This window comes from Euprymna scolopes, chromosome 17, assembly GCF_053919585.1.
Source record: "Euprymna scolopes isolate OS-2025 chromosome 17, ASM5391958v1, whole genome shotgun sequence".
NCBI lineage: Eukaryota > Metazoa > Mollusca > Cephalopoda > Sepiida > Sepiolidae > Euprymna > Euprymna scolopes.
In genome coordinates, this window is record NC_136498.1 from 1,521,843 (window position 1) to 1,593,931 (window position 72,089).

Consider the following 72,089-nt stretch of genomic DNA (forward strand, 5'->3'; position numbering starts at 1 on the left):
ATTTAGAAATCACTTATAATTCATACAAAGTCATTTTTTGTTGTTTTTCTCATTTTAATAATTAAAAAAAAAACAGAGTAGCGTTGTTTGTTTCAGGGTGTGTTTGTTCGTACGAAGCAATGTCCGTATGAAAATTGCTATATACAAAAAGATGTGTATGTATAGATGTATACGTGATGAAAAATACGAATGCGAACGATAAAAATGTGTAGTTCTTTTTTAATTCAATATATATATATATATATATATATATATATATATATATATATATATATATATATATATATATACATATATATATAACACGAAAACGTATACGCGAAATGAATTCGTTCGGATTGTGATTTTTTTTTTTTTTTTTATTCAACTTTTTTTCTTTTTCTGTTCACGTTTATTTTCACGTTTATTTTCACGTTTATTTCTTTTATTCTTGGTCTCCCTTATGAAACTTATATACATATCCTCAACACGGAATGTTATGAACACGTACGATATTCCTTTTTCCCCCACTAACCAAATTTCTTCTGGGGCAACTTATGACTCCATGGTTAAATGTAGTGCGAATCTTAAAGACGAAAACATTTTTAATAGCAATTAGCAAGATTCAAAACTTTTTAGAATATTTTTTTTCATTATTTTTTTTATTAGTGTCTTTTTTGTAGATTAAATTTCCCCCCTTTTTTTTTCTTCTTCAAATTGTTATACACAGTTTTATCCTGTTCTCATCCATTCATTTTTATGTGTTGAGACTCATCGCAATATTTACATCACTTTTTTATATTTATATAATAATAACAGCCGGAAGATCCGTGGAGAGGAGTAATACTACTGACCGACTCTCACGATCGATTCTATTAGTACGTAATAACTTAGTGCCAATAAAAATTCCTCAAATATGATTAATTTGATAATTCGTTTATGCATACTACTTAGAAGTTAATAACAAAAGACAGAAAACGCTTACGAGTCTAAAAAGAAGATAAATAATAATAAAAAAATTAATTATGGAAGTCAGTGACGTCACTTCCTGTTCAAGTTTGCATATGGCGTCATTAGACGTGGTGTCCCTGTTTTCAAATTGTTAATATCATCTTTAATGACGAGAAAACAAACGAAAAGAAACAAAACTTCATCGTTACATGATTTTAATCTTTTTTTCCCTCTCAAACAGAACTGAACATTTTTAAACTGAATAGCAAAACATCACCTTTTTTTTAACCAGAAGAAAGTTCTCCTCTGTAAAGACTCCATTCAGTACAGGTTTTGTTTTTCTTATTGCACTTCTTTAAAGTTCTTATGCGAGGCTCAGATGATGTTGACCTGGCGTTTGTGTGTATGTGTATTTATACTGACTGCTTTTTTTATTATTGTTACTGAGGTCCAAATTGTTATTGTTACTCTTTTATCTATCTCAGTACACTCTCATATGTAAATATGCATATATGGCCCCAATACACAAATGGTTTGCAAATGTTCTCATGAGATAAAAAAACAAGAACAACGTACAGCATAACTACATACATACACGAAAACCACACACACACACACACACACACATACACATATATATATATATATGTATATATATATATACATGACACATGTCTATATAAAGTTCTACAGACACATACGAAAACTATACATATAAATACATATATATACACATATATATACATATTTAGATGTATAGATATATGCATATATACACATATGCACACACGCACAGACATATATTACACATGTCTTCCTAAAGTTCATATAATTTCTATAGATACACTAAGTAATCAAATTAATAAAAATTGATGCATATAAGCGTCTTTACTTACATATACATTTATTAACAAATTTACAACTCGCACAAACACATTTAAGACACACACAAATACACATAAGGCGAGCGCATAAATGAATATATATATATATATATATATATATATAGAGAGAGAGAGAGAGAGAGAGAGGGGGGGAGAGATAGAGATATGATATCAATATTACCGAAGGGATTGGGTATAATTACAAGTAACAAACTTAATGATTGGAATTGTATAGAGCTTATAAACCTACATTAATTTTTTAAAAAATTACTATCATATCATTTTATAATAATTTATACTCAAACAATTTTTATATTACTATGCATAGTTTTTTTAACAAATGTAAATTTGTTTAGTGTGCCAATTAACGATATAATAATAATTTCTCTATATATGTATGAAATAATACCTGTATATGTATACGCACACACGCACACACACACGCACACACACACATACACACACACACACACACACACACACATATATATATATATATATATATATATATATATATATATATATATACTAAGTTTTTGCATTTGGAATAAAATGACTGGACGGTTATGCGCTTCTTTTAACATGACAAATCTATACAGCAAATATATTGATAAATATCCTGGAATGTAACTGCTTCTCGATGAGCATGCGCACACCTTTTTATATGAAAAACTCCTCATATATTTGCGCGGATGTCTATATGAGTGTATGTAAACATGTATGTGCTACTTTCGTTTTCATGGGTATGTTAATCGCTTCAAGGGTGTATCTATGCTGTTGTTCAGCTACCATGAGAAAGGGGTGTTCTACCTGTCCAGTCTGCTACTTATACACCTAACTCGCATAGACACACGAAAACATTTCATACATTTAATACATGCTAAGTTCCTCGTAAATTGCCTCCATATTTGTTTTGGTCGGTAGCTGGTGTATTCGTAAGTATCAAGGCGAGAGAAGAAAAAAAACAGGTTTGTATTAGTAGTCTTAACTTTCAGTACATCGCTGGACAACACGATTGCAATAATTGCAAAGCCTTTGTAAAGTTCTTATATTATTGGGGAAAATTTTTTTTTTCCGACAGAGATATTAAAACAACAGGAGGCCGCCTTAAAAAGAGGAATGTCAGAAAAACAGATAACTTGTACATTTATATACGAACAATATCCACAAAAATCATTTACCGGAAATGCATACTTACATAAGCATGCGCACCAACGACTTGTTTTTTTTTTTATTAACGAGCCTGTCTAATGGAGATCTTTTACAGAGCGTAGAACTAGTTTTACATGTTTGTTTGTTGGTTAGTTTTTTTTTATATCCGTGAATACCTTTTTTTATATAAAAATGAAACTGTTTTTGTTATTCTTTTTACAGCCAATCTATGTTTTGTAATACACACAAGGACTGAACTTCTGTTGTTTTTTTTTAATAGATTTTTCTTATACACAAATATGGTACATGATATGCGAGCGATATCGACGCTCAAAAACTGAACTATTAGCTTATTGTTCTTCTCTGTGAGATACCCCGTCCAGTATGTACTACTGCAGACTTATATACTATCTTTGCATCGACCGGATATATGTCGGAAAAAGAGAAGAACAGAGTGACCATTAATAATTAAAAAAAAATGATGACACAAAAAAAAAATGGCGCACAAGATTTTGTCAGCGAAAGAACATTTAAAAGAAAGACTTTTTGTTTTTTACTTACGAGAGTTGAATGGAATTTTGACATTGTGAACAAATGAGTTTTAAAACAACAAGAACAATGAACAATACGATTGAGCAACAAATATTAATGTTTAAAAAACGAGAGAAAAAGACTAGATTCCAAGATCCCAAAAAGGTTATAGTCAGTTATGAATTTTGTTTATTGTTTCAAGAACACGCGATACCTGTTCACGCGTTGACCAGTTTGAACTGTGTTCAAAGATGTTTTTCAGTCGTAGACTTTTTACGAGTATATGCAAGCAGAAATGTTTGTATATTGGTGAAAAGTCAAATTTTAAAGGAAAAAATATATTCGTTTTTAGTTTGACGCAAAAATGTAGAATTTTTTGGTGCAAAAATCCGTTGATATGGAATCTTGGATATTTACTCTCTCTCTCTCTCTCTCTCTCTTTCTCTCTCTCTCTCTCTATTATATTGTAACATAGGTTGATGGAGGGTCAAAAAAGAACACCCACTACAAAAACAATACACAAAATGGGCGCTTAAAAGCAATTGCATAGAGCGGTGGCTGATGGTGTTGATGACAACGTCGAAGAAACGGAGACTCGAAATGATCGTTCTGTGTCACTTGTTTCATGGGTTATTTCCGTATTTAATGATTATATATATATATATATATATATATATATATATATATATATATATATATATATATATATATATGAAATAGTGAAATGACGTTACTATCTCATATTTAATGGTTGCTTTAGTTTTTAATGGTATGAAGATAAACATCGAAATGATGTTTCTACCTCCCATTTTAATGGATTTTTTTTAGTTTTTAATGGTTATAAAGAAAACCAGCAGAATGTTGTATTTATCTGACTTATTTAATGGGTTATGTTTAATGAGTATAAATTTTAACAACGGAAAGGTATTTCTTTAACTATTTTTAATAGGTTCTTAGCGTTTTAATGGGTATGGAAAGAAATGGTCCAAGGTTGTTTCTATCTTACTTATTTAACGATATATCGTCGTGTTAATGGGTATAAACAGTAAAATGATGTTTCTGCATCACTTCTCAATCAAATTGTCTCACATGCCTTTATTCGTTTGTGGTAACTTAGAAAAATACGTTTATTATAACTGTTTTGGTAATTCGTTTATAAAATGGTAAACACTAGTTCGAAATTATTAAAAAAAAAATTTTTCTAATAAGAAAAAACATGCATATTAACCTAATTATGGAAGTTGTACACTTCGCGTTTGTGTCTCTTTTCATGTCAATAACAGCAAGCGACAGACGCTGCGGTTATATCTACCTTAAGGTCAATACAGTCTAGAAACACACGACGCGGTTTCGTTTGCATTCACCCAACTAAGCGCAAACGATTCGTGCCGCGTCGTTGTCTTTTCCAACGTCGCAAAAGGCAAGTGACACTTCTCGCGTTTGTGTCATCTTTGGCGTCAGTAAAGGCAAAGGATATATGTCGTATGTTTCCTATGACGTCAATAAAACAAGTGACGTACACTTCGCGTCTCCGTCTCTTGCGACGTCACCTACGTTGTACCATTTATCTAACCCGCTGCACTCTGTTCACCAGAATGTAGAAAGCAACACCTGCGCATTTGAGGTCACGTGCCCTGACCTTTTCAGCACCGCTTCCCATTAACACAACATTGCTTACTTCCCTTCACACAGTAACCTTGTTATAATTATTAAAAAAAAACGTGTTTTTTAAACAAAAAGGAAAAGAAAAAAAGAGATATTCATTAAGTATATATTCATATATTTACATATATGTATTTTGTTCGACGCTTACGTTGATGACAGCAAAGTGGAAAAGCTCAAAAAAAAAAAAAGGAAAACGGGGATGACAACGATTAGATCCGAGAAAGAAGATTGCAAAAAGTGTTTTACGAATGTTTTTCTTTGGATTTTTTTTTTTTTACATTTTATTGAAAAGAAGAAAAAATTGTTTCGTTCAGATTTTTTTCTCCTTTTTTTCTTCGACTACAGATTTTTTTATGCTGTTTTGTTTTATCATTATTTTGAAAAAAAAATCGTTTCTCTTTTTCCTTTTCTTTTTCTTTTTTGGTTGTTTATTTTTCGTTTTCCTTTTTTGATGCATACAGGAGAATTCGTCACGCGTGCATGATGCATTTCCTTTAAAAAACAGCACATGAGTAGATATTCAGAAGCTATATACAACCGTGTGTGTGTGTATATATATATATATATATATATATATATATATATATATATATATATATATATATATATATATATATATATATATATATACATATATATGTATAATTTAATAATACAAGAGTGCTCAATACCGGAGTAGAGTAGGGTATATTCTTTATTTGTTTTTACATAAACAGTAATATTCTGCTACACAGCCATGAGCATGTTTCGGTTCAGCTAGTTGCCAGTAACTAGAAACCTCTTCAGGCGATACAGCTTCTACGAAAACAAAGTTTGCAATGAAAATATGAAATCTTCGTCACAGTGAGTTAAACAACATCATATAAGCTATATCTCCTGAACAGATCTCTATATTCAGGTAACTAGCTGACCGAAACATGTTCATAACTGTGTAGCAACATATTACTGCTTATGTAAAACAAAAACAAATAAAGAATATATATATATATATATATATATATATATATATATATATATATATATATATTGCCGTATTTCACAATGTTTCTTAGATATATATCAGTTTTGTTTGGTCTGTTCAAATTATACCTTCCCATTATCCGTATGGCCTATATAAGTGTATTTCATTAGCTGCATTTACAACTTTGAACCAATCTGCATGCACGCACATACGCAGAGGCACACGCACGAATCAGGCGTGATTTCGATAAGGATAAAGATAAGTTACCGGAATAAAGTGCCGTAATACCTTTCCTTTTAATGATGAAATATATATCCATTGATTTCACGTACAGTTGAAATGCAAGCAGCAAGTAGTATATGTTTCCTAAAAAATATATAAATCTTAAAGAAATTTTCAGAGGAAAATAATTAGCAAAAATATTTTCATAGACTTACTATAAAATTACTAGTTAGCGCAAAAAATGGAAATTGTAAAATTAGTATAGTATAAAAAGTGAAAAATGTATAAAAATGTAAAAAGAAAAGATGTTTAAATTGATGTTCATAAATGATTATTATATCTATGACTGGATCTGAATTCATGAACATTATTTTAAATTTCCCGTGTTACGTTCTGCAAAAAAGATACTAAAATTGGATTTTCTGAAACGCGTATACATATAGAAAATATTGTTGAAATTTGACATTCAGAGCACGTTTACAAAAGTTTCTATTATACTGAATTAAAATGTATATGCTCTGTTTTATATCACGCGTTACCCATTGAGCTGAAACGTATCTATTCTTTTTAATTATATCCTAAAGATTTGCAATAGTTATTATAATTGTTGGATTTACTTGTTACGCATGTATCATGTTTTTTGTAATTATTCGATTGTATCAAAGAAATAGTTCCACTAAGGTGTTTGTCATACAAATGATCTTTCAGTGTTAATGTGATCTGTTAAATGTCTGTACGGATTTAGGGATTCCGAATACAGACATTAGCCGGATCGAGCCGACGAGGAGAAAGTGTTTGAATAACGGATGCTACCAAACATTTCTTATTTATTTCTCGTATAAGATTATACAAGTCATGAAAGGTGCGTAACACATAAATGCAACAATATCGATTAAAATATTGATTGATTTATAAGAAACTATAATTATTGATGGTAGTTAACTCTGCTTGAGAAATTCACATTTTTTAATATTGAGCACTTTTTTCGTAAAAGATATCGCAGAATGTTGAAATAAACGCAAGCACAAGGTCAACGTTTGTAAATGTATTATGAAATAATGGCGACTGTGCCTGTTGGATAGAGCTGTCGATTATCAAATTAACAGTTGTGTGTCAATCTCAGGTTTGGGATGTGTGTGGTCCAGCCACACTAACGAACTTTAATAGAGCGAAACAGTTTGTGTGACGAGATATATATATATATATATATATATATATATATATATATATATATATATATATATATATATATATATATCACATCACAGTTTCCTTAATCTTTATTAGAATTAAACCCTTCTGGAGTTGAAATTTACACAATTGCATATTTTCTGCTATAGTTGACGAGATATTTTTTATACAAGGAAGTCGCCGCTTATCAGGAACCGAATGCCACTCAAGGACAAAAAGGTTCATGTGTGTCAGGATGTCAGTGAGACAACACCATAATGATCAGTAGTGGTGGAAATTTAGTAAAATTTAAGTATTAAAGCGGACAGGTCAACAATAATCTGTTTACAATAGACTATAAAACGACCATGTTGTAGTCGGCTGTTAAGCAACCTTGCGGTATTGTGTTCCACAGACATGAGGACCCAGCAAGGAAACTTTATTTATGGAATTTGCATTTAGTTTTAGGCTCAGATGGGCAACAGGGGAAAAGAGTGTTTGTTATGAAAGTTTTGCAGGGGCAAAGTCGAGCACTGGCCATGAAAACAAGGATAGAGCAGGGATAGATTCGAAACATCTCTTTAGTGGGAAAAGTTTGTGAAGATAAGAAAAGGAAATCGCTTATTTGGTTTCAAAGTCGGATTTGAATCTTGTCAAGGTAGGAAATGTTCCTTTAAGCGGATGGGGCTTCTAAATGAGTTCCAAGAGTCTTAGAATGCCGAACCGCTCCTTGAGTTCCTACTGCAGCTGTTAATAATCAAGTTTAATAGCGAATAGAGAAATTATTACCAATGAAACCATTAGAAAAAGAACCAATGAGAAAGGAAAACATTCGAAATGTTACACTCGGAAACAACATCAGGATTGCATGTAAAACGCCAAATCTACTAAGATGAATACCAATCCTTGCAAAAAATTGCAACAATTATGAGTTCTATGCAGGAATTTTGAGATGTGTATTATTACTCGTACCGAAGGTAAGCAAGTTCAAATAAACTTAAAGATTATTCTATATTTACTTGCCTTCCCACGAGGGCAGAGCTAGACATATGGTCGGTTTTTTATTATGGGAAAATCCAGTTGCCCAAAGATTGTCTCAGTCTAGAATGACTTCTCCTTCATTGACCAAGGACAGAATAGACTAAATGTAACATCAGAACAGATACTTCACTTTGTTTCTGGCCAAAATATAGACTGTTGGTGTTGGATATTCCTTTGTTTGTGAGGTGTGCCACTGAATGTACGTCCAAAAAAAGAAAGACAACAGCTTAAGAAGACGGTAAAATAAATTATTACTAAACCAGAAAATATGTTGACAAATTTGATAAATTGTTCAAACTTGGGTATGGAATTTCTATTTTCCCCCGACAACACCAGGACACGGGCCTGCTAGTTCAAGAAAAACTATAACGAGTTTGCATCTACGTTCAATATTGATTAATATTTCTACGCATTTTGATCCTAAGCAAAAGGATCTGAATAGCTGTATCACAATAAGATTTTCAGTTGAAATAGAAATCAATTGCCAGTTCGATTTTTTAAATGTACATTGTTATTGTTCTACAACAACAATTTGAAAAGTTATGATAAATTATCAAAAGTTTTAATTTGATATATCATTATATTTGTTTTAAGAAGAGTCGGGAACATCGAGAAATACATTTCACATCCCTTATTAGTCGTTATGAGCGTTTTTATCAAATCAGCTGAACTAATCACGGCAAGTTAGATCAGCTACGTAAAATGTTTGAAATCATTCATTCATGAAACTGTTAAATAGTAATGTATCATCAGCGGCAGGTCCACAATGACATTCGTGAAGTCGTCTCTAATCTCAATGAAAATGTGTTCTACTGATACGAATTGGTTATCCGATATGTGTGTGTATGTGTGTGTATGTGTGTGAGTATATCTTACCACAATATGGAAATACTCCTTAGATGATCTACAAGTAGAATCCCAAATGATGCTATTTCAACAGCTGAACCGCTTGAAACGGAAACCATCAATAAAAGCAAACGATGCCTAAAGTAATTATAACGCGTAACCAACGAGATGGACACTTGTTTTCGATTAAATCAAGCTGGTTTAATCAGGTGGTGTCGCATGCGGCAAAATCAGAAACAATTATCAGGATGCAAATCATTGTGACGCATCTTTCCGCGTGTGAATATAAATTACAAATGTGCATGCGTGTGATCTACATAATCCACAACCCGGTGCAATAATCGACCTAGCATTGTATATGAAATGGCAATCAACTCTTGCATACTTATGCGCACCCTTTTCCACACACACACACACACACACACACACACACACACACACACACACACACACACACACATATACATATATATATATATAGTAGTAAGTTCGAAAAATATATATGGCAATTAAGCTACACAGAATATTCCGCGTTTCATCCACACTATGATTCGTCAGGCTTATGCTATATATACATATATATATATATATATATATATATATATATATATATATATATATTGTATCGATAATACGATATATATATATATATATATATATATATATATATACAGGCTTATGCTATGTATATAGTGTATCGATACAATATATCTATATATAGTGTATCATTACAATCATTATTGTCTGCATATGTGCACACACGCTAAGGTTTTTCTCTTCTCAGTTAATATGATGGCTCAAGAAAGCTGGATTTCGATTGAGATTGCACATGAAACATGTATGCACATGTGTCGCCAATATTTTTTGTATAAATAAACTAATTTATACCATATAGCTGTATGTTATCGAACACTATTTTATAAATATAGTATTATTGACAATAACTATAATACAATCATTATATATATGTATATATGTGTGTGTGTGTGTGTGCGCGCGCGTCTGTATAATCATTATATATATTTATGTATGTATGTATGTATATGTGTGTGCGTCTGTATAATCATTATATATATGTATGAATATATATGTGTGTGTTTGTGTGTGCGTATGCTATCTTCATGAAACAAAACGGACGATGAAAATCGCAGCTCGACACAACAGCGACATTACGACGACGATAAAACTGTTAGAGGAAACAGGAAGAAGTTGATAAGAAAGAGGGAGTTGAGAAGATGAACGCTATGCAAGCAGTATGAAACTTCATCCCGGCTGTTCTCTTTGACGACGCCATGACTACATACATATAGCAGTGATGTTAGCCGAGATTAACTGCACTTGTGCACATGCATGTGTGCGTGAAGCGCGAACCTTCTTGTCAAGTAGTTCTGGCTTCGCATTCTTTAGATTTTTTTCTTAAAGAAGAGACATTGTGCCTCGACTCTGAAGCTGGTGGTAACAAACATAGGTAACAAACATAGATAACAAACATAGATAACAAACATAGATAACAAACATAGATAACAAACATAGGTAAAAAACAAAGATAACAAACATAGGTAACAAACATAGATAACAAACATAGATAACAAACATAGATAACAAACATAGGTAACAAACATAGATAACAAACATAGATAACAAACATAGATAACAAACATAGATAACAAACATAGGTAAAAAACAAAGATAACAAACATAGGTAACAAACATAGATAACAAACATAGATAACAAACATAGATAACAAACATAGGTAACAAACATAGATAACAAACATAGGTAACAAACATAGATAACAAACATAGGTAACAAACATAGATAACAAACATAGATAACAAACATAGATAACAAACAAAGATAACAAACATAGGTAACAAACATAGATAACAAACATAGTTAACAAACATAGATAACAAACATAGGTAACAAACATAGATAACAAACATAGATAACAAACATAGATAACAAACATAGATAACAAACATAGGAAACAAACATAGATAACAAACATAGGTAACAAACATAGGTAACAAACATAGGTAACAAACAAAGATAACAAACATAGATAACAAACATAGATAACAAACATAGATAACAAACATAGGTAACAAACATAGATAACAAACATAGATAACAAACATTGATAACAAACATAGATAACAAACATAGATAACAAACATAGGTAACAAACAAAGATAACAAACATAGGTAACAAACATAGATAACAAACATAGATAACAAACATAGATAACAAACATAGATAACAAACAAAGATAACAAACAAAGATAACAAACATAGATAACAAACATAGATAACAAACATAGATAACAAACATAGGTAACAAACATAGGTAACAAACATAGGTAACAAACATAGATAACAAACATAGATAACAAACATAGGTAGCAAACATAGATAACAAACATAGATAACAAACATAGATAACAAACATAGGTAACAAACATAGGTAACAAACATAGGTAACAAACATAGATAACAAACATAGATAACATAGATAACAAACATAGATAACAAACATAGATCACAAACATAGGTAACAAACATAGGTAACAAACATAGATAACAAACATAGGTAACAAACATAGGTAACAAACATAGATAACAAACATAGATAACAAACATAGGTAACAAACATAGATAACAAACATAGGTAACAAACATAGGTAACAAACATAGATAACAAACATAGGTAACAAACATAGATAACAAACATAGATAACAAACATAGGTAACAAACATAGGTAACAAACATAGGTAACAAACATAGATAATAAACGTATAATTTCTACTGTTATATGAAAGTCACTTTGTGTGTGAGTTCATTCTTCATAGGTTCCGAAACGCCTCGCCTATCTTTTGCAAATTTCACACAAAGCGAATTTATATGCCTGGAATTTTTCTCAGAGTTGTCTTATACAGAAATTCATCGGATACGTATTGAAAATTAAAAAACTCCGATCTAAAAAGTAATCTCTCTTATAGATAAAAAAGAATATTACGATTAGCGTTGAAAACGAAACGTGATGCTCAGCATTTGACTCTTTCTGTCGCATATCTTTTAATGGAATATTTTTAATACTTGGAAGAAAAGACAGATTTGCTTTTACATAGATGCGATAAGTATTAGAATGATAAATGATTATCACTTCTCCTATAAAGTTGTGTCGCTTTCTTGACTAGATCGAACACGCCTATTCTCGCTGCTATGATCGTGGATTTTGTGTCCTGCATTTTTTCAAATGTGATTCTTAAATTTTTATATTTGGTAAATGGCATTTTCGATAATGTGCAGCTAAAGCATATCTTCCTTGCAGCTATAGGGAGTTTATTACTTGAGCGATATCACTTTTCTCATGATATTATGTGGTTTGTCGGCGATTACACTTACTTGCAGATTGAAAAAAGCAGCCGAAATAACTTGTTGTCTAAAACTAAGTAAGTTATATGTTGTGTGTTGTCCATCCTTCCACTTCTGATTCTCTTCTTTCTTCTCTTCTTCATCTTCTTAATTATCGATAATCTTCTTAATTCCTAAAGTCTTGCAACAAACCACAGACGAACCGGTAATACCTGCTGTTCGTGTGTGGTCATATTCGGGCTATACTGGCTTTCTTCATAAAATAGAAATTTACATCAAATTCATAAATAAATTCTCCAGTCGATTGTATATCCCGATCATGGGAAGATGACATACAGCACCTAACATTCCTAGGTTCCAGTATAATTTCGCAGCATTATCGACGGAATCGATATTTTTGTTGGAATGGATGCTATTCATTAACAAAATATGGTTTGTAGTTAAGGAAGAAGAAGAGGAAAAAGAAAAGAAGCGAGAAAAGGAAAGCGGATAATGGTAGGCAATGTACAAAATAGAACTTACACGATTTTTATTATTGCGGGCAACAAGCTATTTCGGCAGTTCCTAGTTGGTGCAATCGCCAACATCTAATCTTCGAAATAGGGCGATTTTTTGTGGCACCATATGTTCCGGTGTTGTCTAAGAAACAAATCGATAAAACTTTCCAGTTCAATCATCTGTATTTATGTAAGACCAACCCATCGCTCAATTATTATCATTATCCATTTACTAAGAGTCCTGACACAGGTTATTATCGAAGATTAGTAGCTGAAAATAACCACTAGTGTTTCCTGGAGTTTGGGGTGACAACTAATCTCCTCAGATTTCCAATATTCTCCACCTTTTTTGATGACCTTTGCAAATGTCGGAGGGTGGGCGTAGTTAATTTACAAATTAGCAGTTTCAGTTTTTCTGATTCAATGTGGTGTTCTTTCATTTATTTTATTTTATTTCTGTTGTAGTTTCCATATGCCCGGTTAGCGTTTGTAGTTCATATGTTAGTTTCTGCACTCGGGGGCCTTCCTTAAGATTTCAGCTGTTTTATCATTAACATCTGTGGTATAGTCTCAATCTTCCCCTTGATTCCAATTTCTCCTACCTTTTTTCTTTATTATTATTATTATTATTATTATTATTATTATTATTATTTAAATGTTTTACTTCTTTTGTTTTATTATGTTTTGGATTTACTATTTTTTATTTATTTTATTTTATTTTCCTTGTTTCTTTTTCATCTGACTTTTCATGCATTTGCTAAATTCTTTCAATCGACAATATAAAAAAAGAAAACGATTGTCTTCCTGATCCCCTAATTCCACAAAGTACACCTGGACGTCTCTCTCTCTCTTTCTCGCTCTCTTTCTCACTCTCTCTCCCTTCTTCTCTCTTTCCCTTTCTTTATTTCTCTTTCTCTCCTTGTCTCGTAGTTGTGTTCATTTGTATGTATCCTGGTTTGTCAATTTTCTCGTTTTGTTTGTTTTTATCTTTTGTTTGATTGATGGTTTGTCAATCGGCAAAAGGGTGGGGGGAGAAAAATTGAAAAAAAAAACAAAGAAACAATCACAACAAAAAGAAGCAAAAAAAAAAAAACATTTACGAACTGGACATTCGAGCCAGCTCTATACCACTGACTATGCATAGGTGATATTTTACCGGACGCCTCATCCGTCCACGATATCTCATCACTTAACATCTGTTTATTTCGGGGTTTGTTTTTTGTTGTTGTTTTTTTTTTCAGATGATGCAACGTCCCCGTATGAGAAGATTTCGAAATAAGATTTTTTAAATGCATAAAAATATATAAGCAAAAAGATTACAAACGAAAACAGCAAAGTTGTTTAATTGTAAGACAAAATGCACTTCATCCAAATACTTATGATTATATAATATTCACACACACACACACACACATACACACAGCTACACACAATCGTATAAATGCGTAGAGCTAACTTCTATGCAATAAAAAGGTGTATATGCAGAATAAGCTCTAAATATCGAAGGATGTTTTTAATAATCAAATAATATTTCTGTTAATTACTGTTATTCATTTTTCGTAATGAAATTTACAAAGCAGAGAGAAATTTGATAAACTAACGTAAACAAAAAAGCGAAAATTTTAAAACCAAGTGGGACGCCATTGTCGTCTGCCTTACGATTGAACAGTTTAGATGTTTGCTATTACTTTTCGGAACACCAAAAGTTTATGACACAATTGGTTGCTGAAAACTGTTACTAATAAATTTCATTTTTTTTTTTTTATATCAGTGGCAAAAAGAAAAAAAGGAATTTTACGAAATTTCTTAAGCGAAAATAAACTGTATGGCGAGGATAATGTTTTAATGAACACAAAAACCGTAGAAGAGCCAAGTTCCCGCTCAAATTTGAAATGTACCTTTAGGTTTATTCCCCGTAGTGTCTGTTTTTGTAGATCTCCCTTCTGCTTCCCGTAAATAAAAATAGTAAATTTTAAAAAAAGTAAAAATCTAAAAAAATATATATTATTAATAAATAATAATTTCAATAGGGATGTAGATCCACTTGAAGAAGACAAAAAATGGGAAAAGAAATCTAAAATCATTCATCAAGAGTTTACAACACGGAAGAACAAAAACGTTAAATGACTCAAACTTTACGATAACTTTTTATGGTGAAAACAAAAGCATATCTGAAAAAGGAGAACAAAGAAAAGCAAGACTTGAACGTTAAAGGATTCGTAGATTCTTCAAATAAAAAGGCCGACAACTCGGCCTGTTTTAAATTTCTGATTTATCATTTTTCTATGATTAGACTTTAGGACTAATACCATGGCGTTGCACTTTAGCTCGTTTTCATTCTTTTCTATTTCAAGTAAAAATTCTGATAATAAACTATTTCAAAATATCCATTTTTGTCGCATTAATTTACAAACTGATGTCGATTTCAACTTTATAAATGTATCGATAAAAAACGAACTCAAATCTTGAACAAGATTCGAAACTAAGTTACAGCCGTTTTCTCTTAACTCACAAGTAAACATTACTTTAATTTTAATAATTTTTCTATACTACTCGCTCGGAAATTGCTATATTTATTTGTATAACTTTTCATCGATTACTATTTCGAATTTAAACGACACAAGAATTATTTAGACAGTTCCGAAAAAAAAGTCTAACACACGAGATGTTTTCAAGAAGCAATTAAACATGTATATACATATCCATAGCTTTTAGACGACCAATTTCACACAATTACTTATAGTTTCATTTTTTAAAAGAAAACACACAATCTAATTTAAAAAGTTAACATTTTTTTAAAATATATATGAAGATGTTAAGTATTTAGAAAACTCTTTACGACATCTTTTTTATTGGGAATTTTCATTTTTTTATATCTAAACTTTTTTATGAAAGTTATTCACGTTTTGAAGAGAAAAACTTTCAAAACAACTTCCGATAATGTTACGAATAAAACAAGAGGAATCAATTCCGCGATTCAATCACTATTTCTGTCTCTTTTGTCAACGGATCATTTTATATTGCTATTCAAACATCCATTCAATGCGCACTTTCTTCTTCCAGAGATCAATACGTTTTATTTGGTTTTATAATAACAGCAACGATAACAGCAATAATAACAACAACGATAATAACAACGGTAATAAAAAAAATAAATAATAATAATAATAAAGACAATAATAATAAAGACAATAATAGCAATAATGCTAACAATAAACAACAACAATAATAATAACGATGATATCGGTAATAACAATAATAATGTTAATAATAAAACAAAAATGATCGTAATAACAATGATAATAACAATAAAATAATAATAATAACAATAATAATTACACTAATAACAATGAAAATGTTTATAATAAAATCAATAATGACAATAATAAGAATAACACCAATAACAACAATCTTATGAGAACAGATAGTGAGTAAATAAGATTATGACATAAATAATTATAAAATAATAATAGAAATAATAATATACATAATAATATAAATAATTATAAAATAATAATAGAAATAATAATATACATAATAATAATATAATTAATTATAACATTATAATTATAATAGTACAAATAATAATATAAATAATAATATAAATAAAAATATGATACAAGTAATTATAAATATAAAATAATAAAATAAATAATAATGATGGAAATAAAATAAATATATAAATGATAATAATGTAACGATTCTATTAATAATAAAATAAATAATAATAAACAAAAACTCAAATAAAAATAATAACAATAATAATAATAATTATTATTATTACTATTATTATTAGAAGAAGAAGAAAAAGAAGAAGAAAAAAATAGAAAAAGTAGAAACTTATCAACATGATAAATTTGTTGTTTTCTTTTATCCTTACATAAAAAAGAAAATAAGTATCACAATTACTTTACCTAATACTGCTATAAATAATATATATATAGAACTACTACTACTACTACTACTAATAATAATAATAATAATAATAATAATAATAATAATAATAATAATAATAATAATAATAGGAGACTCATACAAATCTACACCCTCGTAAAAATATATGAAGCCGCATTAACGTCGCTTGGTATCTTGGAAAGTGGCCTTAGATTATCTTGCGTTGTATAAAAGCCAATTATATATATATATATATATATATATATATGTATATATATATATATATATATATATATATATATATATATAGAGAGAGAGAGAGAGAGAGAGAGAGAGAGAGAGAGAGACTGGCTTATTGTCACTACAAATTTGGAAAACCAACGACGATTTTTATTGAAAAATCACTTGCGGTTGATTTAAGAACAATCATTGATTAGCAATGGTGATACAAAGTGGGGAAAGTATTGGCAGACTATAGAAACTTACCGTTACTCAGATTCCAGGGAAACCTCAAGTCTTTGCCAACATACGATCGCCGATAACGACTGGTGTGAGAAACTTGATTGAGTAAGAATACGAGATATTTATTGTAAATATAATTCAAGTTCATTTTCCTTTTCTAGAACTTTTTAAATAATAATAATAATAATAATAATAATAATAATAATAATAATAATAATAATAATAATAATAGTTAAGATAATAATAATAATAATAATAATAATAATAATAATAATAATAATAATAATAATTTTGATTTCGTTCTCTGGAAAGGGATGGAATTAATTTCCACAAGATTTCCCTCAATCCCGGCTTCAAACCAGGAGCTTCAAAGATCAACGGTTTTCCTAAGGATGTTGGTGGTACCTATAATTGCAGATGTTTGAAGGCCATCTAAAACATCGGGGATTTGTCGTTTTGTCAATTGTCCTTCCAGACGACTTGATACTACTCCTAGTGTACCGACTACGACCAGGATTATTTGTGTTTTAACCCCGTGTATACGCCTTATCTCCAAGGCCAATGGAGCATAATTGCTCCACTTCTCATTCTCCTTCTCTCTCACATTCCTGTCCCAGGGTACTGAAAAGTCTACAATCTGCCAGTTTTTTTGAGACCTTCTCAATGACGACCAAATCCGGACGATTATGTTCGAATTGCTTGGTCGTTATGACACTTTTATCCCACCATACCTCTACCTTGCCATCTTCACTTGTTCTCACTTCATCAGGAACCTCCTCAAACAATTTTCCAGCACACTTTACCCCAACCTTCTTACACACCTCCCAATATATCCGGAGTTCCATGCGATCGTGTCTTTTGCGGTACTCTCTCTTTGGGCCAGTCCACTACACCCTGCTGCAAGGTGTGTAATTGACTCTGAGGTCTTACCACAAATCCGGCATTCTGCAGCAACTTCCTCCCCTAGAACCACTTTTTTTTAACAATCGTGTTCCTAATGTCTGCTCTTCTGCTGCACAAACAAAAGCTTCAGTACTCCTAGCCAGATACCCAGCTCTAAGTCATTGCCATTTTTTTAACAATCGTGTTCCTAATGTCTGCTCTTCTGCTGCACAAACAAAAGCTTCAGTACTCCTAGCCAGATACCCAGCTCTAAGCCATTGCCATGATCTTTCATCAGCCACTTCTGCTATATCCTGAAAAAAACCTTCCATGCATTTTCTTCCTAGCCAGTTCCTCTGCTCTTTCTCTATCCATACGTTTCACATAATCAGTCTTGGTCTCACACACCTCCACTTCATTGGCCACAACCTTAAGCATCCACTCCCCACTTCTAACCACATGCTCCTTCAACGACATCTCCTCAGTTCTAACACAATCTTTTACACTTTTCAATCCTCTCCCACCATCTTTCCTCTTTTGATACAGTCTTGCTACGCTACTTCGAATGTGAAATATACCAAACATTGCTAAAACCTTTCTTGTTTTGATATCCATGGCATGCAAATCCTTGTCAGACCATTCTAAAATTCCCGCACTGTATCTCAAAACACTGACTGCCCATGCATTTACTGCTTTCATTAGGTTTCCTCCATACAGTTTCGACTTTGTAATTAGTTTCACTCTTCTAAGATACCCCTTCCTGACTTTTTCCTTCATTTCTCTGTTCATGATGCCTACACCCTCCACCACTCCCAAATACTTATATCCTGTATCTTCTATTTCTTTCATGATTTCTCCATTTGGCAGCACTATTCCATTCGAATGAACCTTTATTCCTCTTTTCATCATCAGCACCGCACATTTACTAATCCCAAACTCCATCCCAATGTCTTCTGAGTATGCCACCACAAGTTCTACCAGTCTCTCCATTTCCTTTTCATTTCTACCAATATTTTCAAATCATCCATAAACAGTAGATGGTTGAGGCGTCTGTCACCAAACCCAAAGTTATACCTCAGTTTTTCTCTCTTCAAGAGGATGCTCAGTGGCATCATTATCATTACAAAAACAAGTGGCGATAACGAATCTCCTTGAAATATCCCACGTTTAATGCCAACCTGTCCCATCTCCTCTCTGTTTGCTGTCAGCACCGTTTTCCATTGAGCCATACTTGTCTCCAAAAGCCCTACCACATTCTCAGCAACCTTCATCATCAATAGTATTTCACGTATCCATGAATGAGGAACCATGTCATAAGCCTTTCTGTAATCGATCCATGCTACGCTCAGATTCCTCTTCTTCTTCTTCTTCTTCTTCTTCTTCTTCGCATCCTGCATTAATGCTTTATCAATTAGTAGTTGCTCTTTAGTACCCCTCGAGCCTTTCCGGTACCCCCTTTTGTTCGTCAGGAAAAACACCATTACTCTCTAGATGTTCGTAAATGTTCTCCGCAAATATTCCAGTCAATAGTTTCCAAATCAATGCAGACATGTAATTTGTCTATAATTATTGGCATCTGTTCCTTTTGCAGGATCTTTCCTAATCAGTGTTGTTCTTCCCTTCACAAGCCAATCAGGGACATCTCCCGACTCCACAACCCTTTGCAGAGCAGCAGCTATAGGTGGATAAAGGCATGGAAACTGTTTAAACCAGAAACCTATCGCTCCATCTGGACCAGGTGCCTTCCAGTTTGTCATCCTTCGTATAATAATAATAATAATAATAATAATAATAATAATAAATAATAATAATAATAATGAAGATAATAATAATAATAATAATATAATAACAACAATAATAATAATATTAATAATAATAATAATAATAATAATAATAATAATAATAATAATAATACCTCATAACACTTTCATGTTCGTACTACATTATCATCCTACACCATTTTTCTTTTATTACGAATAAGATCGCCTATTCATCGAATATGCAATCCAAAAATGTCCCTGTTCTGTTAAACATGTAACTAGAAGTAAAATGCAGTGTGGGGTCTGCATTCGCACTGGATGTCCATGGAAACATATCAAAGACACTTTCATGGGTTTGAAGATAGATTTCTACAACCAGATGTATTCTGAAACTACTTTAACTCGAGTACTTAGAAAATAGAACTGCGGAATTCAAACAGGTTTGGTTAGTCTATAGAATAACGTGCTAAGGCAGTTTCATGTTCGGGCATACGTTATCACCCTCCACAACTTAAATAAATAAATCGTTTGATTACGTCATTGGAGACTACTCTAATGTCATTAAGGTAAACAATCCCAACATTTGCGATTTAAAATGAATTGTTCCTAAATAAAAAATATGTCGTCTCACCGTCTAAAAGAGTTTTTAAAAAAGATTCTAAGTTGATAATTATTTCCATAAATATTAACGAAATAAATATAAACTATATAAATAATAAATACAATGCGTATTAACTATATAAACAAAAAATAAAATAGATGTAAACTATAACAATGGTAAATACAATATATATAAACTATATAAATAATACATACAATACATATAAACTATATAAATAATAAATACAATACATATAAACTATATAAACAAAAAATAAAATAGATGTAAACTATAACAATGGTAAATACAATATATATAAACTGTATAAGCAATAAATAAAATGATATAAAATATAAATAAGATTTAATTATGATGTAATTTTAGAAAAATTATCAGATTAATTCAATGTGTCTTTTCTCATTATTATTATTTTTTATTATTATTATTATTATTAATTATTATTATTATTATTATTATTTTATTTATTATTATTATTATTTATTATTATTATTATTTTATTTATTATTATTATTATTATTATTGCTGATATTATTAATGCAATATTATTATTATCATTATTATTATTATTATTTTATTATTAGATTTGCAAACGATGAAATACTAATAGATTGTGTTTGTTACTTCTTTTGGATTATTAAAAAAATTAAATCATTGCTTCCAAGAACAAAGAAAACACGCACACACATACACACACACACACACACTCACACACTCACACACTCTCATTTTCACAGCACTCACACATAAGCACATGCGTGCTCGCATAAATATGCATCGACACATTATATATATATAGTATATATACACATACATATGCATATATATACCACATATATGCATATATACATATACATATGTATATATACATATACATATATATACAAACTATAATTTGCATCATATATATGTGTGTATATATACACGTATGTATGTGTGTATGTATGTATGCAAACGAAATGCAAAGAATGCTGTGTTTTCTTGTTTGATGACTTAACAAAACTGAGTACTTCTTCACGTGTGCTCAACCTCCATTTTCCCCCTTTTTTTCCCCTCAAAGCACGTGATATCTCTGCCGATTCGAGCGACGTGAGTTCAAATCTCGGTCAAATCAAAGCATGGGCATTTTTTTTTTTTTTTTTTTTTTTTTGCTGATCTCAAATTTTTTAAACTTTTATTACCACAGGGATACACCATTTGACATTATGCGATAATAAAACGTGACATATTTCTTTTGCTCTTGTTTGTTGCTTATGGTAGGCCATCAATATGCGATGTCCATAATTAAAGATGATTAAGAAGATAACAAAGCGGCAGACTTAAAAGGAAAAAGATTGGATTCATGAGTTTATTTATGCTTTATGCGTTATTTTTTTTTTTCATTTTTTGTTGTTTGTTTTTGTTGTGAGTTTTTAGCGGTGGCCTACAAGAACTTTTTTTGGTTTCACATGAAATTGCCTATAAAAAGATGATAGCTCCACTGTGATCAGAAAAGGATGATAATGGCTGCCCAAGATAAAAGCCACAATTTGGCTTTATGACCAAGAAGATGAGTGGTCTCAGCAATGAGAACACGTGCAGGTTCTGCCATACAGAAGTAGACAGTGTGAGCCACCTGACATCCAGCTGTAAAGTTTTACTGGGAGGGGGGTTACCATACAACGCGACACAATGGAGTATGTAAATATCTCCATTTCACAATCTGTAAAAAGTTGAATATTGAATGCAGCAGCAAGTCCTGGAAATAAATACCAGAAAGAACAGTTGGAAATAAGTCATGCACCATCAACTACGACTATGCAATTCCTACGACTACCAAGGAAATAGAGCTATTACACTGGCATAGAGATATGAGAAAAGGAGAAAAAAGCAACCCTGGCAGAAGCTGCTTGTATATTTAACGATGCTGGCTTAAATAGAGCTGACAGGCAGAAGATAACGAAACACAAAAACCTCGCCACATGATACGAGAAGAAACTGGAATCTTGGGAAGATTTAAGTCATTCTAGCAATTATAGGAACAACCAAACTCGTGAAATATAATTTCAAGAACTGCCTGGTAAATATACCCGGTGACCCAAATGCAAGAAAAATACAAAGAGTTTAAATCTTTAAATGATTTTTTCGGATAGAATGTATGAGATAACGGGTAAATGCATGGCATCTCGGATAATACATGGATAATACATGGATAATACATGGATAATACATGGATAATACTCAGTCCATAACCGGAAAAAGATGATTAGAAAATTGGAAAAGAAAAACAACAAGAATATATTAGTTTATTTTGTAAATCTGCAATGTTTCATCTGATTAACTTGGATTCCTCACTATCTTGCCCTTTAGAAAGACTCTTGCTCTAATTGGTTCAAATGATTTTTCTAAGCAGTAACGACCAACATGGTACTTCTTTAGAATCTGTAATGTATAGATTTTAGATAAGTAATTACATTTATTACATATTTAAGTAAATCATTTTGTATATGTAGTATCTACTAGAAGGATTTGTCGCAATCGCTTCGGAAAATTCGCTACTTGAAAAGAGTTTAAGTAATAAACATTTCACTCGTGCAAACAGAAATCAAACACAAGACTAAGACTTTCGCTTTTATTCAGATAAACATTAAAATCTTCATGATATTGTTTTTGAAATAAATCTCTATGAAACCAAACGAAAAAACACATTTGTTAGCTTGAGAAAATACGACGTCGATAATATGAGAAATGAGAGGGAGATAGAAGTGAAAGATAAGAAGGAAGAGGGGGATAGATGTCACATGCTTCCGTTCCTTTTATCTTAGCGAGTGGTGTTTGAGAATAGGGTATGCCTTATTCATTTTTCTTTATTAAACCACTTCACTTTATTACTGATAATATGTAAGAAGTTATTGCATGTAGAGAGGTAAGCCTATTAATATGCATATGCATTGATAGAACACGTCGGATCTAAAGGAGTAAACGTCGATAAATAATCATGTTATTCCCATCAGTAGTAGCAGATCCGGTAGCATTTTTATTTTTTTTATTTTTTCAAAGAAGTCACCATTTATCGAGTCCCGAGGGCCACTAGAGGATAAAGGTTAATGAGTGTACAGTGGTCAATGGTAGCATAGAGTAATCGTTAGTAGTGGAAATTTGGTAAATTGGATTACCTAAATGGGTGGCTCATCAAAAATTTGTTTAATTTGGACTTGAAGATAACCATATTGTAGTCAGTTAGAAAGTAGGAAAACGAAACAGTGTTTTCGTTTTCGTGTAGTTGTAAGTATTACCTTGGTTCATGAAATTTACGTTTAGGTTTAGACACAAATAAAGAGTGGGGGAAATTATTGATAGTGGTTTCAGCTAGACGAGTGTTTTCGTATGTGGTAGCGGTTCAGAGAACAGCCTGGTTGTTTGAATTATTATATTATGTGACAATGGATAAAAAAAATGCGCCAGTTAGCGGAGAATTATGGTGTGTTGATAATTTCCTCATTCCTTTGGAAAGGGTTGGGGTTAGGAAGAATATCCAGCTATAACTTTGTTTGCCTGTAAAGCGTATGGATACCCTATCAGCTGTCAAAAGACAGACCCGTGCAAACTATCGCAAACTATCTACAACTGGGGAAGAAGAAGAAAAAGAAGAAGATAGGCAAAATAAGACAATAAAATTACAAATATATAACACCTAACATTAACTTACTATGAACTATTTAAAAATAGTAATACTAATGTCTTCGGATCGTCGTGTGTACTATATATAGAATATTCCCAAATATTTTTGTATTATTGCTTTAAAATTCAGTAATCTGTTCGGATGATAGTACAAAATAAAAGAAAACTTTCTTATCTATTTACATATTGCATAAAGTTTAAAAATTATATAATATCAAATTATATTACAACTATTATTAGATAGACACCAATAATACCATTTGACATTCATTATTTAAGAATTATTTTTTTTAATTATTTATGAATTGATCCAGTTTATTTTCGAAATGTTCTATGTGAGTATGAACTTGATTGGAGGAGGTATGCAAAATTATATTCCGAAATTAATCATGTAATAAGATTAATTTTTCTATATTTTTATTGTCAATATTGTAAAAAAATAAATATTTATTGTTAATATTGTATATATATATATATATATATATATATATATATTATCGATATTGTAAATATATATATGTGCATATATATATATGCATATATATGTGCATAAATATATATATATATATATATATATATATTGTCAATATTATAAAAATATAGTGGTCATTTTATAGCGTATAGAACAGCTTCATTAACTAAGCAGAGAAATTGAGCAGTTTGATAATAAAGGCAACTTCTTCTTCCACATGTTAAACAAGTTTTATTGATTTGGTCTACATTTCTTATTGTGACTGTTATTCGCACGGAGGATTTAATTCTCAACATCCAGAAGACTGTTATTTATAAATTGAATTTTACCAAGTTCTTTATTCATTAAGCCATCGATATTTGCAAAAGTTTAGTATGAATTTTGAGAGTCTCTATTTTTTTCTTTGACTGGGAAAACATTGCGGAACTCAGATGTTCTATTTGCTTTATGGTCTGCAAATCAAGTGGAGGTCTGACGCGTCATTAGATTGTCCACGGTAAGGCAGTACCGTTGGTGTCCTTCAATTCCAGCTAAAATGTGATCTCTGCAATGGACTGTGTAAAAGCAAGGCTGGTCTGAAGAGCCATCTTCGTTCCCACAGAAGATAGTAAATGTATCTTGATCACATATCTACATGTATATATATATATATATATATATATATATATATATATATATATATACTAGCTGTACCCTGCCACGCGTTGCTGTGGCTAAATTTGGTGTAATGGAAAATTCTAATAAAAAGAGAAAATGCATGTTTCTTATATTCTTAGTACAGCAATCCACTCTAAAAAAAAAGAAAAAAAATGAAAAAAATGGTACTCTTGCAGAATTGGATCCTGATCCTCAGGATTACCGTCAATCATTGCTTGGGCTCGACCAACAATCAGTGGATAAAGCTAACGTTGAAACGCTAAATGTTTTTTTTTTTCTGTATACAAAAATGTGAGTTAGTAATTAATATTTGAGTGATGGGGGGGTTACTATACACAGATTCGAAAAAGTTGTCCAAAAACAAATGAAAGCAAAGGTAAGGTAAGTTACATTTCTACCTAACTGGATAATTGTTTAGTGTTTTTTATGTAAGGTAAAATGTTTAATCGGCTGGAAAAACAGAAATGGTTGGAGACTGTTGAATACGTTAAGTTTGGGAAATGAAGTTGAAAACTAAAAACTATACAAGACAGTGTCAAAAACCCACCGAATATGTTACCATGACATAGGCTGACATAATCGGTGGGTTTGTGACAGTATTTTGTATAGTTTTTTAGTTTTAACTCACTTTCTCAAACTTAACATAATCAACAGTGTCCGCCACCATTTGTATCTTTCAAATACACCGATAAACACTGTTTTTCGAGCTGACTAAACGTTACATTAAATGAAAAAAGTTTGTATTAACAGATACAAAGAAGTTGTCAAAAAATGAATATATAACAAATAAATGTTATCAAAAGGCAAGATAAGTAAATGTTCTACCTAACTGGATAAGATTGTAGTGTTTTTATGTAATATATAATGTTTAATCAGTTCAAAAACATGCAGTGTTTATCGGTATATTTGAAAAATACAAATGGCGGCAGACTGTATCGAACACGTTAAGTTTGGGGAAATTTTGGGAAAATGAGTTTAAACTAAAAAATTATACAAAATACTGTTAGGAGCTCACTCAATATATGTTACTGTGATGTAGGCTGACATATAATCAGTGGTTTTAAATTTTGATCGATACAGGTAACGACTTTTAAGAGTCCCTTTTAGTGATTACCTGGTTTGAGGATATTATACAACTAAATGGCAAATCTGCCCCAAAAATCCGGTATTATTTTACTTTAAGGCCCTCTCATGTTCGTATATAACGAAATATTTTATTGTAGATTTCAGTGTACTAAAAACGAATCTGCAAACCGTTTCCGTCGCAAAAAGAAAGTTTTCATGATATGAAGAAATTACTTTTTCGAAAAGTGGGTGATCACTTTTCAATTTAAATTTAACTTAGAATGAGCACCCCCTTTCTGGCCACCTGAGAGAAGAACATTTTTCTGTGTGTGGGGGGATGTTTTGGCGGTCGACCCCCCGTTCCTCCAACCAATTTAAGCAGGTAATTTTAAAGGATTTTCCAATGGTAGAAAGAAAGCCCCCACCCCAAAAATCGTGGCCACAAAGTGGGTGATCATTTTACGTTAAATTATTATGGAAAAGTGATCCTTCACTTTTTTAAACTAACATTTCTTCATATCTTGGATGGAGTAATTCCTCATATTTACCTTTTTTTTTCCAATAACATAAGAAATTAAGAATTAGACAAATTTATGTTGCTAATGCACTTACCGATCCGTACTATCGTATTTCCAAGTTTAATTAAAGTGTTTTGTTTTTTTTTATTCAATTGTATTCTAAATAATGTTAATGCTTCTGTACTGTTCCTTGTCTGCTTAAGTTTTATTTTTGTTTATTAAATTGTTAGGTGAAAGCCCAGAATAGTTACAAAACACCCTCTTCTCCCCATGTTAAGAATGGTTTTTTAAATAATAACGTTATTACTTCAGCACGGATCAATAAGTGCACGAGTACCCAATTTCTTTAATAAAGAAAAAGCATTCATATTTTAGAATAGATGCAAAACTCCCTCCCCATGTTAAGAATAGCTTTCTAAATAACGGTATTATTTCAGCACGGTGCCTTCTCTGCATAAGTACTATCTTTTGTTTATTAAATTGTTAGGTGAAAATATAAAATAGTTACAGAACACTCTCCCTTTCCCATGTTAAGAATGGCTTTCTTAATAGCGTTATTTCAGCACGGTATCTCCTCTGCATAAGTACTATCTTTTGTTTATTAAATTGTTACGTGAAAGTATAGAATAATAACAAAATGTCCTCCCCATGTTAAGAATGGCTTTCTAAATAATGTTATTATTCTATTATTATGGTACTTTCTCTGCATAAGTAATATGTTTTGTTTATTAAATTGTTAGGTGAAAGTACAGTACTCATGCAGAGAGTGATCCGTGTTGTAATAATAATGTTAATATTTAAAAAGCCATTCTTAACATGGGGAGGGGAGGGTGTATTTTAACCTTGCAATTTAATAAAAAAAACATAATAAAACTGTAATTAAACCTGGAAATACGATTTAAAAAATAGCGCGGACGAAAAAAAACTGTACTTTACCAACCAATCTTATATCGAAAAACAAAAAAAAAAACTCAAAAAGCAAGCGACAAACTTTTTTTTGTGCCTTATATAATAAAGAAAAAATGTGTAAATTAAAAAATTTGGAAGATAAACAAATGAATTATGTCTTTTTTTTTGTTTTGTTTTTTTACTTATCGAGTTAACAGAAAATGAAATATTTCGTCAATTCGTGGCTGTGAAATGAATCGAACCGGAAGTTCAGTTTTAGCAACAGAACAGATTCGCAGTAACGGCTTACGAAAATATATTTATTTTATTTAATATTTTAATAATTCGCGAGGTAAATTTATTTTAATAACATAAAAACATACCTCGACTCTAAAGATGGGTTGTCTGAAAAATTCAAATAAATTGGTAACGTAGAAATATGGTTTTATTCACTTGTAACGAACCAAATTTACATTTATATATATATATATATATATATATATATATATATATATATATATATATATATATATATAAGAAAATGAAATAAAAACAAATTATAAAACATTATTAAATGAAATAACAAAAACAAAAGTATATTTTAAAAGCACATGTAAATGGATAAATTATCAACAATAAATCAAAGGAAAGATCACTATGCATATATATATATATATATATATATATATATATATATATATATATATATATATATATATATATGGCGAGATAGAGAGAGGTGTGTTTTTATTTGTTTTTGTTAGCGATACTTTTTGAATTAATTCAATTATTTATATGAAAGTGCATTTTTACCTAAATGCGATTTGGGAATAATTTTCTCTTTGACTAATTTGGTACCCCCTAAATGGGGAGCGGCATATATATATATATATATATATATATATATATTTTATAATATTATATTATATTTTAACAAATAATATATATATATATATATATATATATATATATATGCGAGCAACGTTCGAAATTGTGTGCATATTCCCAAATTTGACAGAAAGATTACCGAGTTCGATAAGATATGCCTGAAGAAGGTCGTATGCTACATCGACTGGAGCGTTGTATAAATAGCACTCCAGATGATAATATTAGTCCGAAAGATCCAAATAATACGAATTATCAATCGCCACCTCAAAAATTTTGAAAGATTAGACTAAATGAATATTAACTCACAGAAATTAAATAGTAAAACAATAATTTATAAAAAATGTTTAGCACAGAATGTAAAGTACAAAGCTAAACAGTTTTAAATTATAAATTTGTTGTACTAGCAATATATTTAATTAGACGTATACAAAACGTGTTAGTAATATATTAAACGACATTTTAGCTTGTTACAATAGGCAAATGTGTACTTTATGCCCGATTTTTCGTTGAATATTTTTAATTTGTGTTAATTTTTCCATTAAATACAAATTCTATTAACCCTGTTAATCCCTAACTGTGCATCAAGCGGGTACCATAATACTTGCTCGCTGCACCTCATGATAACAAAGGTTTATACGAAATTTTGTCCAGATCGATTCAGTAGTTTCTTAAGAAAAAATAAATGCATAGACAGACAAACAGACAGACAAATAGAAATAAAATATAGAAATAGATTTTTCAGTCATACGTTAACCTTCAATAACAGTTTTTGTATCAGAATTATACTTCTGTATCAGCTAACATAAAAATCTAATGAACTTAGAATGTACAACTTTGGAGAAAAACAAAATATTATTGATTTCGTAGTTGTAGTTTATGAACTAGAATGACAGTGTCCTTATTGCTTGAAATAGAAACATTCAAAATCATGTAATAAGATTTTCTGAAGCCTTACGTTATACCGATATTTTTTCACATGAAATACATCAAATCAATCATGGTTTAACTGGTTAAATACTAAATGGAACAACAACAATGAAACGAAGAAATACAATAGATGAACGTATAAAATTTTCAAATATTTATACTGGAACAACTACAAAAAAACGAAGAAAATAGCAAAAGTCTGAAGAATTATTACTACAAATATTGACGAAGAGTTGGAAAAATATCGAGAACGAATATGTTATTTTTAGAAAACGCGCTTAGGAATGCAACTGACACGTTCACTCATTCTCCAGACAAGCCCAAACCTTCGCTTCATATTTCAGAAGGCATGAACATCTATATAAAATAGATTGTGAAAAATGGGCAAATTCCAAAAATATTTTGCCTACAGATTTGAAAATTAGGGACTATCGAACATAAAAACATCATGCTTTTACCCAAAAAACTAGCGACATGACTTTTGCTAAAGTTGTTAAACTTCAAACAGAAATATCTTTTCGTTTTTTTTTTACACAATGGTCACCACTTATCAAGGCCCGGAAGCCACTCAGGGATAAGGGTTATTGCAAGTACATTACGTTAGTGGAGAGATTTGATGAAGTGTTTACTTAAGGGGGCGGTTCATTAGGAATTTGTTAACGTTGGACTTGAACACATCCAAGTTGTAGTCAGTTGGGAAGTAGGCAGACGGAACAGAGTTCAACAGGCGTGCAGTTCTAAGAAAGAAGCTTTGTTCATGGAATCTATGTTTTGATTTAGGCACAGATAAAGAGTGGGGGAAATTTTTCACAGTGGATTCAGCTAGACAGGTGTTTTTCGTGAAAAATTGGCGAGGGGGTACCAGAGATTCGAGTTCAGACGAGCACCTGCCATGGAAATAACGATAAAACAAAGATAGGCTGCCCCCACTAAGCCACAAAGTCTATTTTGTACTCTGTCAAGGCAGGATAGGCTGTTTTTAGCAGCTCCTGCCCATATATGGCAGCAGTATTCCATCCTTGAACGTACTTGGCTTTTATATAGATAAAGAATTGCATCAGTAGTGAAATATCTTCTGGAGCAGTAGAAGGATCCCACTATCTTTCCAGCGACCTTGGCAACAGACTTGATATACGTGTTCCATTTCAGATCAGGAGTAAAGGTCAAGCCCAGAAGCTTGTCAAAACACGGGGCCTCACCCAGACGAGAGCCATCCATCACAATTGATGCCAGATGGGGTAAGAGCGTTGATAATGTAAGGATAGAAGTTTGGTTTTGGATGCATTAAAGGTAACCAGCCACGTCTTCCGCCACTGAACCACGCGCTCGAGATCAGAGGAGAGAGAATCAGAGAGAACTTTGTCATTTACAGCCTTTGATGTTTTGCCGTAGATGGTCGTGTCATCAGCATAGATGTCAACGAATGATTTTAGTATGTGTTTAGGGAGGTCATTGATGTAGATCAGGAAGAGAGTTGGGCCCAGGATTGACCCCTGAGGGACTCCAGCATTAATACTGCAGGCCTCTGATTTTTGTCTATCGACCACTACTCTTATGAGCCTATCGGAGAGAAATGATTTAATGATTGAGAAAACATTTCCAGTTATACGGTAGCTGGAAATCTTGTGAAGTAGACCCTTATGCCATACCTTGTTGAAGGCCTTCGATATGTCAAGAGCAATTGCCCTAGAAAGGAAGCCTTTGTCAAGAGATTCACTAATCCTGTGGGATATAACCGTCAGCACATCTGCGGGAGATCTTGCAGAGCGGAAACCATATTGTGTGTCACTAAGAAGATTATTCCTGCTGAGGTGGTTGACTATTTCTCTATTTAATATGGATTCTAGCAACTTACTCATAACACACAGAAGACTTATTGGTCTGTACTGAGAGGGAAATGACTTATCACCTGAGTTCCTAAATACAGGGCAAACTGATGATGGCTTCCAGGGAGTCGGAAAGCACTTCTCCTTAAGGCAGCGCTTAAACAGTTTCGTAAGTATGTGAGCAAGTTCTGGTTTAAGCTTTTTAACACTATAATTGAGATGCCGTCAGGGCCAGTTGCTTTACTGGAATCAAGGTTCTTGATTAGCTTGGGGACCTCATGCACGGATATTTGTATGTTACCTAGCATGTTCTGTGTTATAGGAGGAAATATGGGGAGTTGATAGCCTTCGTCGCATAGGGTAGAATTAGCTAAAAAGTTCTTTGCAAATAGTTTGGCCTTGTCTGATGCTGACGAGATGACCTCTGGTCCATTGATAATGGTTGGGATAGAACACGCACTTCTGTTCAGGATCCTATTTGTTATTTGCCAAAACTGGTGGTAACCAAGCCGCTGATCAGCTACCTTGGATTTAACAGACTGAGCATATAGCCCTCTTGCATTTTTTATTACTCTTTTACAGTGGTTGCTGGCGTCCCTGAAAGCAGCTTTGGTCTCAGTGCATCTATTACGCTGGTAGCTATGGAAAAAGTGATTTCTGCGCGCGATAGCAGCAGCACATTCTGGGGAGAACCATGGCTGGCTGTTAGGTTTTTGCTGGAATTTTTTAGATGGTATGAATTGGTCTATGCCTACAATTAACCATTCCGTCAGATCTGATACTATAGAGGACACTTCCTTTTTAAACATGGAGTGCAGAGGTAAATCAGATAGGAATGTACGGAAGCTACCCCAGTCAGCCATAGAGTATCGGTATACAGTACGGTGGAGGGGTAAGTATGGGGACTTCTTACATTTCGTTTTTATCTTAAATGATACCACGGAGTGGTCGGAGGATCTTAGAGGAGAAAGAACGGAACATGAACATAGCTCAGGGGAAGTTGAGAGAAAAAGGTCTAGGAGGCTTGCATATTGACCGGGTGTATCGGGCACACGGGTGGGTTCGGGAACAATCTGAGTGAGGTCATAAGCAATGGCAAAATCATGACAAAACCTCCCCTCATCGTCTGTCTTATTTGAATGGGTCAGCCATTCCACGTTATGGACTTGGAAGTCACCACAGATGTGGATGTTAGCCGAGGGATGTGCAGACAGGATGTAGTCTATTTTCTCATATATGCTTTTGAAGATAGTAACTCTGCTGTTGTGGGGCCGATAGAGGGCAAATATAAATGCAGTGGTGCTAGCAAGTGCAATCCTGAAGCACATATAGGGTAAATTAGGATCTTCTCTAGAGATATCCCTGCCACACGGGAAGCCATCTTTAATGTAGGGACATATTCCATACCCATGGTGATCTTGGGGGTCAGATTTAGCTGTTTAGTTAGAGTATCCGTTAATTATGAACTTATCTAGGGAAGTGGTCGGCCCTATTCCAGTTTCACTTAGAAATAATATGTCCGGTTTCGTCTCCTGTAAATGGGTTTCAACCTCTGGAAGGTTGGAACGTAGACCGCTGATGTTGGAGAAGGAGACCTGGTAGTAGGGGTCTAGGAAGATGGGGTTCTAGGTTTATTCGAGTTTTTATACTGGAGATATTTCATGTTGAGGTTTTGGGATTTGTGAACAGGTCGGCATACTTGGTTAGAGCAGTACAGAGAGGGAAAGTAAGAGAAAAAGACAGGAATTTTTTTGTGTAGCACACGAAAAGGTAAAGCCGTAACAATTACCCACTAGTATGGCATCGAGAGGCCCCACCAGAGACTATGAATGGTCCAGATCCACTCACCAAATGGCAATACAGCAGTCCCAGTACTTTGCGACTGCTGATAGGTCAGCCTCCTTAGTGGTTAATCCAAGGTTCGGATCCCTGACTATCAGGCGGATAACGTCAGCCCAGACAAAACGTTTACCTCCAGCACCTTTACTAGTGACATGGGCACAAGGACAGACATAGAGACAGAAAAATTTCCGCCATCTCAGACTACTGTTCACCAAGTACTACCGACCTTTAAGCAGCTTTTTCTTCACCCTTTGTCAGAAAAATCACTCATTGAATGAGGACTGAATGACAAAATAGGAGAAGCGGGAGTTACTGGAGCTGCCGATAACACATCCACGGTATTATCTACTCTCCATTTCAAAAAAGGGGGGATGAGGGGAATGGGTATAAGTGACTTATTTATATCTAAGTAGTAAGTCTGATGCTAAGTTATCAATTCAGGACACTTTTGATGATAATCTTCCCTCCCATATTAATGGGTGGAAGTTTGTTGTTATATATCTCGAGTTTTAATCATTGGAGCTTCACCTTATAATTAAAATCCACCAATTAACTTTTATCAATTTTTAAAGTCGGCATAATATTAATTTACATTCGAGTTTAGATAATTATTCAAGGTTTTAATTTAGGAGGTTCATTTTCATTGGTGACTTTTTCTTTGCTAATGTCACTGTATTATATTTCGAATATAATTGAAAATAAGACTAACTATATTAGATGGTTTTATTGGCTAGCCAGGAAGCAAGCGTTTTCAATATAGACAAGCTTGCAGTAATAGTATATATTAAGTATACTACTTAAATAAAGTCCTAACTTTATCTACTCTAATAGAGAAAAAATAATTCCCGGCATTTTGTTTTTTTATCGTTAGTTTACTTTGTAGCATGGCTAAACTGTTTTGTCTGTTTCAATAGTCGCGAAGGGGGGGGGTGACAAATAAGACAGCAAAGTAGAGACAGATAAATACATATACATAAATAAAACAATAAAAACAAGTTTAAACAAGGTAATAGGAAAAACATATAAGATGAATTTTTAAAATACTTAACATCTGTTTGCCATAATGGTCCGGCGTCTTTTTGCCAACTGGAATATTGTCGTGTCTTTCTAGATCGTAAAAAGTTTTCTATTTACAGATAACTTGTGCACGTGTGCCTATCTATTTATAGAATAAAAGTCGTTACGTTCAGACATGTAAATATTAAATTTACATTTTTTTTAAAGTCCTAACTTTTTTTTTAAGTCCTAACTTTATCTACTCTAATAGAGAAAACTAATTTCCGGCATTTTGTTTTTTTTTTTTTATCGCTAGTTTACTTTGTAGCATGGCTAAACAGTGTTTTGTCTGTTTCAATAGTCGCTAAGGGGGGGGGCGAATAAGACAGGAAAGTAGAGACAAATAAATACATATGCATAAATAAAACAATAAAAACAAGTTTAAACAAGGTAACAGGAAAAACATTTAAGATGAATTTTTAAAATACTTAACATCTGTTTGCCATAATGGTCCGGCGTCTTTTTGCCAACTGGCATATTGTCGTGTCTTTCTAGATCGTACGAGTAACACTCCTGAATAAGAAGGCCACGGTACAATCATACTTTGGGGTCGGACTTATCTATAATCAATCGGTATATATGAAAAAGGTTGAATGAACCAACCATGCTAAAAAATCAATTAAATAGCCAGACCGGTGACAAGTACATAAATTAAATTCGAATGTGAAATCATGGTCAACGTTACTTTAAAGGGGACTACAAAAAATTTAAATGTTCGTGTTAAAAATATGTCGATAATTTATTTGGCGAAGAGTGGATGCAACAGAGTTAAACCTTTAGGATTTACCAAATGAACATTTTTTGCCAGAAAATGGGTTTGACGACTTAAAAAATAAAACAAAACGAATTGAAAGAAATCTTTCTCGAAATATTTTCTTGAATAACAGAGCGCATATGAGCGCGTATGAAATATCAGCAGCAAACGAATGCTGGATGGCAAGCGATTGTATTAGCAGTAGGAGCAGCGTTTAAACGCGTACGCAAATTAGCAAGTGTACTGGGGATTGCGTCCGAAGAAAATAAAATAAAGAACATCACGTGGTCAGGGAGAAACAAAGTCGGCACCGAAGCAGATGGATGTGTAAAATGAAGGGAGATGAAAGAGTGCGATCGAAAAAGATGGACCTATAAGAAATGGTTGTTTACGACCGCCGCGGAGTGGGGCAGAAGCGAAAAACTTGAAACCTAGTGTAGAAACAGGCATAAAGTACAACTGTAATAAACGTTACACGTGGTTGATGACAGCAGATGAATAATATGAAATCAACAATATATTCTGTTGTATGTGATTTGTATGTTGTAGAAGAAATGTTTTAATACTTATTGTTATGATAATTCTTATTGTTATTATAATGCTTATTGTTATTATGATGGCGTATTAATTTGATAATGTTTATTGTTATGATAACAGTTATTGTAATAATAATGGTTATTATTATGATAACGGTTATTTTTTGTATAATGGTTATTGTTATAATAATAGTTATTATTAGAATAACGGTTATTGTTAGGATAATGGTTATTGTTATGATAATTATCATTGTTATAATAATGGTTATTGTTATAATAATGGTTATTGTTATGATAACAGTTATTGTTATAATAATGGTTTTTATTATGATAACGGTTATTGTTATAAGAGTGGTTATTGTTATAATAATGGTTATTGTTATGATAATGGTTATTGTTAGAATAACGGTTATTGTTATGATAATGGTTATTGTTATGATAATTATCAGTGTTATAATAATGGTTATTGTTATGATAACGGTTATTGTTAACATAATGGTTTTTATTATGATAACGGTTATTGTTATAATAATGGTTATTGTTATAATAATGGTTATTGTTATAATAGTGGTTATTGTTATAATAATGGTTATTGTTATGATAATGGATATTGTTATAATAATGGTTATTGTTATGATAATGGTTTATTTTATGATAATGCTTTTTGTTATAATAATGATTATTGTTATGATAACGGTTATTGTTATAAAAATCGTTATTTTTATAATAATGGTTATTGTTAAAATAAGTGTTATTGTTATAACAAGGGTTATTGTTATGATAATGGTTACTGTTATAATAATGGTTATTGATATGATAATGGTTATTGTTATAAAAATAGTTATTGTTATCATAACAATTATTGTTATAATAATGTTTATTGTAATTATGTTGGTTATTGTAATGATAATGTTTATTGTTATAATAATGGTTATTGTTATAATAATAGTTATTGTTATAATAATGTTTATTCTTACATTACTGGATATTGTTATAATTATGGTTATTGTTATAATAATGGTTATTGTTATAATAATAGTTATTGTTATGATAACGGTTATTGTTATCATAATGGTTATTGTTATGATAACGTTTATTGTTATGATAATAATTATTGGTATAATAATGGTTATTGTAATAAAAATGGTTATTGTTGTGATAATGGTTATTGTTATGATAATGGTTATTTTTATGATAATGGTTATTGTTATGATAATGGTTATTGTTATGATAACGTTTGTTGTTATAATGATCGTTATTATTATAATAATGGTTATTGTTATAATAATGATTATTTTTAAATTAACGCTTATTGTTATCATAATGGTTATTGTTATTATAATGGTTATTTTTATAATAACGGTTATTGTTATAATAATGGTTATTGTTATAATACTGCTTATTCCTATAATAATGTGTATTGTTATGATAATGGTTATGTTTATGATAATCTTTATTGTTATAATAACTGTTATTGTTATAATGCTGGTTATTGTTATAAAAATAGTTATTGTTATGATAACGGTTATTGTTAAGATAATCGTTATTGTTATGATAACGGTTATCCTAATTATAATGGTTATTGTTATAATAATGGTTATTGTTATAATAATGGTTATTCATATGATAACGGTTATTGTTTTAATGATGGTTATTGTTATAATAATGTTTATGGTAATAAAAATGGTTATGGTTATAATAATGGTTATTGTTATAATAATGCTTATTGTTAGAATAACGGTTATACTTACAATAATTGTTATTATCATGATAACAGTTATTGCTATAATAATAGTTATTATTATGTTAACGGTTTTTCCTATAATACTAGTTATTTTTATAATAATTATGTTAATAGTTATTGTTATGATATTGGTTATTATTATAATAATGGTTATTGTTATAATAATGGTTAATATTATAATAATAGATATTGTTATAATAATCATTGTTGTTATGATAATAGTTATTGTTATAATAATGGCTATTGTTATAATAACGGTTGTTGTTATAATAATTGTTATTTTTATGATAATGGTTAATTTTATGATAATGCCTTTTGTTATAATAATCGTTATTGTTATGATAACGGTTATTGTTATAATAATGGTTATTGTTATAATAATTGTTTTTGTTATAATAATGGTTATTGTTATAATAATGGTTATTGTTAGAATAATGGTTATTCTTATAAGAATGATTTTTGTTATAATAATGGTTATTGTTATGAAAACGGTTATTCTTATAATAATGGTTATTGTTATAATTATCGTTATTGTTCTGATAACGCTTATTGTGATAATAATTTTTATTGTGATAATAATTGCTATTGTTATAATAATGGTTATTGCTATGTGTACGGTTATTGTCATAATAATGGTTATTGTTATAATAATGGTTATTGTTATAATAATATTTTTTTTTTGTGTTTTGCAAAGTGATCACCACTTATCAAGGCCCGGAAGCCACTCGGGCATAAGGGGTATTGCAAATACATTACGTTAGTGTGGAGATTTGATAAAGTGTTATTATTATGCTAATGGTTATAGTTATACTAATGATTATAATAATTGCTGTTTTTATAATAATGGTTATTTTTATAATAATGGTTATTATTATGATAATGGTTATTGTTATAATAACGGTTTTTGTTATAATAACGGTTTTTGTTATGATAACGGTTATAGTTATAATAATCGTTGTTGTTATTATATTGGTTGTTGTTATAATAATGGTTATGGTTATAAAAATGGTTATTGTTATAATAAGGGTTATTGTTATAATAATGGTTATTGTTATGATAACGGTTATTGTTATAATAATCGTTATTCTTATAATAATGGTTATTGTTATAATAATGGTTATGGTTATAATAATGGTTATTGTTATAGTAATGGATATTTTTATGATAACGGTTATTGTTATAATAATTGTTATTATTTTAATAATTGGTTTTTTATGATAACGGTTATTGTTATAATAATTGTTAATGTCATGATAATGGTTATTGTAAGAATAACGGTTACTGGTATAATAATGGTTATTTTTATAATAATGGTTATTGTTATGATAACGGTTATTGTTATAATAATGGTTATTATTATAATAATAGTTATTGTGATGATAATGGTTATTGTTATAATGATGGTTTTTGTTATGATAATGGTTAGCATTATAATAATGGTTATTATTATAATAATTATTATTGTTATGATAATGGTTATTCTAATTATAATGGTTATTGTTATAATAATAGTAATTTTTATAATAATGGTAATTCTTATGATAACGGTTATTGTTTTAATAATGGTTATTGTTATAATAATGCTTATTGCAATAATAATGGTTATGGTTATAATAATGGTTATTGTTATAATAATGCTTATTGTTATAATAATGCTTATTGTTAGAATAACGGTTATACTTACAATAATTGTTATTGTCATGATAACGGTTATTGTTATAATAATAGTTATTATTATGTTAACGGTTTTTCCTATACTACTGGTTATTTTTATAATAATAGTTATTGTTATGATAATGGTTATTGTTATGATATTGGTTATCATTATTATAATGGTAATTGTTATAATAATGGTTAATATCATAATAATAGTTATTGTTATAATAAGCATTGTTGTTATGATAATAGTTATTGTTATAATAATGGTTATTGTTATAATAACGGTTATTGTTATAATAATTGTTATTTTTATTATAATGGTTCATTTTATGATAATGCCTTTTGTTATAATAATGGTTATTGTTATGATAACGGTTATTGTTATAATAATGGTTATTGTTATAATAATTGTTTTTGTTATATTAATGGTTATTGTTATAATAATGGTTATTGTTAGAATAATGGTCATTGTTATAATAATGATTTTTGTTATAATAATGGTTATTGTTATGATAACGGTTATTGTTATAATAATGGTTATTGTTATAATAATGGTTATTGTTCTGATAACGTTTATTGTGATAATAATTTTTATTGTGATAATAATTGCTATTGTTATAATAATGATTATTGTTATAATAATGGTTATTGCTATGATAACGGTTATTGTCTTAATAATGGTTATTGTAATAATAATGGTTATTGTTTTATTAATATTTTTTGTTTTGTTTTTTACAAAGTGATCACCACTTATCAAGGCCCGGAAGCCACTCGGGCATAAGGGATATTGCAAGTATATTACGTTAGTGTGGAGATTTGATAAACTGTTATTATTATGCTAATGGTTATAGTTATACTAATTATTATAATAATTGCTATTTTTATAATAATGGTTATTTTTATAATAATGGTTATTATTATGATAATGGTTATTGTTATAATAATAGTTTTTGTTATAATAACGGTTTTTGTTATGATAACGGTTATAATTATAATAATCGTTGTTGTTATTATATTGGTTGTTGTTATAATAATGGTTATGGTTATAAAAATGGTTATTGTTATAATAAGGGTTATTGTTATAATAATGGTTATTGTTATGATAACGGTTATAGTTATAATAATCGTTATTCTTATAATAATGGTTATTGTTATAATAATGGTTATGGTTATAATAATGGTTATTGTTATAGTAATGGATATTTTTATGATAACGGTTATTGTTATAATAATTGTTATTATTTTAATAATTGTTTTTTATGATAACGGTTATTGTTATAATAATTGTTAATGTCATGATAATGGTTATTGTAAGAATAAGGGTTACTGGTATAATAATGGTTATTTTTATAATAATGGTTATTGTTATGATAACGGTTATTGTTATAATAATGGTTATTATTATAATAATAGTTATTGTGATGATAATGGTTATTGTTATAATAATGGTTTTTGTTATGATAATGGTTAGCATTATAATAATGGTTATTATTATAATAATTGTTATTGTTATGATAATGGTTATTCTAATTATAATGGTTATTGTTATAATAATAGTAATTGTTATAATAATGGTAATTCTTATGATAACGGTTATTGTTTTAATAATGGTTATTGTTATAATAATGCTTATTGCAATAATAATGGTTATGGTTATAATAATGGTTATTGTTATAATAATGCTTATTGTTAGAATAACGGTTATACTTACAATAATTGTTATTGTCATGATAACGGTTATTGTTATAATAATAGTTATTATTATGTTAACGGTGTTTCCTATACTACTGGTTATTTTTATAATAATAGTTATTGTTATGATAATGGTTATTGTTATGATATTGGTTATTATTATGATAATGGTAATTGTTATAATAATGGTTAATATCATAATAAAAGTTATTGTTATAATAATCATTGTTGTTATGATAATAGTTGTTGTTATAATAATGGTTATTGTTATAATAACGGTTATTGTTATAATAATTGTTATTTTTATGATAATGGTTCATTTTATGATAATGCCTTTTGTAATAATAATGGTTATTGTTATGATAACGGTTATTGTTATAATTATGGTTATTGTTATAATAATTGTTTTTGTTATATTAATGGTTATTGTTATAATAATGGTTATTGTTAGAATAATGGTCATTGTTATAATAATGATTTTTGTTATAATAATGGTTATTGTTATGATAACGGGTATTGTTATAATAATTGTTATTGTTATAATAATGGTTATTGTTCTGATAACGTTTATTGTGATAATAATTTTTATTGTGATAATAATTGCTATTGTTATAATTATGGTTATTGTTATAATAATGGTTATTGCTATGATAACGGTTATTGTCTTAATAATGGTTATTGTTATAATAATGGTTATTGTTTTATTAATATTTTTTGTTTTGTTTTTTACAAAGTGATCACCACTTATCAAGGCCCGGAAGCCACTCGGGCATAAGGGGTATTACAAGTATATTACGTTAGTGTGGAGATTTGATAAAGTGTTATTATTATGCTAATGGTTATAGTTATACTAATGATTATAATAATGGCTATTTTTATAATAATGGTTATTTTTATAAAAATGGTTATTATTATGATAATGGTTATTGTTATAATAACGGTTTTTGTTATAATAACGGTTTTTGTTATGATAACGGTTATAGTTATAATAATCGTTGTTGTTATTATATTGGTTGTTGTGATAATAATGGTTATGGTTATAATAATGGTTATTGTTATAATAAGGGTTATTGTTATAATAATGGTTATTGTTATGATAACGGTTATAGTTATAATAATCGTTATTGTTATAATAATGGTTATTGTTATAATAATGGTTATTGTTATAGTAATGGTTATTGTTATAGTAATGGATACTGTTATGATAACGGTGATTGTTATAATAATTGTTATTATTTTAATAATTGGTTTTTTATGATAACGGTTATTGTTATAATAATTGTTAATGTCATGATAATGTTTATTGTTAGAATAACGGTTACTGTTATAATAATGGTTATTTTTATAATAATGGTTATTGTTATGATAACGGTTATTGTTATAAAAATGGTTATTATTATAATAATAGTAATTGTTATGATAATTGTTATTGTTATAATAATGGTTTTCGTTATGATAATGGTTAGCATTATAATAATTGTTATTAATCTAATAATGGTTATTGTTATGATAATGGTTATTGTTATAATAATGGTTATTATTATAACAATAATTATTATTATAATAATGGTTATTTTTATAATAATGGTTATTGTTATGATTATTGTTACTGTTATAATAATGGTTATTATTATAATTGCGGTTATTGTTATAATAATGGTTATTGTTATAATACTCGTTATTGTTATAATAATGGTTATGGTTATTATAATGGTTATTGTAATAATAATGGTTATTGTTATAATAATGGTTATTGTTATGATAACCGTTATAGTTATAATAATCGTTATTGTTATAATAATAGATATTGTTATAATAATGGTTATGGTTATAATAATGGTTATTGTTCTAATTAGGGTTATATTTTATGATAACGGTTATTGTTATAATAATCATTATTTTTATAATAATTGGTTTTTTTATGATAACGGTTATTGTTATTATAATTGTTAATGTCATGATAATGATTATTGTTAGAATAACGGTTATTGTTATAAAAATTGTTATTCTTATAATAATGGTTATTGTTATTATAATTGTTATGATTATAATAATGGTTATTGTTATAATAATGGGTATTATTATGATAATGGTTATTGTTATAATAATTGTTTATGTCTTGATAATGGCTATTGTTAGAATAACAGTAATTGTTATAATAATTGTGATTGTTATAATAATGGCTATGGTTATAATAATGGTTCTTGTTATAATAATGGTTATTATTATGATAAGGGTTATTGTTATAATAATGGTTATTGTTATAATAATGGTTATTGTTATAATAATGGTTATTCTTATGATAATGGTTATTGTTATAATAATGGTGATGGTTATAATAATGGTTATTATTATAATAATGATTACTATTATAATAATGGTTATGGTTTTAATAAAGGTTAATGGTATGACAATTGTTATTGTTATGATAATTGTTATTGTTATAATAATGGTTTTTATTATTATAAGGGTTTTTGTTATGATAATGGTTGTTGTTATAATACTGGGTGTTGTTTTTATAATGGTTATTGTTATAATAATAGTTATTGTTAGGATAACGGTTATAGTAATAATAATGGTTATTGTTATAATAATTGTTATTGTTATAATAATGGTTATTGTTATAATAATGGTTATTGTTATAGTAATGGTTATAGTTATAATAATGGTTATTTTTATATAATTGCTTTTTTATTATAACTGTTATTGTTATAATAATTGTTAATGTCATGATAATGGTTATTGTTAGAATGACGGTTATTGTTATAATAATCAGTATTTTTATAATAATTGTTATAGTTATTGTTATAATAATGGTTATTATTATAATATTGGTTATTTTTATGATAATTGTTTTTTTATGATAATGGTTATTATTGTAATAATGGTTATTATTAAAATAATGGTTATTTTATAATAATAGTTATTGTTATGATAACGGTTACTGTTATAATAATGGTTATTATTATAATAATGGTTATTATTATAATAATGGTTATGGTTATGATAATTGCTATTGTTATAATAATGGTTATTGTTATAATAATGGTTATTTTTATAATAATGGTTATTGTTATGATACTGGTTATTGTTATGATAATGGTTATTATTATAATAATTGTTAATGTCATGATAATGATTATTGTTACAAGAATGGTTATGGTTATAATAATGGTTATTGTTATAATAATGGTTATTATTATAATAATGGTTATTGTTATGATAACGGTTACTGTTATGATAATGGTAATTATTATAATAATGGTTATTATTATAATAATGGTTATTGTTATGATAATGGTTATGGTTATAATAATGGTCATTATTATAATAATGGTTATTATTATAATAATGGTTATTTTTATGATAATAGTTATTATTATAATAATGGTTATTATTATAATAATTGTGAATGTCATGATAATGATTATTGTTACAATAATGGTTATGGTTATAATAATGGTTATTGCTATAATAATTGTTATTGTTATAATAATGGTTATTGTTATGATAACGGTTATTGTTATCATAATCGTTATTGTTATAATAACCGTTATTGTTATAATAATGGTTATGGTTATAATAATGGTTATTGTTATAATAATGGTTGTTGTTATGATAACGGTTATTGCTATAATAATGGTTAGTGTTATAATAATTGGTTTTTTATGATAACAGTTATTGTTATAATAATTGTTAATGTCATGATAATTGTTATTGTTAGAATAACGGTTATTGTTATAATAATGGTTATTGTTATAATAATGGTTATTTTTATGATAACAATTATTGTTATGATAATGGTTAGTGTTATAATAATGGTTCTTGTTATAATAATGGTTATTGTTATGATAATGGTTATTGTTATGATAATGGCATATTAATTTTCCTTATGCAATTTTGAATTTTTTAGATGAGATGTGAAAGTGTGTATTGTTTTGATTACTTGGACAATTATTCTCATCTTGTGTGTTATTGCACATCGTTTCGGCCGTTGTAACCTACGACCTTCCTCGCGCATAAAATCCATGTTCCCTTTTCTCTCCTAAGGAAAAGAGGGGTAACTCTGCATTGCAAAAATTAATTTGTCTAGTTGTGTAGTTTATAGAAAATACTCAGCTAAAAAAGAAGTTTTATTTTGAACAATACAACTTTTTTTTTAGCTTAGTATTTTCACAACCTTTCATTTCACAACAATGGCGGTACCAACAGAATTTCGATTGTTTCGTGAGGTTTTCTATTTTGTAAATACTTAGCTATGTTTTGATGAAAGTGCAAGAGCTAAAACGCTCAAAAGACACGGAACCCTGGTGGTAGGACATTAAATAAAGGATTTATCGTTGATAGCAGCTGTGTGCGAAGCATATGTAGATTTCAGTGAGAGTGAGAGAACGAGAAAGGAGGAGCAAGCAAGCAAAGTGCTGTCCCATAATTTTGTTCGTGCAGTCGCTTGTCATTTTAGTACTTTCATTGCCACTCGGAGTACTAAAAACACGAGTGATTACGGTAACAAAAGGATGGGACAATATGGTGGCTAATAATTCTCTCAAGTAGATAACGAAGGAAACATTGACTATAGTATGTAGAAAGGACTCCGTCTGGGTTCCAGTCTTTGACAATAAAGAGAATACGCCATATTTAAGAAGTCGTACGAACGTCAGCAATTTATTTTTATTGTCTTAAGCAATTTTCGGTGAGAAAAAAAAATTGATGCGGCCAATACAAAACGTCGGATCTTTTACAGTTGGTATCGGCATGTTTTGAAAAATTGTTTATACTATTCGAAAGTCGATTTTTTTAGAATTAACGTCGTCCTGTTATAGAGAATTTTAAATACGAATTCGAGAGTCGAGATTTAAACAACCGTGAGAAAGAGTAGGTATGTCTTTTAGTTTTAAATGTTGCTTTGTCCGCGTATGAGTTTGGTGGCAGTTTGGAGAGAAAATAAGAAAAAGACCGCTGCTGCTGCTGCTTGTTTTTTTTTTGTTTGTTTGTTTGTTTTTTGTTTGTTTGTTTGTTTGTTTGTTTGTTTTTTAGGGTTTTTTTTTTAGCATCATTCATGAGGATGATGATGTTTTTGCCATTCGTTTTCCCAAGATCATTTTAATAAGGAATTCTTTCTAGAAAGATACCGGGTAGTTATATATTGGACTACGTGGTGGTTGCCAACGTTCCTAAGTGAAAATAGTTTTTGTGGAACAAATAGAGTTCGAACTTTACTCATCCAGGTTGTCTGCCGTCACCATCAACCACTGAGCCACCATCACTTCCGTGATGTTGCTGCTGCTTAGCTGAATAAGCGAACGTTTCGTTGTGGGAGAATAGAAAAAAATATCGAACTCGAGTCTGTGTTTTTATTCTCAACTCGAAAGAATTTAAGAGACTGAAATAGGAATTAATTCCCTAGAAATCTCGTCCGATCAAAAAAAAAAAAAAAAAAAAAAGACTTCCACAAAATCCTGAAAATAAAAGAACCGTGAGAAATTTAATACTTTTAGAAACATAAACCATTTACGTCTCAGGGAGATGAAGTGATACTCGCGAACTAATATTTGTACTTATAAAACGGGTCAGAGAAAGTCTGTAAAAACTCTCGTTAACCCTGTATTAGTCACCTGGCTGTTCCAAACATGGTTAGTTCCATGGTGTGTTTATACACACAATACAAAAATGTTTATAATATTATTTTGTAAAATATAGTTATCTTGCTGGTTCAAGATATATCTACAGTTCCTGTTGAACAGTTTGAATCACTTGTATTTTGTTGATATTAATATAAAATAATACAATAAAATGAATTATAAAACTAAGGAAAAATTTTTAAAATCTTTTATTTAGATCACATTTATTTAATAAAAAAAAATACCCACAGGATACACCAGTTTGTGTTATTTTTTAATATCTATGATGAACACAAAATATTTCCATAAATTGAAATAGCAAGAAAAATAAATATGAGTTCATTACATAACCATTGCCTTTCAATCTAATTCACCTCCAAGGAAAACTGAGATACAGTAGATAGAACTCTGGGATACCGTATTAAAAAGTGTGCTATACCTTCACTGAGACAGGAGAGTACTAGGAGGTAGAAAAAGAAATAAGTTGCCAACTAGGAATTATGAGCACTTTGGCAAAATTGGAATGACAAAACAGCTCACGGGACTAACGCAGGGTTAAAAAGAGATAAGGGATGGGAGGGGAAACTTGATGAGTAAGAAACTTTTCATTTCACAACAGTTGGACTTAAATTTGCCAAACATGATGAAATGTTTTGTTTAGGCTGTAAAGACTATTTTTTACAAGGCAGTTATTGCTTATCAAGGACCGCAGGCCACTGGAGGATAAGGTTAATAAGTCTTAGGTTGCTAATGAGACACCAACATAGTGACCGAAAATGGTGGAAATTAGGTAGAATTTTATTATGCAAGAAGGCAACTCAATAATATTTGTTTACATCAGACTTAAAAACTACCATGTTGTAGTGAGCTGGAGGCCATCACCGCTGTATAGAGTTCTAGAGGCGGGCAGTTCTATGAAACAAACTTTGTTTATGGAAATTGTGTCAAGTTTTAGACACAGGTAGAGAGTAAGGGAAATTGTTGACATTGGTTGTAGCTAGGCGAGTGTTTGTTATGAATGTGTTATGGTTAAAAATCGTAATTTATGTATTTCAAAAATAGTTTCAAATGTAGACTTGCGTTTACATTTGCAGTACGAATTAAGATTTAGTATCTTTTATAAATGTTCTGATTCGGATTATTAATTCGTGATGCCTGGGAGGATGGTTTCAGGATAACAAATGTATCACAACGAACGAATACTTACGCCCCACTGTAACGTCGCAGTTACAAAATGTAGTGGAGTCGGGAAAGTCGAAAGTAGGAAAACACGACGAATGGTGAGAATACGAAAAACATTTATATTCAAAACAGGTTAGTGATACAGGAAGATTAGTAAGTCCGTGGGGAGTCGTCTTTGTTCGACATCCGGATAGCTCTTATTGGGCAGTCTATACTTGCTGCTTATATGGCTAGTGGATAAGTCCATCTTAGCGATTAAAGGGTGTGTATCTCCCCACAACACCCCCCTCCCACGCTTTTTTGTTCCGGGGAAAAAAATGTTATTTCTTCCTTTTTGAATCGATGATAAGGGGTTCAGTAACCTCTCTTTACCTTGTCGATCGGCGCTGTTCTAAGTTTGCTTGGGGAGGCTCGATATCGAACATATCATATAAAGTATCGCTAGCTTCTTCCTCGACTTGAGGTGTGTCTTCGCCATCGTTACGACGACGTCTAATTTGATTTATGTGTCTCTTGTGAGTGGTGGTAGGCATATAATTATGTAGGTTGTGTTTCCAATTCTTTTGACAATTGTTCCCTGTTCCCCAAACGATGTATTGTTTCCGTATGCTTTAAAGAAAATTTTTGGGTTATACTTTTTTGTGGTAACGGTAGTGGTCCTACCTTAATTAGCTTGTTTTGGCAGTATTTTTTCTAATACTGGTCGTATTTTTTGTGCAAACATGGTCTCTGCAGGAGACGTTGCTTCAGGGGTACTCGGGTTCGGTGTGATCCTGTAAACATGTAAGAACTGTTGTAAGGCCTTATCTGAAGGTGTTCACGAAGCTTTCTTCAATGCTCTTTTCATAGTATCTACGAAACGTTCTGCCTGTCCATTTGATCTTCGATGATACAGAGGTATAGTAATGTGTTTTATTTGAAAACTGTCGCAGAATTCCTTAAAATCAGTTGATGTGAACTGTGTCCCTTTGTCGCTGACTAAGCAATCGATAACGCCAAATCGTGTAAAAAGTTCATGGAGGAAAGAGATAGTGACCCCTGTGGTGGGTCTCTTGCACTTTACTTCTGGCCATTTTGAATAGCTATCAACTACTATCAAGTAGTAGACATTCTCCACTGGTCCTGCGAAATCCACATGTAGCCTCGACCAAGGTTGGTCTGTCTTTGGCCATGGTTTGTAATGAATTGGTGGTGCTTTAGCTGCTAGAAAACAACCCTTTCAAGAATCCACCAAATTTGAGATGTCTACATTGTTCTTTGTTCTCTTGTATCTATACTGAGCATATCTTATCTTTCAGTCTTACTAAATATTCGGTTTGGGCACCTAATCAGAATTTCTAATAGCAAGTAAATCATACCCTAACACTTTATCCTAATCCTAAACCTACTAAACCATATCTAATCATCCATTCCTAAACTTACAAAACTATATCTAACCATACATTAACTCGTCTCTCTCAATCCAATACTGTAGCAAATTTAGCTGCTTCCACTGCACGAATTTTTACCTATACCCTCTCCCAGTAACAATGAAAATGGAAGCATAGTAATGCCCTTTTTTAACCACACTTGAGGAGTGAAAATTTTCTGTAGAAGTTAACCTAAATGCCCGATTTTTTCAGGAGATTCTAACCTAAATAACCAATAAATATTAACTACCCATGCAGGGTCGCAAAAATAGCTGGATTAGGACCCAGGCGCGGGGCGAACCCCCTCAGAGCTGATGGACCCGTAGGTCTTCCCAGGTCATCCGTCTAGGAGAAGGAAAACTCTGAAACTAAACCTAGGGGAGGGAGGCCTCTTCAGTCCTGGACGACAACCTTCCTAGAGCTGATGACTCAAACAAATCACCGGTTGGCAAACCTAAACTGCTTAAGGAGGAGATAGGCTCTGTCTATCGCCCGGCTTTCATACTCCTTCTTTGCCTATTGGCCAGGCGTAAAGGTACTATCACAGGGACTCGGCTAAATCACCCAGTGGTTGACCTTGTTTCCTGACTAGGGCAATGAACGCCGCTTCTCCCCACTCCAACCACATCCCATCCCCCTAAACTGGACACAGTGGGGTGCTTCAGTGCCATATATGTCGGTGAAGTTGGACTGGGCTGGCTTTGCCTAACGGATTGAGGGTACCGGATTGACAGTTCCTGGCTGCTGTGTCCGACTGATAGTACAGGAGCCCTAACTCTTTGGTAGCGCTTAGAGCAGCTGCTCCATCAACAGTTGTAAAATATCGGGATGTTTGTAGTACCATGTCGCGCATGGAAAGGGACCCTGCACTCATTCCCGGTGGGCTTTCCTGAGGCCACAATCCTGTGGGTGAGGACAGCTGATGGTCTACTTGTATTGCATGTCTGATATTCTGCACAACTACTTGTCCAGCACCCCCTCACTCACTCACCCTAACTGAAACTTTTAAATAAAATAAAATGAAATGACAGCTCAAGCAAAAGTTACGTTTAAACCAGGACCAAACTTAAAGAAAACAAACCTGCCTCCTCCCTTGAGGCTTGCATTTACTAATATCCGCGGGCTTAGAACTAACTTAGATGATGTTGAGTCATTTCTCCTTGTAAACACCCCGGATATCTTAGCATTAAGTGAAACTAACCTTCACTCCTCCATTCCCTCTAACCACTTTAACATGTCTGGTTATCTCCCACTCTACCGTAAGGACTCGGACAGACATATGCATGGACTTGGAGTCTATATTCGCAACACCCTCCCCCTGATTAGAGAAATAAAACTAGAATCAGAGGACCAGGCCTTTATGTGCTTCAGACTAAATATGCAACACAATATTAGCTACTTGTATTTTCTCTACCGCTCTCCCTCAACCCAAGACTGTACCCTAATAAACAAAGTCTCAGACGGCATAGATATAGCACTCTCCCTCGATACTAGCGCACAAATACATGTATTTGGTGACTTCAATGTCCACCGCAGTAACTGGCTAGGATTCTCTAATCACACAGACGTAGCTGGTAGCGCAACACATAGCTTCTCTATATCCCATTCCCTATCTCAGTTGGTTACATTTCCGACACGTTTCCCAGACCAGCAAGATCAACATGCCTCACTTCTAGATCTCTTTCTGACAACGGTTCCCAATGACTGTACAACAAATGTCCTCAGCCCACTCGGGAATGCTGATCACGCTGTGATAATGGTATAAATCAGCCTAAATTCTCGCCCTAAAACTGAAGACCCACTACTCAAAACAACGAGGTATTACAAAAAGGCTGACTGGGAAGCCATCAGGGAGCTCATCAGAGATGCCCCATGGCAAAATATCTTTACTCTTCCAGCGGAACAGTGTGCAAATGAGACCACTGAATGGTTCAAAACTGCTATTGAAGCACATGTTCCCGCACGGAAATTCTATAGCAAGCCCCACTCCCCCCAATGGTTTACTTCTGCTTGTGCAGCTGCCATTTGTCAAAGGCAGCATGCATTCCGCAGATTCAACCGACATAAGTTCAGCTCAAATAAACAGAAGTATATAGAAGCTAGAAATAATTGTAAGAGAGTGATAGAGACAGCTAAGACAGATTACTCTGAAACCACCAGAAAACGCATCGAAGCACAGAAATTAGAAACCCGGGATTTTTGGAAAATCTACAACAGCGTAGTAAATAATGGACAGTCAACTATTCCCCCACTATCAAACGATCATGAGGTTGCTTGCACGGCAACTGACAAGGCTTATCTGCTTGTCAGTCGGTTTGCCTCAAATTCCACACTGAACTCGGTACACCACTCACTCCCTGATTTTCCTCTGCGAACAGACGCCTCACTAGACTATTTGAAAATCACCCCTTCTCAGGTACATGCTATTATAAAAAACCTAGACACCTCAAAAGCGTGTGGACCAGATCTCATCCCGGCTGTGCTATTAAAAAAATGCTCTGCCGAGGTTGCTCCAGTTCTGTCCAAACTTTATAATAAATGCCTTAACGAATCTTGTTTTCCCGACTGCTGGAAAACCGCCTCTGTGGTACCAGTCTTCAAGAATTCTGGTGAAAGAACTGACCCACTAAAGTATCGCCCCATTAGCCTCCTCCCGCTTTTCGCCAAAATATTTGAGTCCTTAGTTAATCAAGCCCTAGTCCAGCACCTAACAGCTGCTAAACTCCTGACTGACAAACAATATGGATTCAGGCAAGCCCGTTCAACAGCAGATATCTTAACTGAAGTTTCTGAACGTATATACCGTTCATTGGATAAAACAGGGGAGGGTAGAGCGGTGGCCCTCGATATATCTAAGGCTTTTTACAGGGTATGGCACGATGGTCTTCTAAGGAAAATTAGATCATATGGAATCACTGGAAGAATTCATAATGTAATTAAATCCTTCTTAAGTAATAGAAAAATCAAAGTTGTCCTCGACGGTCGTACATCCAAACAATACGACATAAATGCGAGAGTACCTCAGGGGTCTATCCTTGGACCTCTATTATTCCTGATATTTATAAACGACCTCCCTGATAAAATTGTTTCGGAGATGGGTATATTTGCCGATGACACCACTCTCTATAACAGATATGAGGGGAAAACAAATGAACACATATCCAAGGAAATGGCAGAAACACTAGAGGATGACCTCCAATCCGTAGTGGAATGGGGACAAAAATGGTTGGTCGCATTCAATGCTGCTAAGACTAAGCTTGTTTCCTTCAATAACTACAAGAAACCTTCTCCACCAACAATAGCAATGGCTAAGAACACATTACCTGAAAGTACTTCTTTTAAACTCCTCGGCCTAACGTTTACAGGGAATATGAACTGGAATAGATACATTGAGAGCATTGCCAAGGCTGCTGCAAGGAAGGTTGGCTCCCTCTACCGTGCTAGAAAACTACTTACGCCTGACAGTATCCTATACCTCTATAAGGCAACCATTCGCCCATGTATGGAGTACTGTTGTCACATCTGGGCTGGTGCATCTGCTTCTTGTCTCTCGCTCCTGGACAGGGTTCAAAAGAGAGTCGCCAACCTGATAGGTCCTGAACTGTCATCTAGGCTTCAGCCTCTGTCCCATCGATAAGATGTTGCATCCCTCTGCCTGTTCTACAAATACTTCAATGGTGAATGCTCTGACGAACTGCAAACACGTGTACCTCCCCGACGTAACTACCCCCGACAAACCCGACAAGCTACTAAGTCTCATCCCTTTACAGTAGAGATCCCTAGGTGCAAGAAAGCCTTTTACTCCAATAGTTTCTTCCCCAGAACTGCGGGTCTTTGGAACTCCCTTCCGGGATTCTGCTTTCCCAACTGCAACGATATGCAGAAGTTCAAGTGTAATGTCAACAAACATCTTTCTACTCATCTCCCTTCATAATGACTCCGCTAATTAAGTCCCTGATAGTAGCCCCCTGCTTCAAAGTGGCACTGTGCCTTGTTTGGGGTGAAAATTGAATTAAAAAAAAAATCCATATTTGGCCAGTATACATACCTCTGCATAAGGCTTTTCATCCTATTCTTCCCTGGATGTCCTGCGTGAAAAAGTATTCGTTTCTGTAAAGTCTTGGGTATAACCACCCTTTCACTATATACTACTACGTTGTCACACAAGGAGAAAATGTCCGCTATCTGTCGATGTTTTTCCATGATTTTCTGTTTTCTGGAGCAAATGAATTCGTCTTCTTGGGCTTCACATTTTATTTCCTGTAGGGTAACTGGTATTTCTTTAATCACGTTAAACATCAGATTCTTGATCTCACTGTCGTTTTTTAAAGAAGCGATCACAGTGTCTTCTAGTGGTTCACTTTGACTTTGAATTAGCCTCAACAATCCATCAGCATGAACAATTTTTTGTGAGGGTAGGTATTCTAACTTAAAGTTATAGTTAAGTAAGATCGTACCCCATCTCAGCAATCATAAAGTGTGTGACGCATGTGCCACTGGTTTCTTGCTTCCATCCGGCATTCTGTGTAGTATGCAAGCGCCTATGCCATGAGAGCTTGCATCGCTGGCAAATATGAAATCTCATTCTGGATTGTAATGTGTAAGAGATAGGTCGGACGTCAGTGCAGTTTTTATTTTGTTGAATACCTCCTGGCATTCAGATGTCCATTCCCAAGTACTGTCTTTCTTAAAAAGTTTGTTAAGTGGGGCCCGAAGATTATGCATGTTGGGAATAAATGACTGGTAATAGTTGGCCAGTTCTAGAAACTTTGTAGTTCGGCGACTTCCCGGGAGTTGGCATGTTCTTTATTGCAGTTGACTATTTCGTACAGCTGGAGATTTTAAGTTTTTGCACGTGAGTGTCTTTTTTTTTAATTTTTTTTTTTTACATCCTTGTCACCATTGTAGTGGAGTCGGGAAAGATGAAAGTAGGAAAACACGACGACTGGTGAGAATACGAAGAACATTTATATTCAGAACAGGGTTAGTGATACAGGAAGATTAGTAAGTCCGTGGGGAGTCGTCTCTGTGCGACATCCGGATAGCTCTCATTGAGCGGTCTATACTTGCTGCTTATATGGCTAATGGATAAGTCCATCTTAATGATTATAAGGGTGTGTATGTCCCCACAACAAAAGAAAGGAAATAAATAAATAGTCCGGGTCGGCATATTTTTCTTTTTAACAAAAGCATTTATTGCCATCACTCGTCCATCTCGACAAAAACTAAAAACGTCTCTCGCTGTCAAATGGCCATCTCTTTCTTGCGATCATACGCCGGCCGTAACCAGCTATTTCTTGTCTTTAACTTTACGCGTCCATTTTTTTCGACGTCGACTTTGTTACTCCCCCGATCACGTCTTTTTTTCTTCATACGCAAACTCGTGCACCATTACTAATTTGCATATGTGCCTTTTTGGGGCTGCTGCTAATATCCTCACAAGCGAGCTATCTTACATCTGCTGCTGATATTTTAACACCGCGCTCATACGCACTCTGTTATACTACCGCCTCAAAATGAGAAGATAATTTCATCTGAGTATGGTTTCATGATAGAAGAAAAGATACTACACAACCCTCATCTGAATTTAGACTACTTTTTCCATCGTGGATATTATTCTCAAAGTGTTGCGATGTAATCCTCTCCGGCTGCGTCTTGTTGAATTTTGGAATCTTAATGCGTAAGTTGGAAACCTAGTCAGGCTTTGGAGAGGAACGCTTCATTTAGTACACGGGTGTTGATTATTCTCGTTCGGCCAGCCATGACGGGGTAGAAGTTTGAAGTAATACTTAATTGAAGATGAACGTAAGTGAATTCAGTAAGAATTTTAATTTTCAATAAAAATCTTAAAACATTTTAGAATACGAGGGTTGTTCCAAAGCAAAGCGTCCTATATAAAGTTTAAGCGTTAGGATGACAAGAGCAGTGCTAGTAAAACGAGCACCTTTTGCGCTCCAAAATTTATTTTTCTATAATGTCACCATTATTCTCAATGCACATTTGCTACGAATCCAATGATGCATATCTGCTTCCGACGCAGGTCCATGACAGTCCATGCTTTCTTGAAGTCACAAACCATCAATATATGCAGCAAAAAGAGATTAAGCATTCGGGTCATGGATGCATAAGTTCAATCGTCATAACAATGCAAGTGCAATCTTCACGGATCAATTTGGGGGGGAAAAATTAGAAAATATTACGTTTGGAAAACTCCTCGTATAAACAACATCAAATAGAATTATCCAAAGAGGTTTATAAGGACTTGTTCTGCAAAGTCGCAACTGATTATAACGTTTTCACCCACGCAAGACGTAACGAAGAACTACCTTCTTTCCTTCCAAGCCCGATTCCTTTATCCGCCTAAAATCACGTTCTTCGCGTCTTCTTGAAAAAAAAAAAAAAAAAAAAAAAAGATAAACTTCGTGCGTTTTCTCTTTTTTTCTTCTTCTTTTCATACGAGTAGCAGAAAGAGCATACCCTTTGTTTTGTTGTGGTTATACTTTTGTGGCATTACAAATACACATATCTGATCGGGGGAGGATCGGGGGGAGGATCGGGGGGAGTATTTTTCGGCGTTGTACTTCTTCGCAGTTGGACCGTTACTTGGTATCCATTAGAATTATTATCACAAGAGGCATCACGTTCATTTATGCAGGGAATCTGTTTACATGCTCTCTCTCTCTCTCTCTCTCTCTCTCTCTCTCTCTCTCTCTCTCTCTCTCTCTCTCTCTCTGCATCGTCTTAAGGCATGTCAGAACAGACCGTTGGCGGAACTGGTTTCACTATGGGTCGCAAATCTTTTACATGGCGTAGCATTTCGTCAACCGATATGTTCTGTGCACTGATTATTCCAAGCACCCGTTCTACTCCATATTTTGTGGTACGTCGTCGATGTGAAGTTTTTATCTAGACTCGGTCGCCTGTTTTGATCTAGTCAAGCCTAACACAGCACAAACATGCAACATAGGCCCAGTGTTCCTCTTAATTGTAACAAGCAAGAGGCTCTCCCGTCAATTGATCTTCCTTGTTTTGGATATATCTGACTTAGGATACATTCATGTACAGCGCGTATTCCATCACCAATTTTATCATAGTGTCAAGCCGCCGTCGAACACGCTTCTCAATAATGGCTTTGGTTTGTATCCTGGTTCTGCCTGTAAGGGTATTTGATATCCATTTATAGGCACAAGCATAATTCGTGAAAAAGTGCAAGGTGTTGGCCATCCAGAGGATTGCCAAGTTTATCCATTTAATAATGATATCGAGTTCCACGAACCTGATATGTTGGCGTCCCTTTTCTGGACGTAACTAGCATCTCTACCACAGCCCCATCACATACTAGTGACACGCCGGTAGCAAGAGAGCTTGCATCAACCTATACGTTAAAATCTTGGGCGTCAACGCACCATTTGCCTCATGCCGGGCTTTTTGTGCAATCTAGTGAGAACCTTCTTAGTCATGGCGTTAAGAGGAGCGCCGTCAACTTTGTCACCCCAATCAGTGGTAACGTCAGATGCTCCTCGCTGTGACCCAATCTCTGTGAAACCAGATTTAACAGTAATAATTATTTTAATAGAGCTTAGTTAAAGCTTTTATTATGTGAAGGATATCCGGCAATTCTCGATTGTCTTGCTTGCTCCACTTTGCTGGTTGTTGACTCAACTTAAAACAAGGAGAAAATAATTTCGGCTAAACTGATTTGAGTTGATAATAGCAATTTAATACGAATACTGTTTTGCAGATACCAGTATTGAAAATAGTGTTTGGGTTTGGCTTTCGTGACAATGACCCTTAGGTAATCATTCGCAGAACTCGTCGACTTGAGAAACTCCTCGATGGAAAATTGCCGATGGAGGATGCTTGCGTGGTATTGCGATGGACCAATCGGAACAAGTATTAGTGTGACGGGTCGATCTCCTAGTGGCTGGAGTGTACGACCGGTAGCATCTAACGTACTAATTTTTGTAGGTCACACAAGTATTCGTCCATAGTTTTCCCAGGGCGCAAACGACGAGAGACGAACTTGTCACATGCAACAAAGGAGTCCTGCACAAAAGCCAGGAGAAGGGCTTGTTTCATCTGCTTTAAATCCTTCCTATGGTCACTGGTTAACCGCCGGTGTGCTAATAGGACCCGCCTCTCAGTTTGAGTGATACGCTCGACCTTGTCAATAAAACACTTTTCACACGCAAATTCTAATTGTTCCAACTATTCGGATACTTTGTCGTCGGGTTAAACACCATAAAATTCGGGAATAAGCAGCATATCAAACGCTTTGCCTGATATTTGCATTTGATTATTAGTTAACGGGGGATTAGCGTGTTCTACAAGGTCGCAAATGATCGTAACGTTTCCACCCACTCAAGACGTAGCGAAGAACTACTTTCTTTCCTTCCAATTCGGATTCTTTTATCTGCCTCAAATCTCGTCCAATACGTGGGTTTATCACATTCTTCACGTTTTCTTTGCATTACACCAGGTACACTTCTTGTGTTTCTCTTTTTTCTTCTTTTTTCAAGGTGAGGTGACAGAAAGAACACACCCTTTGTCTCTTTGCGGCTATTTATGACATTACTACTTGAAGACTTTGGGCGATTTCGCATATTTATTGATCCAAGTGACTTCCCGTTTTGAAACTTATCGGAAGTGAACAGTGGTACTTTAAAGACATCCAATCTATTATAATATATTTTTCAATAACATCACTCAAACTAGATAATGTAACTGAGTTTTTTTTTCATTAGTAAAGTCCTAATTTCCAACAAATCTTTGAGATCGACGAACTTATGATATAAAGTCATTTGGCACGCGTCGATGTCAGTTAACCTTGACCTTTTGACCTATGTAGTGTCATTTCTAATACTACACTTCATTTTGATGTCGTGAATCAGTGAAGATTACAGAAATTTTTATTTGTTCCAAATCCAGAGTGCTCCTTTTATGACAGATTTTCCTTGCATTAAAAGGAATCACCCTTGTGTCTAACAAGTAGGGTGTCCCTTATAAATCTGTCCCTAATCACAGCAGTTCATTTCGTCGTCTCAGTGATATGTTTGTTTTAGGATTAAATAAAAGTCGTTTTTGTAATCAGAATACGAGCAGTATTTTCTGTTCAAACTTTTACACTACATCGTGTACGTCAAGATAAAAAGTAAAAACAAAATTAGAAAATGAATCTTTCCCCCTTTTTCCATCAATAACCTTTTATTGAGTGTTTTACATAGATGATAAAGGCAAATCAATGGCTAAACGGCGCACAGACGTGTAATTATTTACTAAATTTGGAATATGTATTTTAACTTCAGCGTTGCTCTACGATCTGATTACATTTGCCCGCGGGAGTTATATAGCATTACAAGAAAGACGTCCGTGTTGAAAAATTATTATTTGTTAAAAAAAAAGAAATGATTTCTTTTTTAAAATGGTCGAAGATCTCGTAAGGCTTATGCACGGCGGTCGATGATACGTTCGCATTAGAAATAAAGTAAGTGTTACTTCTTTAATCATCAAAGTATCTAATCTTACTGAAATTTTAAGCATTCAACAAAGATACGCATTTACTTTAGAATAGAATAGCTGTTATATAAAGAACGGTTTCTGTGTGTATGTTTGTTTATTTGTTTGTTCAGCTAAAAATTAAAAACTACGAAACAAATATCTACAAAGTTGGTATATTCCTGATCCGTGTTGCTTTGCGTGAATAATATAAAAAACTTTTAATAAATTTTTCATTCTTTAAAGATAAAATAGGCAGGATATCGTCAGAGAGACTCATTTACATTTTCAGTGTTATTATGTATTCATTTGGAAAGAATTTCGACTCATACGAACTGAGATATATTATATACAGGAGAGTTTTTATTTTCAGCGCACTTGCACACCCGACGTCTTTGTTGGTGCAAACAATTACTATTTATTTCATATATATATATATATATATATATATATATATATATATATATATATATATAATAGCAATCAACGAACATGCGTGTTTCAAGGTACTACGTCTTGTAAGCGTAGCTTTACTGTATCTAGCATTCGAACCGTATACCAAGTGGATTATGGTCGAGTACGTTAACCGTTACGCTACAAAGTCCTACATCACTTCGCGTGTTATTATTTTCGCTTTTAAACTAATGTAAACTTTTTGTTTAGTTTTTACAATAATATAGTTAATAGCGTCTCCGACATTGGGGAATCATGGAAAATCTATATGTATGTATATATCCAAAATTTAATACCCAGCCCTACTAATGTATTGAGTTCTGTTAAAGTAAATACTGAAAATAGATACATAAAATAATTATATATATACATATATATATATATATATATATATATATATCAAACCTGTATATATATATACATGTAAACACTTACATTTGGTCGCTACAAGCAGCCATCTGTTTCAGTCAATGACACTGCGTCAGGCGACCCTGAACCATTAGTGTCGAATGCCTGTTTGTATCGATCAAATGTAACTGTTTACCTTCGAATAAATGAAAAAAATATTTTGCTCTTGTTATCGAGCTCTATATAACAACCTCGGTGTATTCATTAGTCCCTACTTTTGAATATCTCAAACCTGTATATACATATATATATATATATATATATATATATATATATATATATATATATATATATATATATAATCAGTAGTTCTAACCAAGAGGTTATTGGACGGCGCCGTGGGCAATAATATATAGCAATGATTTAAACCAGTATTGTTTTATTTGTTTTTATTTACAAAGAGCTTCGCATTACGCTAACATAGCAGCAAACGATATCATCCCTAAGAGTGCTCAATCTGAGAATTGTGACTTTTATAAAGGAAGAAAATTAACCGATGACGTATAAAAATTACATTTTTTATTGCATTATCAAATGTTCTTAGGCAATGAATACTAAAGTGTTTAATCCTTTATTCCTTGTACTAATGCTCTATCAAGGTTATTGGATATTTAACAATAGGATGCATTTATTAATGTTAAGTTTTTCAAATTCTATTTAATAAAAAAACAGAAAAGAATGGTCCACAAAAGTCCAACCATCTAACCCGCCTTCAAAGTTCTGCGACCTTGCATCTAGGATGAAAATGTACTTTGAAACAAATAGAAATATACTGACAAGCATAGTGAATGTTATGAATTACATTATGAAGTAATATATATAAGTGTGTATGTGTGAGTGGGGGGTGTATCTGTGAGTGCGTGTAAGGAGCCTCATGCGAAAACTAATACATAAACTCATGCTAAGTTAAACAAAATTCATTATTGTTATATGGATATAGCCATCTCTGAATAGATGTTTCGCTGTCTAACGTCTTATCAGTGGGCTAGCCTCTGTGAATTTTTTAAGCTGAGAATCGAAACCAAACATCTCATGCAATAGTTAGCATTATCCCCCCACACACACATATGTATATATATATATATATATATATATATATATATATATATATATATATATATATATATATATATAACATTTATTTAATTATGTTTTTTATAACAGAAATCTATGGACATGCATATTTCGTGGTTGCTACCTCTTATCAGCGTAGATATCTGTTTTAAAAAATAATAAAAATATTTAAAAAAATTAATAAATATAAGTTACCTACGTCCAAATAAAATATGGGCGATTTTCTAAGTAAAACGAGCTTCGAGGCGATGATGATACTAAACTGTATTTATCATTTAAAAAATTAACAACAACAACAAAATAGATATATATATATATATGTATATAGCAAATAAATGACAAAAAATTCATGATGTTGACCATCCTATTATTTATTTCTTTAATTCAGTTAACATTTACAATTCATGACAGTATCTGTTTCGTAGCGCAAAATCAATCACTTAATTCTATCAATCAGTGAATCTATTATGCCTTTAACTAATCATATATATATATATATATATATATATATATATATATATATATATATATATATATATATATATATACTCGGGGTTTTTTTTATATTCAAAAGTAATGGACTAATGAATTCAACGAGGTTGTTAGATAGTGCTCAATAAAAAGAGCTGATAATACTTGTTTATTGTTATATAAACATGCTCACATCCCGCTGCTACAAATAGCCACTTGTTCCAATCAAACAACAGATATCAGGCAGCGACTTGACTATTATTGACTTTATTCATTGAACTTTTGAATAGTCAAGTCGCTGCCTGATGATATCTGTTGTTTGATTGAAACAAGTGGCTATTTGTAGCAGCGGGATGTGAGCATGTTTATATAACAATAAACAAGTATATATATATATATAATGAGAAATAAATGAACCATAATCGAATGTTAAAAAATAAATAAAAAATACATCAGTCGATTAAAAAATCACGAAGTGTAATATAACCAGAGGGAAAAAAATGTGAACAGAGTTCCGAATGTAATAAAATAAAAAAAGTCGATTAAGAGAAGAAATAAAAATTGGCCAAATGATTGGTTGAAATTTTTGAACCAGTTTCTTCTTTCTATTCAGCTTATTGCACTCCTGACTCTTTTCATGTTGCTTTGGCGATGAAGGAGTTGCCTCTTACTAGTAATTCTTGTTACCTAGTCTCTTTTGACATCAATAATTTATTTACAAATGTCCCTCTTGATGAGGTCGTTAATATTTGTGCTGATTTTTCATATAAAGGCCCCGGCCCCCTCCCCTCGTTTCCTGAGGCGGTATTTGTCGAACTTATGGAATTGGCCACTAAGTCCGTTGCTTTCAGTTTTAACAACGTTATGTATCGCCAGGTTGATGGGATATCGATGGGTTTCCCCCAGGGACCAACTCTAGCCAATATTGTTGTCGTTTTTTTGGAACAGATGCTGTTCAATAAGTGCCCAAGACCGACTTTTTACATGCGTTACGTTGACGACACTTTTTCTTGTCTCGCTACGCATGACGAAGCTATGTCTTTCTTTAAATTATTAAATGATTTGCATACTTCCATCTCATTTACGATGGAGGTAGAAAGAGACAACTCCCTTCCTTTCTTGGATGTTTTAGTTTCGAAATGTGGGTCTTCCTTTGTTACGTCCGTTTACAGAAAACCTACTTTTACTGGTCTGTACCTGAGTTGGGATTCTTTCGCACCAACAAATAGGAAGCGTAATATTATTAGAAATTTAACCCATCAGGCGCTTGCCATTGCTCGCCTTCTTGTATCGATTTAGAAATCGATAATATTAAACGAATTTTCATTACTAATGGATATCCGCCTCCATTGGTTAACAAAGTTGTAAACAAGAAAATAGAATCCTTTTCTGAGCAAACCAAACATGGTCCATCTAGATTTCCAGTATACCTCAAGTTACCTTGGATTGGACCTGAAGGCCAACGTATTGGAGACAAGATTTCCTCTCTTGTCACTTGCAATTTTGGTGCTTTAACCCTTCGAATTGCTTTCTGTACAAAACGTGTTTTCCCTCTTTTCGTAAGGACGTCTTGCCTATCTCGCAATTAAATAATATATTGTTTATAAATTTCAATATCGATGTGGTGCCGTCTATATAGGCAAGACGACCCAGTGTCTTTAGGTTAGAATCGCCCAGCACGTGCCAAATACATCCGAGATCATCAGCCTATTCCCAGGATTTCTCAATTAGTTTAATCGGCTACTAGACAACACTTAGTAGATGAAAAAGACTGTGCTTCTACATTCTCTTCAGACTGTTTTTCTGTTTTACACAGAGGACGCACCAAATTCCACCTGTCTGTCCTCGAGGCGCTTGCAATTAGTTTCAGACCCCCCCCCTACTTTGTGTAAGCAGAAAAACCTCCGCTGGCAGTTGGAACTATTTCGCGGAACACATTCCATCTAAGGTTCCTCCCTTTTTTTATTACAACAATACTACAAAAAAAAAGGAAAAAAAATTATATTCCTCTTTACAGACGTATATACTTGATAAAGTCCGTCTGTTCGAAAAGCGCTTTGGGTTTCGTTTCTGTTTGCATTTTCGTGATTTTCTTTCTCTTCTCTTAATCGACTTTTATTTATTTTATTATATTCCGAACTTTGTTCACTTTTTCCCCTCTGGTTATGTTACACTTCGTGATTTTTTAATCGACTCATGTATTGTTTATTTATTTTTTAACATTCGATTATGGTTCATTTATTTCTCATTATTTTTTTTTAAAAAGCCAATTTCACAAAAGTCTTCAACTTTAAAACAAAATTTAACTGCATAAGGATGAAAAAAGAAAACCTTAACTAAAATTTTGTAAATAGAAAACGGGGATCATCAGTTGTTTACCATGTAGCTGTTTTGATGATTTAAAAACAGGACCGCTGTTAAAGTATATATATATATATATATATATATATATATATATATATATATATATATATATAAGAGAAAACAGTTAATAAAACATGTAAAAAACACTTTGAAATGAGTTAAAAACATATTTAATTTGAAAAGGAAACACTAAATAAGTGGATAGTCCTTAATCCGCAGAGTTTCGAAGAAATACTTTCCTTCTCATCAGAAGGTAGGAATTAGCAAAATGCGGGATCGGATTTATCATACAAAAGTATTTGATGAAACAACAAGTAAGTCAAAGATCTTACTTGATAACTGTTGTGGAGACGCCCACTAATTAGCATACGTGGGTGAAAAGATACAGATAAAGGTATCAAGTCAGCAAGACTGGGGAGCTGTGTTCGAACGCCGGATAGGCAAGACGCATGTGCCGGTTGCTCCATGAAAGATTTAACACGCCCTCTGCCGAACACTCTTCCAACTGCAGTACAACTGCACCTTTGTAAATATATATTATCTTTTCGCCTTAATATAGATAGATAACCAACAAGTGTCCGTTTCCATCGTTGCTAAGTAAAAAGTTAAAAACATATTCAATCTGAAAAGGAAACACTTGATAAGTGGATAGTCCTTAATCCGCGGAGTTTCGAAGAAATACTTTCCTTCTAATCAGAGGGTAGGAATTAGCAAACTGCGGGATCGGATTTTTCATGCAAAAGTATTTGGTGAAACTACAAGTAAGTCAAAGATCTTACTTGGTAACAAATAGTGAAGGAGAGGGAATGTGGTGAAGGAAAAGATGATTTCACGTGAATGGATAGTCTGGTGAAAGGTAAAGTAACCAATGACGGTAAAATCCAAAAATGTAATTCCAAGAAAGTTAGTTAAATTTGCATACGCACAAGTAAAATCCAAGCAAATCACGTAATTGGAAAATGGTCCAAAATAATCCAAAAGGCCGAAATCCGTGGAATAATTCACAAATAGGTACAAGGAAAAATATGAAAGAATTCCAATAATATTATTAAAAGAAAAATAAGATATGCGTTAAACTCGGCTGCCAAGACAATGTGTAATTAAGAAAAGTGAGTGAAGAAGAAGAGAAATATATATATATATATATATATATATATATATATATATCACATAAATTAATATACGAAAGTATAAATTTATGCATAAACTTTAAGTATTTACTTCAAAAGTGCTCAATACGTAGGTAGAGCTAGTTAGTTAGTTAGTTATAAAATATATATGGCGATTAAACTACACTGAATATTCCGCGTTCCATCCACTCTAGGATTCTTCAGGCTTATGCGCATAAGCCTGAAGAATCCTATATATATAATCTGCAGTTCTAACCAAAAGGTTATTGGACGGCGCCGTGGGTAATAATATATATATATATATATATATATATATATATATATATATATATATACGAGGTGCATAAAATAAGTTTCAGATATTTTTGTGCAGGCATTTAAAATTGCCATATACTCTTGAAAATTCAGTGTGTGATTGCTATACATCTTATGAGATGACTGACCAGTTTTTATGATTTCAGGTTTAAATGAACTGCTACAGCATGAATTTGAATACACCCTACTAAAGCCTGATTGTCACAGCTGGTGAATTTCAAGATTGCGTCTTTAGAAGAACGATATGCAATAAAAGTCTGTTTAAACTTGGAAAAAATGACAGAGAAACGTTTGGAATGCTTTAGACTGCTTCTGGACTGTCCTGCATGAAGCAAGCATCAGTTTTTGAGTGGCATAAGAGATTCAAGGAAGGCAGGGAGTTTGTGAGGGATGATGAGAGGACCCAGGAAGTCAGAGCGTCAGAATTGATTGGTTAAATAAAGAATTTCATTTTTTTAGGCCGTTGTGTGTCTATAGAGACAATCACTGCACATTTTGATGTCAGTGTGGGAACTGTCATACAATTAATCGTGAAGTTTGTCCAAGGATGCTCAGAGAAGACTAGGTTATTTCACCAAGATGGGAATCAAGACAGTTCCTCACCCTCCCTATAGTCCTGACCTTGCTTCCTGTGACTTTGGGTTATTCCCTAAGCTCAAGGAAAACCTTACAGGTTGTCGTTATGAGACAATTGAGAAGATTAAAGAGGCTGTGACGAGGGTCATTGACACGCTTACTCAAGAGAACTTTCATGAGACCTTCCAGAAGTTTTTGGAACAATACAAGTGATTTGCAGCCGGAGGAGATTACTTCGAAGGGGACTAGAGTTTTATGTGTGTACTATCATTAAAAGTGCCGATACGAAAAGAGTTTTGAAACTTATTTAAAGCACATCATATATATATATATATATATATATATATATATATATATATATATATATATATATTGCATCTCTATGCCTGTTTTACAAGTATTTTTAATGGAATGTGCTCTGATGAACTCGTTACACTTGTGGCACCTTGACATACATATCTCTGACAACCCCGCTAAGCAACAAAACCACATCCGTTCAATGTTAATGTACCTAAATGCCAGAAAGCTTCTTACTCTAATACTTTCTTTCCTCGAACAGCTAAATCTTTGAATTTCCTTTCTGCATCTTGCTTTGCTGACTAATAATATGCATAAGTTTAAATGTAACGTAAACCAACATCTTGGTAATCTTGTTAATCTTTCCTAGGCATTGTCCCAATTAGTAGCCTTTTGCGTCCAAGTGGAGATGTGCCTTGTTTTGAGGTAACGTGAGTAAAAAAAAAAAAAAAAAAACGATGAAATAAATATGTATATACATACATACATACATACACAAATATATATATATATATATATATATGTGTGTGTGTAGTCATCGACATACAGACCTGTTTCGTTGTATAACAGCTCATCAGTGCCGCTAGACTAGCACCTCTCCCAAGCCGAGAATTGAACCTAGAACCATCGCAATGACAGTCAGCAGTCCCACCGATCGACCAACGGGGGCGGCGGCCGTAAGCTGTACAGCCAAATATCTATTTAAACAAACATTCGTTCATCAATGGAGAGAGAGAGAGAAAGAGAGAGGGGGAAAAGGAGGGGAAGGGAGAGTGATAGATGGTGTGAAATTATCATCAAAATATCATTGTTGCGAGATAATCCTATTTAAATTGCTTAAAAAAAATAGACATGTGCAGAAAAAAATATTTCGATTGTGTATCGAATTGACAGTCATCATTCTAGTGGGTCATATCGACAATTCCTTTTTTCACGGGAAGCGAGATGTTCCCCCATAGCGTATCAAGAAAAGACAGGGAGCATTGTTTGGCCGACCGCCATGTTGGTGCTCGAGTTGAGCGGTGATAGATTAGCCTCGTTTTCGTGCCTCGCGATGCGGCGTTTGCTCTCTTCTTTTTCTTTCTTCTTCTTTTTTCTTATTTGTTTTTCTTCTTCTTCTTCTTCTTCTTCTTCTTCTTCTGCTTCCTCGTCGTCATCTTTTTCTTCTTCGACTCCTTTTTTCTTCTTCTTCTTCTTCTTCTTCTTACTTTTCTGTCTTCTTCTTCTTCTTCTTCTTCTTCGAAACAGTGTATCAGTATTGTTTACAGCTCCGCCTTCCCACTCTTACCAACCAATGGCGTTTAGTTATTTGCGTGAAATATGACTCGAGCCGCTTGTACCAGACAGAATTACACAATATACTGTCACCAGAAAAGAATTATAGCGTTAAAACGTATTAAATCTTGAGTGTATCATCGTCCCTGGGGGTACGTAGAAGGGGGCGAGGTAGAAGGTGTCGCTGTTGCACTTGTTTAAGGTTAGTTGGTGCGGAATGGTATCAAAAAGAAAATTAACATTATGCCGTGTAATTTAAGTTGTCTGTCTGAGGTACGGTCTCTACTAAACTCCTCTGTCAATTTTTAGTCCACAGGTTTGAAATGTGATATATATAAGATTCAGACCTGTGGAACAAATTCAATTTGGTCTTTAGCCGGTAAAAGTAGCTGCTAAGGAGTTAACATTTTTTTTAATTGAAACTCGGCAGACGTAAGTCGACCTAAAATGCTCCTATTTTCATTCCAACCGGATCAAAGGGGATTGTAAATTGCATTGTTATGATGAGTGAACTCAAGCAATTTTTTGTTGCAGATATTGACGATATCAAACTCTAAGAAATCAACAACTTCCGTGGAAGTCATGTAATTCCTGACAAATGTTCGTTGTAATTGCACTTGTCGAAATAGGAATAATTGCCCATTAATATGGAACTGTTGAACTACAAATGTAGCATAATTACTGCATATAATTTTTAGGCTTATGTTGGATCTAATTTTAAGTCTACGTTTAAGAAGAGACACAGAAACCAATTGGGCTTTTTCAAAATCATACCAAATACTGAATCTGATAACCCCCTACTTCTTTAGCTAAATGTAATGAGGTATATGCGAGACTATCAAACCCATAAATAGTACTATGATATTTAAGCTAAAATTCTCATATATTGTTGAAGACGCGTCCCTACTGCCTGGGATAATGAATTATTCCGTCACTTCCGTCCATGACGTCACTTCCGAGTAACGAGGGCCGGTTTACCAAGTCAGTCAGTGACAGACACACATTGTCACCCACTAGTCCAGCAGTTGAGCAAAGCTATTTCTCAATTTACCTTTTCCATGTATTTTCGTTAATACATATTTGTTTAACTGTTACTGTGTTCTGCCTCGTCAATTATTCAAATATTAACACTACAACAATGGCGAACGAGGATTTGAACTTACACAAGGAAAACAAAAACAACTGTTTTACGGCGAGATAATTCGCTTTTACACCAAAATGACTTGTCAGCGACTAGTGTGTGTGTGGGGGGGGGTAAAGGCTGTCAGGTTTCACTTGGCATTTCCGTACGCAAAAGATTAAAGACAAACTAAGCGGCCTCGACTTCACTTGCGCCTACTTGGACGACATCGTTATTGATAGTAAAACTACAGGTGAGCATCGCAAACACATACATGAGATTTTTAAAAGAATTCAAAACTTCGGTTTTAAAGTGAAAGAAGCTAAGTGTGATTTCTTCATGAACGGAATAAAATATCTAGGTACCATAATTGATAAAAATGGTAGATATTCCGACCCTGAGAGGATAGAAGCCAAAAAGAGCATGCCAGTTCCCAATAATGTTCAAGCACTTCAAAGCTATCTGGGACTGGATAACTACTACAAAAGTTTCATAAAAAACATGCATAACTTGCGCGCCCCACTGAACGAATTACTTTAGGAAAAAAACCTGCGGTCGGACGCCTTAATGCCAAGCGGCGTTTGAGGAAATCAAGGATACCAAAGAACCGATCGCCTATGCATCCAGATCGCTACTACAAGCCGAGAAACAGTATTCGCAGATCAAAAAGGAAGCACTAGGTATCATATTTGCCGAAACAAAATTTCACAAATACTTACATGGCAGAAAATTTACATTGCAAACTGGCCATAAACCGTTGCTTACGATCTTCGGATCTAAAAAAGGCTTACTGACATATACTGCCAATAGACTGCTGAGTTGGGGTACAATCCTACTGAATTATATTTTTACACTGGAGTAGTTGTCATCAAAACAAATTAGCCATGCTGATAGGCTATGAAAAGGGAACCTTTTGAGGATTCCATCATTGCTGCTCTTCATACTGACTATGAAATAAAAACAATGATAGGCAACACAATTAGAGAGCTTCCGGTATCCCTATCTGAAATTAAAAGAGAAGCTGATAGGGATGACTTTATCTTCGACATCAAAATCAAGATGGCCATGGAGGACAACAATGTTCCTGAAGTATTCTCGCTTTGCGATGAGGTCTTACTATATGGCGAAAGAGTGGCGATTTCAAAAAGTCTCCGGAAACGACTTCTACGAGATTTTCACTTAGAACACCCAACAGCGGCCTCACCAGCGGAAACTATGTTTACATGGAAGATGAGATCCGTTTTTGGCAAACTCTTACCAAAACAGTCAAGACCACAAGTGACATGTGCGTACCCAGTAAGTGTTTCATGCTAGGAGAAAGAGTTTTCTTCAAAAGTTACAAAAATAACACCTCATTCTGGGATGTGGGTACGATCATTAAGAGAGTTGGTGATATGGTATATATCGTGCAAAGACAGAAACATACCCATAAACGTCACCAAAAGCAATTAAGATGTCGTGCAGATGACATCAGCGATACACAACCGTTGGAGGAAGAACTGATCGACACTATTTTCGAGACATCTCATCTCGAACCACCCAAAATAACATCTGAACAACGACGGTCGGTTGGGAAAAGAAAGTCATCGATCCACTAATGATCGATCCTAATCTAAAGACGCTTTTACGAACAAAAAGCTTTGGAGGAGGTGTTGATGACGTTCTTTCCATTCATGACGTCACTTCCGGGTAACGAGGACCGGTTTACTAAGTCAGTCAGAGATGGATACGCAGAGAGTGTGGTCATCACCCATTAGTCCAGTAATTAAGCAAAGATATTGCTCAATTTACCTTTTTCATGTATTTTCGTTAATACATATTTATTTAGCTGTAACTGTGTTCTTCCTTGCCAATTATTCAAATGCTAACACTACAACATATGCATTGCGAGCTGTAGAGTGAGAAATATATTTCATTCATGATTTAGTATTTTACGAAAGGTTTCACTAAATTTTAATCTAATTAGGGTCAAATAAGGATTTATGCTAACCTTAAATGTTATTAGCAATAAAGTTTAAAATGCTAAGAATTGAAGTGTCTTTTTAATGATTTCTTGCTTTGTTTAATCTGGTTGATATGAATATGTTTTTAGGTCTATACAATTTAATGCAAAAAATATTATATTAACTGGAAGAATAGAATTTTAATGTTCAATGTGAATTTTAGTTGAAATCAAAGGAAACTTTTCCTTTGATATCTATACTTATATTTGTATTCTCTTAATATTGGTTCATGTGGTTTTATAAGTTTTATTTGTTTTAAGCCTTTCATTTTTAATGGTTAGGAAGGTTTAAGGTACTTTTAGAGTTTTTAAGTTTTTTGAGATTGTAGAAATATTTTGGAATTTCTCATTAGGTTTACGTTGTAGAATTAAGAAAAATATATACAAACATAAAGATGGAAATGAATATGCATATATAAAAGAAAATAGCAAATAATAATTTTAAAAACTTGGTTATTAAAAGCTAATAATTATATGCTCGACATACTAACAGTGTCGTCAAAATAACAATGTTAGGACAGGATAAGTATGGGGAAACTTAAGACAGCAATAAATGTCCTTTTATTTAATTTCGAATGTAGATTAATTTCTGCTATTAAATTAGCGAAGTGATTTCATTTTTTATGGAATGATTTGGATAAAGACATGAAAACTCTTTATCTTAAATAACGAGTTAGGAGCAGAATTTCAATTGTAAGGGCGATAGCTCTGGGATAAAGAGAATTATCAAACTTGTTTTGTCGTTTTAATTAGATGAATTAATTCATCGTGGGTAAATCATAAATAATACTGTTTTGGTTTCGTGCAAGTAAATTAAATAATAAGCATCTTAGAAACATTTAGAAGATGAGGATTTATAGAACTATATCAGCCTAACGCGCACATTTATTTGCGAGAGGAATAAATGTGTATTGCTGTGATTTGGGTATATTATGCGAGTAATTTTAGTTTCTGAAATTAAGTTAAGAAATTTTGATAGGATAATAATAATAATAATAATAATAATAATAATAATAATAATAATAATAATAATAATAATAATAATAATAATAATAATAATAATAATAATAATAATTCTGATTAAATGTGTTTTTAATATTTATATTTTGCGATAAAAATGTGTTTTAATTATTAATATTTTGCCAATAAAATCTCCTAGATTTTTTAAATAATTTCTTGCTTTTAATTTGAATCTAAATACGAAATCTTGGAACTATGGTTTATATCTAAAAAATCAAATATGGCGCCATAAAATAATGTCTCATCGTGATTTTCTATTTTTACGATTTGCGAATTTAAAAAGATTTTCATTTCCTTTTATCAACAGTTTCTTTCACCATATCCTTTTTATTTAAAAGAAATATATATATATATATATATATATATATATATATATGTAAATATATATATATATATATATATATATATATATATATATATATATGTAAATATATATATATATATATATATATATATTTACATATATATATATATATATATATATATATATATATATATATATTAGCTGTACCCGTTACGCGTTGCTGTGGCTCAGTGTGGTTAAATGTAAAAAAAAGAAGAAAAATGCATGTTTCTTATATGCTTAATTTCTCAAAACTTGTGAAGATACTACTTTGAGGGTGTTCAATTTAATGTGAAGATGTAAAGATTATTTGGTTTGACAACTGTAGAATATAATTGACCATGTGAGAAGCAATCAGTGTGTAGATGTAAGCTACACAAATGTAAAAAATAGTTTCTGAGCTTTTTTTGGTGATTTCAAACATCAATCCAATTGGGAAGTGCAATCTCTTAA

General features: G+C 32.3%; 1 long non-coding RNA gene across 1 annotated transcript; it reads left to right on the forward strand.

Annotated features, from left to right (window-relative positions):
- Window positions 1-10,058: 10,058 nt before the first annotated feature.
- LOC145296646 (uncharacterized) lies at window positions 10,059-22,132 on the forward strand. Its single transcript, XR_013870006.1, has 2 exons — window positions 10,059-10,857; window positions 10,962-22,132. It is a non-coding gene; the product is annotated as an uncharacterized LOC145296646 (long non-coding RNA).
- Window positions 22,133-72,089: the final 49,957 nt, after the last annotated feature.